Source organism: Corvus hawaiiensis, chromosome 5, assembly GCF_020740725.1.
Source record: "Corvus hawaiiensis isolate bCorHaw1 chromosome 5, bCorHaw1.pri.cur, whole genome shotgun sequence".
Taxonomy (NCBI): Eukaryota; Metazoa; Chordata; class Aves; order Passeriformes; family Corvidae; genus Corvus; species Corvus hawaiiensis.
In genome coordinates, this window is record NC_063217.1 from 25,756,136 (window position 1) to 25,815,038 (window position 58,903).

The 58,903-nt window shown below is 37.3% G+C and overlaps 1 protein-coding gene across 2 annotated transcripts; it reads right to left on the minus strand.

Annotated features, from left to right (window-relative positions):
• Window positions 1-36,511: 36,511 nt before the first annotated feature.
• On the minus strand, window positions 36,512-52,296 carry YIPF7 (Yip1 domain family member 7). Of its 2 annotated transcripts, XM_048305214.1 has the most exons (6): window positions 51,153-52,296; window positions 49,589-49,705; window positions 48,692-48,858; window positions 46,846-46,991; window positions 41,768-41,949; window positions 36,512-37,730 (listed from the first exon to the last, which is right to left on the minus strand). In XM_048305214.1, the coding sequence occupies exons 2-6, from the start codon at window positions 49,702-49,704 to the stop codon at window positions 37,568-37,570; spliced, it is 774 nt and encodes a 257-aa protein (XP_048161171.1). In that variant the 5' UTR covers window position 49,705; window positions 51,153-52,296; the 3' UTR covers window positions 36,512-37,567. The 2 variants fall into 2 exon arrangements, with proteins under 2 accessions (XP_048161171.1, XP_048161172.1); XM_048305215.1 differs by lacking the exons at window positions 49,589-49,705; window positions 51,153-52,296 and adding an exon at window positions 49,474-49,572.
• Between the last annotated feature and the right edge of the window lie 6,607 nt (window positions 52,297-58,903).

Genomic DNA, 58,903 nt, shown 5'->3' on the forward strand with positions numbered 1-58,903 from the left:
GTGTCAGTTGGAGTTCCCCTAGGTAGGCATACTGGTGCAAGCAGCAGGCAGCAACAACAACAACCCTTTTGGAAGTAGCCTGGAGGGGCACAGTCAGGACAAGTTCCTCAGACGAAAAACTTCTTTTCACTGTAGTCCTTTCTGCCCTGGAGTCAGTTGGTGTGCTGGTTTGACCAGTCTGCATGACAAATCACAACTTACCTGAGAGGATCATGCTGAGAGAGGGGGAAACAACAGAACAGAGGGTCAGGAAGATCATCTGGACCACATCATGTAGATCAACCAGGTCATTCTAATGAAACATTCATGTAGATAAAAGTATGCATTTACTGCTGCTCAGACAGTTCTGAAATGGAAATTAGGATATCCGGAATTAATACATTTACTTGGCTTATTGCTCAGTCAGGTTTTGAACTGACTTACACAGTTAAAGGTAACTTTTTTACATATAAAAAATGCTACACTAATCTTGTGAAACTGTATTTGGTAAAGTCCTTAAATAAAACAGCATTTCTAAGAAGGAGAGAGGTGAGAGTTTTCTTCAAAAGACACTTGTTTTAAAGACACACTTGAGTATGATTTAAAAAAAAAAGAAAAATCATTCACTAATACAATACAAGGTGATTGGATAACATGAAATGAGGGATACATAACCACTATTCAAATTAAATTGTAAAAAACAATCTTATTTATCTATGAAAATGAACAACCAAATAGAGGATATCGTGTAGTAAAAGAAGAAAAACTCCCCTAGAGAGAGAATTATAAAAAATCTTGTAGTCCCAGCAAGGGAATAAATTAGGTGAACTTTTTTGCTAAGGAGAACATTCTTCTGTTAGGCTCCCAGTGAAGTCAAAGGGACTTGGTCCTTTGTCCTGAGTTGCAGGATCAGGCAGGAAGAGTAGTTCATGATGCAAAAGAAGTTCCAGATGATTACTCTGAGCAGGTCTGCAATAATTACAGAAATCACCTAGTAAGCATTTAAGATCATTATGTTGTCTTTCAAACAGTCATCAGTGCAAAAAATGATAAAAAAATTGTAGACAAGAGTGTGACAAACTGCCAGCAGAAGCGTATTTCCAACGCTGCTGTACTCTGGCTCAGTAAGCCTAGAAGTCTTGGCCACAATTACTTCTTTCCTTTTGGTTGTCATTTCTGTCATTTTCACAGTTATTAATATTTTCCTATTAAGAACTTACTTTAATTATAAATAATAATAATTTCCTATTAGATCTTACTGTTTCCTTTACATCTTATTCTCTCCTGGCAACAAAGCATCATTTCAAAGTACTGATTTTTCTAAAGACTTTGAGCTTGTCCGTTTTCCATCCACCTACCAGTCAACACTTCAAAATATATGTTACATTGGTTCCTTATTTGCTCATTTGCCACATTTTCCTTCCAGTCCTAAAATTCATCCTTTTTAAACCTTAGATGTATTTATATGTAACATTTCATTATTCCAAAATGATTGGAATTCTGTCCTACAAGAATTTAGAAATGTTTGTATTTATACAGTTAATTCTCAGAGTTAAACAGAAGCACTCATACGTGTAAATGTGCTGTGGGAGTTTGTACATTCAGGACCTAAATAGTATTGTATACATTAAGGTTAGGACTATAAGTTATTTAGTTGCAGCACTGGGACTTAAATCAGAAGAAATTAGCCTGCAGGCTTGATTCTGGGAATTTGGGAACTTTCTTTACAGTCCATAGTAATTCATGCTAATTTAAGTTGCATTTGAAACATAGCAGGTAGTTTTTAAGGTTTTAAAAATGATGCATTCTCAAGGAAAAAAAAAGGCCTGGTGAGAAGTTTTGATAGCCAGGTTAATCAAGAAAGAATTTAGCAACTTTTTCTTCCCAAGGACTGGAAGTTTCAGTCACTAATAGTTAATATATCTGTTTTCTGACGGTATTTACAGAGATTACCACTGTGAAGTCAGCTCTGTCATACTGTGGCTGAAGTGATTTGTTTGAATTATTCATGACAACAGCTGCTTTAGCTTTACCTGACAAGTTCTTTGGGTCCAGAGTCACTTTTCACTTATGAAAGTTAAAATGATGCCTGTGCTTTCATACTGTAGCAGTTTGGAGTATTCCCTACACTGTGCTAACAATACCAAAATGAAGCCAAAACAAAGAACAACCTTGGGAAATATAAACCAGTCCAGCTTTGTTAGAATATTTCAATTGTATTTTTTTACCCAAACATATATGACGATAGTTTGATTGTTTATATTATTGGATTTATTCCATGAAAAGTGCACAATTTATTTTTCATCATTAAGATTAGCATTCAGAATTAGCATTGCAAAAGTACTTAGTTCATAGTTCCTTTTCAGAACAGAAATGTCTTCTATGTAAATTTACACTAGCCTAAATCTGACTAAATTCTAACTTCATTGTGTCAAACTCTACATTTAACATATTCTGCCTATAAACACCCCCATTGCAAGAATCTGTTCACTTGCTATTAATTAGGCCTAATAGCCTGAACAGTTATGCAAGTGTATTCCAAGTATGACAATGACATTTTTCTCACTTTTCTCAGTGTAGGCTGTATTTAGCATTTGAATGTACTATTTTTTTCCTTCTTCATTCATTTATCTTTTTAAAAAAACCATCTTTTAAATGTTGATCAATGTGAAGTCATTTCCGTAGAAGTACTGCTTATTGATGTTCTGCTCAGCTGCTCATTTCTTTCTTATTCTCAAGCAGCAATTTACCAGAGCCTGCTAAAATGAACAGCTTGACAGAACAAACATATATATATGTGGTATCATATGGTTTCCTTATAGGGAAGTCAGGCTATATTTCATAAATACTTGGCTCCTCAGTATGAAGACATATAATACAGTCACTTGCTATAGCAACAGTTTTTATGCAATTACACACCTTTTTGCTGCCATCAGAACAGAGAATCTCATATTCTCTCGCTGCCACTTCTTTGTGAACCTAAGTTGAATGAAATACAGAAACTTCAGGTACTGATAGGACATAGGTGCAGTGGTACACACTTGTGCAGGAGCAGCTACAGTCTGACTAACTGTTATATGAATAAAGATTTTTATTTTCCTGTATTTTGATAGGGTCTACACAGTCACAGCTCCTTTTGGTTTCAGCTTGTGTTTGCAGTGCTCAGGAGTTCTGACAAGTAGGCACTTAGTGTCTGAGTGGGTATGTATCTGCAGTCTAGCACACAGAAATGAATGCAGAGTGTTTATTTCAGGAACTCCCTACAGTAGTGCAAATTATGGCTTCTCTAAACTCAGTATAGATTTTTCCTGTTTGCTCTAGGTTATCTAATTTTGGAACAGATGATCATAACAATCTTTTCCTTCTTCATTAAGGGGGAAAATTTCAAAGAAAATATAATACACAATGCTTTTCCATCTTAAGATTATGCTTGAGTTTCTAAATGCACAGAACCAAGAAAAGTCATATTCTGGTAATATCCTAACTTGCCCTATTATATGTCAATGTCTGTTGGCTAAGTGAAAAAAGAAGACATGTCAGGCATGGCTCTGATTCTGCAAAACACTTAAGGCCAGATTTATAACAGAATATTCAAAAACCTATCCTGATTCACAAAATTTAATATGACTGAAGTGCCTAAACAGGAAGTACTACTTTGGCACTGGACATATAAACATTTTTGCAATATCTGAAGAGCCCTATTGCTTATGATGAGAGTACTGATTAATGTAAAAGTATTCACATGCAATGCAGAATCAGAGATTATACTAAGTCTTTGCTTCTGTGTCAGTTATACTGCTGTTTCTGTAGTATAAAATAATATTTCTATAAAGCATAAAACAATAATTCATAATGCTTTAGAGCTTACTATCTACTCATGTCATTTGCAAGAGACAAAATAGCATAATGAAATATGATTATTTGTTTGTAATTTCCATATATTTTTCTTCTTTCTTTGTGTACTTGATATTTTCTTCCTGATATTCCCTTGTAAAACCAAATCAGAATACAAAGATAGAGTTTCTTTGTCAAGCAGGGGACTGCATTCACAAAAGAAAGCTGCAGAAGGTGTTATAATGATAAATTAATGATAGCTTTAAAAGAAAAAGGTATGGAAGTGACAAAGCTCCAAAGAATAGCACAGTAAATTAACACGAGAATGAAAAAGTCAGTAGTACTAATAACAATGTGCATTTGATTTTGCAGCCAACAAAATTGTTACCACTATCAAAATAATGTTAAGCCATAAGGAAAAGAATAATAAAGTAAAATTCAGAGTGGTGGCAGCCTAAAAGTATTTAGAGGCGTCTGTCTCCTTCACTTTAGAAGACAATAAAATAAAGTTAGGAAAATAGACAAAAACCAGGCACATAATACAGTTAAAGACATTTTGGGTCAAATACTGTACCTCATTATTTTCCCTTACTGTCATGTTGATAGTTTGTAACTGTTCTGTGTTGTAATTGGCAGATTTTTTAAAAGATACATCTTAAAAGGAAAGAAGTCAAGCCCACAGAAGCTTGGCATACTTGGTCTCACAAAATGAAAGCTGAGAGGAGTACAATTACTGTACATGACTACGGTATGAGTTTTGAAATCCTGAATGGCCAGGCTGGCCCGATGCCAAATAAGTTGAAACTGATCCCAGATACATTTATGCTGGAGACAGGAAGGAGGTCAGTTTCAGAAGAGGGGATTTCTGACCCTCACGCTTTATTGCTAGAGTCAAAAGGACAAAAAAAGAGAAAAACATGAACCAAACGACAGCCTCTATAAAGCAGCCTTAATTTGTTTCAAGATGTTTCTAGGAAATAATGAAATAATATATTTGATCTGCTAGTACTGTCTCATATTCCTGGTTTCTCCGTTTGAACTAGAGCACCATATGTGAATACAGAACTACAGCGTTCCTGGCACAGCCGAGCTTCTGGTCACTGGCACTGATTCTCCTGGCCCTTGCTACGGAGGAAAGGGCATTGGGGAGTTTTCTGAAGGGTGTCAGGAATGACAGAGGTGCTGGAAGGACCAGCCTGGGGTGATGCTGTCCTGGATGTAAGAATAGGGAAGAACTGCCAGGGCTGGAACAGTGACTAAGATGCATCATTGTAGTGATGGGTCTCTAGTCTTACTTTTATCACTGACATACATATAGAAACTTTTCTTGTTGGCCTTGATGTCCCTGGTCACAGTTAATTCTGTCAGGGCATTATCTTTCCTAACCTCATCACTGGCTGGTAGGACAGTCTCTCTGTATCCCTCCAAGGCTACCTGTCCTTGCTTACACACTTTGCCTGTGTAGATATCTTGGCCCAGGCAGCCTGTAGCAGATTCCCACCATGAAGTCACCTGTCCCTGCCCTTTATTTCATCCTGACCCATAAGTTTTTGTCTGGCTCCTCATGCACTCCCAGGTGGAGCTCCATGCACTCCATCTCATTGTTGACAGAGAGTGTGACACCCCCTTTTGCCACGCAAGATCATGGAGCATATCCTCCTGGAAACTGTGCTAAGGCACTTGGAAAATAGTGAGGTGATTGGTCACAGCCAACATGGGCAAAAGGGCAAATTGCTCCTGACAAAGCTGATGGCCTCCTACAACAGGGTAACAGTGTTGGTGGATAAGGAAAGAGCAACTGGCGTCGTCTGCCTGGACTTGTGCAAAGCATTTGACACTGCCCTGCACGACATTCCTGTCTTTAAACTGGAGATATGTGGATTTGATGGATGGACCACTTGACTGATTAGGAAGTGGTTGGATGGTTGTGCTCAAGGAGTTGCAGTAAAAGGCTCAAAGTCCAAGTGGAAACCAGTGATGTGTGGTGTTCCTACAGAGTCAGCATTGGGACTAGCACTGCCTAACATCTTTGTTGGACACATGGACAGTGGGACTGAGTGCACCCTCAGCAAGTTTGCTGACAGCACCAAGATGAGTGGTGCAGTTGACACGCTGGAGGGAAGGGACCTTGACAGATTTATGATCTTTAACGTCTCTTCCTGCCCAAGCAATTCTATGTGATTCAACTTCCCTGTCTCTTATGAGACTCTTTCAATAGCTGCTGACCCCTTTTGATTTTATATATTGAATGGGGAGGAAAGACTTCTAGAAATTATCTGAGTCCATCAGTAACTCATTTTTTTGGGTATTGTAATGTTAAAAGAACATCTTATAGTCAGCTGACCCTATTCACGCAAACTGATGTCTTACCTGAATGTGGACTCTCTAACAAACACGTACATAGAGAGGATGAAAACAGAAAGAGTAAATGTTGGCAAGGGTTTGGGTGGGTTTTTTGTGATGGAAATGTGCTATATGACAGATTAATGGGGAAATTATAGACATTAATACACAATAATGTAATCTCAGTAATAAAAGGTTGTTAAAATGAATATATAAAAATGGAAAGATGTTTAACCAAGTAGATAGGAGAGTGAAAGAGCTAGTCATATGAGGAGAAGTAGAATATTATGGCCACAACTTAAATCTGGCTTGAAGATTACATTAAGTGGGCTATTAAAAATAACAGACACAGATTAGATGAAACCAGCAGCAATGTGAAATGAAAAGTCTGTGAAATGGGAAACCTGTGCCTTCCCTATGAGCAGCAGCCATCAGGAATGAGACTACTTCATCCCTTTTTACTTTGGGGCAAAGGAGAAGGGTAAAAAAATGTTGTAACACCAACTTAAATGAGCCAGAAAATTCAATGTGGAAAGGAAAAGTTTGGAGTTTCCTTCCAGCTGGTCCAATCCATACTATGAGAAAAGGCAGAGAGGAATCAAAACATTCCCTTATGCGTGCTCTCCCATGGCTGGTTTTCATACAGTCATTGACTTGCTTGTTACTTGAGTGAAAAAGAATTGTGACCTGGTCATTCCTAAGGCTGCAGTGTCATACAGTGTTGAATCTGAACTGGTCTCAGAGAATAAACTAGTTACACCAATATGCTGTGTTTTGCCTTCTCCCAAAACAAGAGCTCAAGTGTGAAATGACTGAGTAAATTAAAAGGCATATGGAAAGGTCAAGAGAGCTGTAGGAGTAATGAGAGGTTTTCTTAACCTAGTCATAGATTTGAGAGACTCAAGTGGAAGAAATGAAGCTGGTAGTATATATGTGGAGATAAAACACAGCCACTATTTTTTACATCATAAGTTTCAAAATACTTTTAGCACAAATACTGCTGAAAGTGACAAATCCCACAGATATGAAGAAAGGAAGCATGGAAGATGTCAAGCATAAACATGAAATTAAAAGAAAAAACGGAGGTGAAACTGAGATGAGTCCTATTAAGCATCAAACCAATGTGTTTCAGGAACTAATAATTAAAATCCAATGGCTTGAGGTACAAGGGAATACAAAAATATTTCAATTATTGAACATACTAAAGGTACTTAGTGCTTCAAGCAGGTAATAAATGTAATATAAATACAAGCACTAATAAAGGATTAACACAGAATTAAGAACATGGCCAACTAATTTTGGATTTGACTGATAAATGTTGTCTTAACATTGATTCCAGTTTTATGAAGCACACTTTGTGTTATAAATCATGAAACATAGGTGTGGTTCATTTTTCCATCTGCTGGAAACTGGGATTTGAAGGATAATATTTCTGAAGCCTTACTTTTTTTTTTTTTTTTAAATACTTTATTTATTTATTTATTCTTTTTGTATGTTGCAAATGCATCTTAGACCTGTCATTGACAGCCTGTCAGCTCCTGGGGTCAACACAGCAAAATTACTGCTTTGAGGTTGAAGTTTACTAAATATTAGGACATAACGCCTTGCAGGTGATGCTAGTCAAAAGAAGTTGAAATCACCATCTTAGCTAAATATAAGACCTATGCTAATGAAAAAAGCTTGAAACTACCACCTTAGCTGAATATAAGACCTGTCTTCCTCACAACAGTCACCTACTTTTATAATGAAAAATTATAAAGCTTTTTATAAGAAAAAAATTATAATGAAATATTACTTTTATAATGAAAAAGAGCTTTTTATAATGAAAAATTATTGAGTAAGGCCCTCAGTTCTTTTGCAGTAACTGAATTGGGGATGGAAGCAGGAAAAAACTTCAGTACAATTTTGTGTATTATTTTTTCAGACTGTGACCTTCATGAATAGTGACCTACATGAATACTTACATGCTTTTTCTTGGTTTAATTTGTATCTGCCTAGCTGAGGACAGGTTTTGCTGGCATGCACAAGAGCAACGTCACCTTTCCAAAGTGAAATGTATCCTATTTCTAAGATGTATGATAGAAAAAGGGAGTTTTCTAAGGCACAATATGGTAAAGGAGCATATTCTAACAATTTAGCCCAGAGTCTGCATTTCATGTAAATCATAGTAGAATTTGGGACCATGTTTATCTCTGGGAGAAAAAGCACATTTTCATCAGTAATGTCAAACAAGCAATGAGTGGGACCAAACTTTGCATGTGTGGAGGGTGCATTCTCAGCCAGTTTACTCATGTTTTAGGAACTATGTTGTAACATACAATTAGATTTCTACTACATAGGTAATCATAAAGGCTGGTTTTGTATGAGGTAAAGAGGCTGGCTGCCATCCAAGAAGTTTTACTGCATTAAAAGAAAATTTGATGACAGTGCTAAATTCATATTATCTGTAGTTGAGAGCATCCTACCTAGGAGCACATAACACAACATTTTAACAATTATATCCAAAGGATCAACATCTTTAAACTGTTTTACTTGAAAAGAGATAGAAACAAAATACCTTTTTTCCCCTTGAAAGCTTTCCAGTTTAGTTTTCTTATGGTTATGTTTAGTGTTACCTATATTAGTTCAGTGATGATAATGGGCTCAGGACATACAACTGAATGGACATTAGCCAGAACTTACTGTTGAGAGGTAATAAATTATGTGTTGGACCAGATATATTCCTAACAGAGCAGTACACCAATATATTTTCATACTGATGGGTAGTAAAACTTCCTAAATAGTTGATTGAGACTACCTGATCATTTGGAGGCATATTTCTAGGGAAGAAAGTGATTGCTTTCAATAGCATGGAAGTCACCTTGGAAGAAAGCACCCTTGTATTGCACTGATCTATACGAATAACTGTGTAGAAACAGAAAAGGAGGATGCAGCAAATTAGATCAACAGAACAGAAATTTATATCTTAGAAACTTAAAAAGCAAAGAAATTGAGTGAAAACCTAGCTTTCCTGAAATCAGCTGTAAAATTCTCATTTACCCTGATGGGATTTTTCCTGAGAAATCTAGAGGTTATCTCAACTAGAACTCTAATTTAAAAGAAAATAAATCTAAGTAGACAAATTCATTGTTATTATAATGCAGAACAATAATCTTAAGTCTCTACCCTGATATGAAATAACTTGCTTTCCCATGCTCAGCCTTTTCTAGACCAATGATGGCTTGAGGGGATTTGTTACACTTGGATAAAATATGTGAGACAAAAAGCTCAATGAATCATGCAAAAAAGCAGTGAAAGTGCTAGAAGGTGCAGAGGAAAAGGTTTCCTGTTAGAAAATTAAATGGAATGGAGAGTGGAAAGGAATCATTTTTTTGAACACGTAAAAATATCACCTGAAACAAAAACCTCCAGTTCTACAAAAATGTACTCCAGAGACTTTAGGAAAAAGTAGTTTTAAATGCAGTTTTTTTCATGAGGGTTTTGGTTTTTTTTATTAGAGGTTTATATCTGATCTCTAGCTATTAATGATGAAATCCTCCCATATTAAGAAGCAGTGCTGGGCCTGCGTATTCGTTAAATCCCACTTAAACCTTCCAAATTAGGTGTGAGACAATAAAATGCTGTGCGTTTTTGTGAATAAGGCCATAGAGCACATTTTCCAGTTTTTATAATGAGATTGAAATACAAGCAATTTTTTTCTTCAAATGAGCAGTGAAATGCTTTCTCCATGGGTCAACAATGTCCCATTGTTTTGTTATCACCTGCATGCTTTAGGCAAATATTTAATTTCATATTCAGTTGCTATACTGCAGAGACTCATTATACAGAGAGTTGTCTGAGGTTACATTTATATTCAAATGACAAGTTATGATTCATATTTTAAAAGTTCGTTTGATAATGCTAAATAGCCTGATTATAAATATATCATTATGGTACATTATGTCAACCAAGTCTTTATGAGGCAACACTGAGACTGCCTTTAATGTTTATCTTCAGTGACGTCCAGAGACAGATTCTGAAGCCAAGCATGACCATGCCGAGAATGGAAATTTGAGTTGTCCTCATTTATAATAAACACGCCCAGCTGGGTGCACAGCTGTGAACTACAGAGCCAAAGCTCTAGCTTCCTGCTACCTTGGAGGGTCTAATTACAAAACCCAACTAGACTGGCTTTCAGAACTACAAATATAGGGTCGGGATTAATTTAAGCATGGTCTGGACTACCGACAACATAAGACATCTAAAACAACATCATGTCACTAAGCAGAGGGGATATTTTATACAGGTCCAAAGGCTATTAAATGAAAATAAAGTACTGTACTTCCTGGGGTACTTAACTTCAAAGTCCTAACTGACCCAGTTTTCCTGATCTCCTTTTACAAGACCATTTGGAAAAAAATTAAATAAAAAAGAAGAAAAAGCACACCAAGTCAATCCACAGGTGCTTCTTCAAAGTGGAAGTGCAACACACAAACAGAAAAATTGCCAGTTTCAGTCCAACTTATTTAGCACATCTCATTAAATGAAGAGCTAGAAAATCAGATAGAAAAATACATTATATAGGTCCATCTTCCTTATTCTTGTTATATAAACCAATGTTATGGTGAACTAGGAGGCAAAACTGTCTTCTCTATATTTAGATATTATTGTAATTTCACCACGATTTCCTGCATTTTGGAAGATTTTCAGATATTACAGGAAAAGGATTTCATAAAAATTAAAAACTGAATTTAATTATTGTCTAGTGAGTTGCCAACAATCATGGACCAGCTATTCCAATGGGAGGACTGCTACTGTAGAAGTCTGCAAGAGATTTCCTTTGTTTTGTGTGCATCATAATATTTTGGCATGGGGTTTAATATCTGGTAATAAATCTGTATTTTAGATAAAATTTGTCTTCCAGGTTTGCTGATTAAATCACTTCATTTTATGTTTTCTCTTTCTGACCATTTCTTTTCTTTTTTCATTTTTCCTAGTGTAGAATACCATTTTCCATAAGCACTTAAAAATTAAAAGTTCGATTACTGTACATATGTTGTACTGTACAAAAGAGTGGGCAAACCAATTAAAATCCAAATATGTCACCTAAAGATAATAATAGGAACTGAATATATTTTGTCCAAAGAGCAGATCCTGCATGCATTCTTAATATATTGGTAAATATCAATTTTTCAATCAAGTTCAAATATAAAATTCATCAATCAAGTGATGAATGAATGGTGTAAGATGCTAACACAACAGGAGGATGTGTGAAATAATGCGCAAGAAGATTCTTTTTGCATTTCCTCTGGTATCTCCCTTACCTGTTCTCCCATTCTGCAACTTTGCTGTCACTCCTTGTCTTCCCCCTGTCTTCTCTTCTTTAAGTTTCAGGAACCTCTCACTTTTCTATGGAAGTGTCAGGAGACATCCTTTAGAAGCAGGAGGTGAAAATGCTTTGTCTTGCTTCTTTGCTTAAAAAATCGGAGCAAGTTGTAAGAGAGGCAAATCCTTCCTCTGTTTCCTCATTTCCTTTTGCACCTGCATGGAAAGGACAATTGTCCCTGGAGAAGAAAATAAGTTTCTCTTTTCTTAGCACAGACTGATAACTTCATGACATATGCTCAGGAAGTCTGAAAAGCCAAAAGCCTTTTCAGATACCTTTTAATGCTCTTTGGGATTACGTTTCTGGTATTTCACCAGAGTGAGGCATGCAAAAGTTCATGGAAAGAGTGGGGAGTTTTCTTCTTTCTTTGTCCCTTGGAGCATTTTGGTCACTTCTGAGTTCTTTGACTTCAACAGTCAGATGGTTCACCAGTACAAGACAGAAGTCTGGTAGGAATTAATGAAGTGCCATTGCCCACGCTGTCAAACTTTCACATGACTTGTTGTAATGTGCTTTTCATGCATTTTGCTCTTGTGCAGCTGCAGAAGAATGTCACATTCAGACAAACTAAGGTAATGTTTGCATGCCAGAGATCTGTTTAAATGAGATTCATATACCCCCAATAACTACAAATCACATCCAAAGGATAGCTTGATCTACATGGATTTTTGGTATGGAGACTTATAATCACCATGGTTTTGAAAAATGGAGAGCACTAAGATAGTATGTCTAAAGTGCTTATGTTATTTTCCTTCATGTTATATCATAAGGTAATGGCAGTCAACAGCAAAAGTTCAAGCATCTGTCTTTCAGACAATTTAAACCATTTGCTATAACTGTACTTTTAGCCTCTCCAATCACAATTTTGTTTTCATTCCAAATCAGAGTTAAGTCTGGGTACTTGTTTTAATTTGTGCAGCTCTCATTAAAGGATAAATTTTTTTTCTTGCAGCGTGCTTCCCAGTGTGCTTTTCTTTTACTACAGTTACTAAGAAAGTAATATTCTTAAACACTGTTTTAATTTCAGTTTTGCCCCATCTTCCTGTTCTTGCAGATGCCCCCTGCACATTCTGCATTCCTGGAGCTGCCTCCGCTGCTCAATGTGGGACTCCTGGAGGCTGAACATGGCTGAAGAACATGTGGGGAAGCACCTCCAGATTCCAGTAGCTCTGATGAACAGCCTGGAAGTGCAAGGGAAACATTTAAATGGAGGATAACATTATTTACCCTTCTTCCTAGACTTCTGCAATCATATTACATTACAAAAGGGTTCAGGACTCAGGAACAGATGCTGACCTGTGAGAATGCAAGGCTCAGACTGTATATGCATTTGCAAGTGTGTTGCATAGGATCAGAGGGTAAAAGCAAGTTTAATCTTTTTCGTTAATTAATCAGCTGCAAATCTGTTTTTTATAAGTGTGTAAGGATTCTATTATCTGCTCTCTAGGCATCAGCTTCCTATTGCTATTAATGAGAATTATGTAAACGCAGTTGAGATGACATTAATTTAGTTATAGAAAAACATTGTTCCAAGTAATCTAACTGTAGTTTTCTAGCACATACATGTACCCTTTTTCATCACTAGATGTGCTTGTGGTTTATAGGAACACTAGCTAATACAATATAGTACTTATTTCAACATACAACATGGACAATCCTTTTTTCCTTAGTATTTTCATCACATGGAACAACTTAATTCTGATTATGTGATATACCTGTACCTCATTGAAATGTTCTCATATTGAAAATTTCCTCCTATAGAAAACAGAACTACAGATGCAAAGTGGTTTTCTTCAGTGACTCATCTATTGCTACTGATTTCTAAAACTGTCCATTTGTTATTATCTAGAGTTATAATTCCTTAACCACACCTTATACCTATGTTGTCCTAAAGTTCTGCTGATTTAGAATCTTCATTTCTGCTGTAGATTGATAACTGTGTAAAATGGGCAGCAGGCTCAGATAAATTTCTACCTGTTATTACCAGCATAGTAATGGTATAGGGGAACTCGGGATTGCACCAAATCCTAACTATTCAAGTTTTTCTTGCTTATTTAGTGCAGAAAATAACATCCTCATGAAATTCATTCTGTACCCACTGCCAGATGATATTTCTCTGGCCCATGGAGGAAAGTACAGCTCTTATGTTCCCTCTCTTATACAGGCACATGTATGGCAATCTTCCAGCTTGTTCTTCATCAGAGGAAAATTCAGGCAAAAAATTGCAAGACTAGTTATCTATTTAATCACTACTGCAGTGATTAAAAGGTGAAGTTATAGTTGACGGTACTTTGTTGGTTTTGAGGAACGTTGTTACAGCAGCAAAACCACATACACCTATATATCATAGAACAGTGCCACATCTAGAAAAAAAAGGCTTGATGCTGCCAGTTTCCTGGTAAAAATCCCTTTTAAATCACAATAAAAGACTAAATCCCTAGCATAATACTTTCTGAAAAGAAAAATACAGCCTGCCAGTATCCTGCCTTAGCTGGGAGGTAGGGAAGATTTCATTCACTGTTTATCAGTGTTTACGTCCATGCCCTTTCTGTACAGATGGAAATGTAGTGAAGCAGAAGTTATTTGGGAAATAGAAGCAGGCTGGCAAAGACTTACAGCAAGATACGAAAATAAAAGGCTCAGTAGTATTTGTTAGAAATGGCAATGCAAACTAGCTCCATGTCTGGAATGAATGTTTCCCTTTTACAAGTGCTGTTAGCTTGTTGGTTGTTTGTGGTTTTTTCCACAGTTTCTAGTCTTGAATACTTACTAATAAGTGTTAATCAAATGGCTGGTTTATATTTAAATTAAATAGGAATGGACCAAGGAGGAAGAAAACTAAGGTGCCAAATTACTGTGTCTGAAGGTTTGTTGAACTTTTTTAAAAACTGTTTCATGTGCCACTGTCAGTGCTCTCTTCTAGCATGTATTCTTCTGGCTCCTGTACTAATAAATGAGCTTGAATGTCTCCTGAGGGACTGACACAGTATGACCTTGGACAAGAGGGGATATTTTGTTTTCTATTAAATATAGGATATATCTGCAGTCTTTCAGAAATATCTGTTTCAAAATATTGGAAACAGTAATTGAAGTAATTAAATACTCATACCCAAAAATACACAGATACTTTTTCTTGAAAGCTAAACAAACCATGGATCCATAACATAAGGGCAAGAAGAAAACCCTCAGACTCCTCTCCGCAGGTCAACAGTCTTGAAGTCAGTGCTTAGAAAAGGCAGCTAAGGTTGACAGGAAAGAAAGAAATGAAAGAAAATATACAGACAATGCTCCAGTCCCCAGGGTATTAACTTCTCTGCCCTTCCTCCACCTTACCTGTACTGCCAGAAGGCTTACCCTTGAGCACTGCACTATAGTGCTGATCCAGGACTCACACTGCTTTTTTCCAGAGGAAAGCCTACTTAAGAGAGGCTGCCTTTGCCCCTTGCACAGAAATTCTTCTCATTGCTTAGAAAAATTGAAGGGTTAAGCTGAAGCAGTTAAAGCAGTCATCTTAATCTAAAAGAAGATGAAAAGCAAAAATGAACAGAGAGTGAAGCATTTGTTTTAGAATAGATTATCTCTGGAGTCCTTTAAGCCCTTCACACTTAAAACATCATGACAGATTTTAGTATTTTAGGATGTCTCCCTTTCTCTTACTACTTCCAGAAAAACCTTGATGCTCAATATCAGGAAAAGTTTATAGGTAGTCTAGTCTGTCCCATGCCAGAATTAGGTTCACTGGTATTATGCCAGTTTTCTAGTCACCTCCAGAGCAGCAGCTTGTTTTTTCTTAGTCAAGGATAGTGTTTTACTGGCAAGAATAGCATGAAAAAAAATACTGCAGTATTTTCTGTGGAGGCCAGCCAGAAAACAAAAACAAAATGAAACAAAAGATTGGAGTAAGAGAAAGAAATGGAGAGGAGACACAGTGGAGAAAAAAATGAAATAGAAAAGGAAAGAAATACAGCAACAGCACAGGAGAATAAATAAGACGTTAAGAAGCAAACAGAAAATTAGCAGGGACTATAGCAAATATCCAAAACCAAAATTCTTGGTATTTTCTTGCCCTGCACCAATTAAATTTTTTGCCACACTTTTTTTTCCCCCTTGAATAACTTATTTTTTTACTTTTTAGCCAAGTATCTTAAGCATTATTTTTCTAGATTATTGGGGCATCCTCTGAATTCTATTTTTTTGCTGTGTTGCATCAACCTTCACTATGCATCAGTGCAGGGTTTTATTCATAATACAGTGGCCACAGTTTCTGGCTATCTACTAAGATCATCAGTTTTAATACATCTCTTTTAAGTGATTTCTTCTTCCTGATCAAATATATGGAAAATAATATCAGAGACTCAAAATACAAAAAACAATTGCAATCTGTATTTCAAATGAAATGGCAAATACTAGTAAAACACTTACTTTTGCATATCTGAAACTATAACACAGTTTTCATTAACCTGAGAATATGAGGACAGCCAAGGATGAGCCACAATTCTGAATCAAACCTTTTCTATAAAAGTATTAATTATTGCAGGAGACAATAGCTATAATCCAACTTTGTCAGTATATACAAAGACATTACTAGGAACAGTAAATATGTGGACCTTTGCCAAGATATTCAAGAGTAAATTTCCAAATCTCATTTCTTTTAGCTATCTTTAAGTACTCTCTGCTTTGTAGAAATATATTTTTATGTATAGTCCTATACACAAGAGTTACACTGAGGCCATGAAAATTTTGGTCATTCTTTTTCTCTCAGAAAACTTTGAAGAAACTAGATTGTATTCAGAAATGTATGTGTACATCTGTACTGTCCTTCACAGCATATGTAGAAACTAAGAATTTGTATCTTAAAGGCTAAAACAGAAACCAGAGTGTCCCAGAGTCATATAGTGACTTGGAATTTTTCAGGTGAAAATTTCCAGGACATCAATTACAGTTGCTTGCTGATACAGACAAACACATCACATCAAGTCTTTTAGAGTCCTCTCATAGATAAATCTTCCACTTCTTTTTCACAACAACAATACATTGTCATCTTATCTGGTGGCATGCAATGAGTTATTTAATATGAAAACAATTACTACTACTCCTCTTTCATTTTCCACAGAAAAGCCCACTGTTTGTATAAGAAATTCTTGCTTTAAGCCACTAAGTTCATGACCTCACCTTTAATATTGTAAATTTTCAGGTTTGCTTTAGCCTAAGGCGAGGTTTTGAATATGATATTCCAGTCCTTCTCTAAACTGAAAATAGCCACATCTGATGTCCCTGCATTTTGTAGCAAAAATTGTGGAAGTACTATCAAAGTTGGAATGCAATCAGTATGACTTTTCTAATATAGATGAGATCTACAAATGGGGAGTTTTTATTGCTGCTTGCTTAATTGCTGCAGGGTTTTTATTCTCTTCAAAAACAGTGGCAACTGAATTCAACAACAGAAACAGTCCCACATATCAGGCTGATAGTTCTTTTCAAGGCTTCTTTCAAAAATTTTTCCTGTTTTATTTATCAAAATTGGTAAAACTTCAAGATGGGTCATCCAAATAACTTTCTCACAATATATGGCTTGCTGAAAGTGCTCATTTTTTCCTACATAACCATTTTATGTGAGAAAGCCCAATCTGCCATGGTACTGAGGACCACACTGTCTCAGATTTTGGTGGGGAATGGGTGCAAATAAACAGAAATTCTGAGAAGACTTCCAAGAAACACTGACCTACAGGTGAAAAAATACAGCAAACCTTTGAAATATATAAAGTAATTCAAATAATGTCCTAAGCTCTCAAAACTTATTAGCCTTTTTTGAATATCTGAAAAGTAAATCCTGCTAAATCTCACATATGCCTGCAACCACATGCAGAGACTATAATAAAGTATAACACTGATTTTTCAATTTTTTTCCCTGAGTTATCTTGCTTCTAGTATTATTTTTCTCCTAGCATTTCTTTAGGTTAGCATGCTGGGGTAGTTTCTTTGGTGGTAACAACAAGGAGAGTGCTGTCCCAAGGTGGAAATAATAGCCATTTAAATAACACACTGCTTACAGCTGCTTAGCACAAATCCAGGTAAGATAACATAGTGGTTAAATTCCCCATAGCTGTTACAACTTGCCTACATTTATGCCCCATTCTAAATACTGAATAGAGTCCTCAAGACAAAGCTGAAATATTTGGTCTGTTGCTTAGATACTACTTTCACAGGCTTCATATGAAAAAGCTGTGTATGCAGGCAAATAAACAGATAAGGCTGAACCAGCAATGGAAAAACATTAATCACTTATTTTGTACTACCTGTTGTACCATATTTGAGTACGGGAGAAACAGGTGTGGAATACACAGAACACTAACACAATGCAAAATGCAAATATCTATGCTTTGCTGGGATGCCTCCTCCATGCATAGATATTTGGGTCCACTCTACCCTAAATGAAACAAGTTACATGAATCTGCATTCGTTTCGGTCACTTGATTTATCTTTGTGTATTCTTGTGTATAGGATACAGAAATGAATATCCTGTTTGTTTACTTATGCAGGAGTCACTTATAATTTGTGACATTGCAACAACAGATCAAAACCAAGATCATATCCTAAAGTTAGGAAATCACCTTGGTCACATACACTATGGGCTTTATTCCATAACCCGGAGGAGTTAAATTTGCAGTGGTTCAAACATTTTGTTCAGAATGCCCAAATTATATCTAGTGAAAACTGCTTTACTAAAAATAGATGCTGTTCTGCATAAGTATTAGATTGGTTCCTGCTATGCCTTTTCCTCAGTAGAAGAAAAAAACAAAAAGAAAAAGGAAAAAACAATTTTGGTATGTCTTCTGCTCTGCTAATATTAAAAAATTAATTTGTTAATTATTTTTAGCACCAATAATTTATGACATGGAGCAATATGCTCAACAAACTGGGGGTTAAGTAAAAGCTGACAGTTCCAACATCACAATACAACAGCATTACCTATTGTGCAGTTACGGTGATACAATATTACTCTTGTGAAACACACCACAAATTATAAAGGATTTTGGAGCAAATTCATTCCGGGCTTCTCAGCAAAACGAAATGGCTACACAAATTACTATGTTTTGCCTTTTGTTATATTTTTTTGTTAATCCCCTGCGAGACAAGTGTGTGCTTTCATAGGCTTTGCATTAAGAAACAATTGTGAAAGCAACAGAAACAGAGCAGAATTCAATACCCAGATTCAATGCCCAGTACCTCTTTGCTGGAGGGGAGAATAGATAGCAAAATCAGTCTGAATTAAAAACCAGTTATTTTTTGCAAACAAATTTTCACTCGTTGAACTAGATTTAAATGTTTCTTTAGTTCCACCATAAGCATTATTTTTTATATCAGTTTGTCATTTAGTTCATATACTTACTGCAAAGATTAAAAAAAAAAGTCAAGAAATTTTAAATGAAAAGTCAAACTTTCCACATTAAATGTACTTTCTGTCAATTTCCACTACAAAAGAGTAAAAACAGTTGATATGTACCGCTTCTCTTGCAACTTCAAGATGAATAATTATGTATATATACCATTTTTTATATTTCTGATATTTCTGAACCTGAATTTTTTATCTGGCAGGGACATAGTAACTACTGAGAGAATTACTGATCTTTAAAATTCTTCTGTAAAGAGCTATTGTAACAATAACGACATTCCTTACATTATATACTGTCTATGAAATTATCCTACAGTAGATTATAATTTTCCAGGCATGGGTTTTGGAGAGAAAGACTGAATTTTAATGATTAGTTTCTATGTTTGCTTTTATGAAATGAGCCATGGTCAAATATTATCAGTATAAATATGCTTATTAAAAAAAAAGGAACTTAATCTTCTCACCAAGATTCATGTATCAGGAGAGGTGATCAGTTGTTTGGGTCCATTTTTCTTTAAAAGAATATTATTAAATACTGTATTTTTATTAAATACTATGCTTTGTTTTTTTCTCAACTTTTCCCTAAAATAATGAAGTTTTTACAAGGTTTTTTGTCTACAGAAATCAGTGGTTACTCAGCCTATATTTTCCAATAAAAACCAAGAAAACAAATTGTTTAAATCAAGAAAACAAAGAGACATAAGCATTTAATCAAATCTTTTAATAATTTACAATCAAAAAAATTGAAGTCATATTATAACTTTTCTTCTGTGAACCAGGTAACTTTCTTTAGTTCCTTCCACTTGCATGACACAGTATCTTCCATCCTTTTGCATCCCAGCAGTTCCTTACATTGTGCCAGCTGACAAAGGGATGAGGGAATGTTTGTACAGAAAGCCAGTTCAACTATTTGATACCTATAGGCTTTCCAGAATAGAGAGGAGTCATTTATGTACCTAAATTCCTTGCTGGAAGGAAGCACAGAAATGGGAGGGAAATGTCTAGTCAGCCTTCAGGTCAGATAAACCTGATGTGCCACTGAGATTCCTGATGGTTTGGGTGAGGTACTTACCAGGGCAATTGGCAGCAGGAATCATGGTATTCAATGCAGGGAACGTGTGCTCAGGTCTCATCCTGGCATGGAGTCAGAAATCCTGGAGGTCACCTCTGACAGCAAGAGGGCTGGGCAGGGTTCCCATACCGAACAATGCAGCTATAGCCTGAGGCACCTACTTGAGTCTCCCTTCTTCTGAACTTCTCTTTTCAGCCACGGGCTGGATCTTGTTACACTATAAAAGCATATATTTCATGACAAAAAGTGATGAGAAGTAAAATAATCCTTATGGAAGTTAATCTGATGTTTAGAGTACCACAGTGAGAGGGAGCAAGCTCATTACAGCATGCCCTCCCACTGCAGGAAGAGCCAGCATGGAGAAGAGGCCTTTGCAGAGGAGCGCATCATGACTTTATGCCCCTCAATACACTTAGTGATGGTGTAGAGGTGCAGGTGGATAGAGCTTTTGAGTGTTTGAAAGAATTATATCATATGTGGTTCACTTTACTGTTAATTAAAGTAGTTTGATGCCTCCGGGCTAGATGGTTCCTTTCTGGTTTTACTATAAATGATGCCATATATAATACTGGAACTACCATAAATACAGGTACTTCAATTCATAACTTATAATCAGAAAAACTCTACTTTTATTCATAAAAGTAGCTGTCCTTCAAAAGCTCATGAAATGGCCATGTAGACATAATGAGAGGGACTGTAGATTGTTCTTTTATTTGAAGATTTATTCATTCATCTGTTCATTTACTTATTCCTTCATGATTTTATTCTTATGATTCTTGCACTCATCATGAATAATATAGAAAGCTGCAGTTCAGCAAAAGTATGTCAACATTTAAGCATATGAGTTGCCTCTTGGAAGTCACATATATTATTGGTCAAACCACAAAGTAGTACAAGTGGTCTCAAGAGAGCTTCACCACTGGTAGAGTTTGCTTGAAATGACTGGGTAGATCTTTCAGTCAGCCCTTTTGTGGCAGGACAATAAAAAGCTGACATGACATGTTCGATATAGTTTCTTTTGGCAAATAATGAAAATTATTTGAAAATTAATTAGTTTCTATTGTCATGAACATTCTGTTCAGAAACTCTCTGTTCTAGAAGACAAGAATCTTAAGAATTCACCATCTGGGCTGAATTACCTGGATTCATGTGGAATAATTCAAACCATTTACATTAGTGATCTGCTACGGGAAAATATGCATGTGTGTATGACAGAGACATATATATATTTTACCAGTGGAGCTAGGCATCAGGACTGCTTCTGAAGGGAATTCCAGAATTCAGGGAATATGTTTTAGGGTGACAGAGTCTCAAGGCTTGAATGAATGCAAGCATAAAATGGTGAGGAGTCATAGCCAGCAGCAGTAATTTCCCAAGCTGAGAGAGTTCAATGAGGATGGAGACAGCTGCTAGTATTTTTCTATTATTTATGTTTGTTTGTTTGTTTATTAAAAAACCTAAAAAACAACAAAAAAAAACCACCCCAAAACCAAAACAACGGCAACAACAAAAAACCAAATAAAAACCCCAAAACCACCCCCAAAAAAGTAAGAAACAAAAAACCCCCAAAATACCAACCAACCAACCAAACAAAAACAAAACAAGGAAAAAACACAAGGAAACAAGAAACTCATTATTTGCAACCAAACACAGGTTCTAGTTAATTTTTATTACTTTCCCAAACTAACCTAAGAGCTTTTTTGTCAATCTGGGGAAAACTGGAGGAGATTAAGAAACAAAGTCAATGAGCCTTTGAATATGATCTTCTGCTATATATGATTTAGTACTCTGCCTCCATATGGAAGATCAACTTAATGTTAACTTAATTTCAATGTAACATTCCAACTTGTCATGATATAACCTTCTTGTCTCAATCAGAAGCTTCCTGATAATATGTGCACTGGCATCTCCTGTCTGTGAGCTGGTATGGAGTCAATATTCCTGGTGTGCTGACCAAGACTGAGAGATAATAACTCTGTTCATGCAATAGGGATTAATCTTGCACTGCAGTAAGGAATGCATCTAAATTGTACAAGATTCATCATGCAGACCAGCCTAGAACTTGTAAGAGCATGCACGCAGGTGGGCAGCCCTGCCATGCAGCTACACTAACAAAACGACACGAGAAATTACAAGAGTTCTACAGAGAGCAAAAGGGGGGTAATGCATATGTAGACCTCTGATCCTTACAAGGCTCATTAACAAGATACAGCATAAGAAGTAGTAGAAATGAGAACTATGACTGGTAACAGAAGGGGGTCACTAATTTAAAGGAATTAAGTAGAAATTACCAGTGCAAACATATCAGAAATGCTGAAGTAGTATAAAAATTAGGGACAGCAGGAAAGAGTAAATACAAAAAGCCTGTTTATTTGGGAATGGATGAGAGTGGTAAAGGGAAAAAAATGAGAAGTTGAAAAGGGAGAAAAGGGGAATGTAAGCAGAAGTGTGTCTGTGTTTAACTAGCAGTTTAGCAGTATATGTTGGGTAGTCTTCTGTTGATCCCATTTGGTGAAGGCAAATAGATCTGTTATTATTCTGATCATATGTGTCTGACTTTTTTCTGTGGTGAGTGGGGGTACTTGAGGAGTTTTCTCTAAAACTGGTGAGGGAATACATGAAGGGAATGGACCAGTCCTAGTAGCTGTGGTATTGAACATTTAGCAGAATCAGTATTTAGAGTTAGGCATGTAATCTCAAAATAAATAGACTTACAAAGGCCAGAAAGGCAAATGATGTGTTTCTAAATGCTGAGAAACACTCAGTCCCTTATACTAAGCTAAATTCAGTATTCAGAATGACTTTTAGCTGCCAAAACTGCTTGCTGCTTTTCTCTGTTAGCATGGAAGTAGTGAAGGCACATATTTACCCAATCCTGTAATGGTTATGTGGGACGGGGAGACTCAGATTCAGTTCTGTTCCTTACCTGAATTAGACGCACATCTTCCCCAGCATAGTAAGAAGTTATATCACATGGAAGTCTCCTGGTCTCTTTTGGGATATTTTCTGAAAAATACTTCTGGATCAGAATTGATGTTTACCAGTCCTATTTATGCCTAGAGACTTAGATAGCCTCACCAGGGTTATAAGGAAATCTGGAGTTCATAAGATCTGAATGTGCAAGCGCCATTGTCAAACCTCAAGCACATGTGTGGGTTTTGTATGTGTTCTAGTTGTAATGTCAAAGACCCCAGATACCTTGTCTTGAGTACAGATAACTTTTGGGTTGGGTTCATTATTTTTTGGAATCTGCAGGAATTTTGCAGTAATTTTATACTTTGCTGATTACAGCTGAATGTCTTACAATCGTTTTCTGAAACAGAAGACAATATACAACACAGAATTTGCTGTATAACACAGAAGCTCAGCATATGCTGTTTACAGTTTTACATTACCTTCAGTATCATAAGGCTCCAGCGACTGATATGTGCTTTAGAAGCACTGAGAATTTCTACAACTTCATGGTTTTAAGTAGTCTATGATGGTCCTGCTGTGAAATTATAGAAACAGCATACTATGTAGCTAGTTCTGTTTTAAGTTTTCCCCCTTCCACTTGTAAAAGGAACCAAATAACACTTCATTTATTGTCTACTAAATTAAACAGTTGCAGAATTACTATAATGTTCCCAGTGGCTTCCATGTTGCTGTCTACAAGCTGATAAAACTGAAATCTTCTCATAATGTCCTGCTGGGACAGAGGCTTGGGTTTTGTTTTGATCTGAACATTCTCTATATCTGCTATAACTTCTCTCTTGCTTTTTATTCTACCAACAATCTTTTGTGCTGCATGACCACTTCCCATAAGAAAAGCAGACAATCTAATTTTAAGTGTTCACTAAAATGTGGTAATGCTAGACTCATTACATTAGACTTCTTCAGATATTTCAGTGTACTGTACAGGCCTTGATGTTAAACTCTTATGTCTCATCTCAGATATTCACTTTACTCAAGTAATTGGCAGGTTTGCCAATAAAAAAAAAAAAATCACAACAAATTGTTGAGAATTATCCTGACGTTAGAAAACAGAAGATGTATTTGCAGGCCTACAGTATATGTATCATGAAGAGAAGTTGAGTCAGCATAGTCTCACAAAGAGAAGGTTAAAGAGCAACCTAATAGTAGCTTACAGCTTTCTGAAGAACAGATACAAAAATGCAGAGACAATCTCTCCTCAGCTCTGGCAAATGGCACAAGCAGCAATAGCCAGGTTGGACACCAGGAGAATCTTCACAAAGAGCTTGGTGCAACACTGGAACAGGTTGCCCATGGATGATGTGGACATTCTAGGGAGTTTTCAAGACCTGATTAGACAAACTAATGGCTGACATAGCTCAGTGCTGGGGATAGTAATGCTTTGATGGGGAGGCTGCACAACGTGCCCCTCTGATGTTCCTTCAAAACAACATTTCTCTAACTCTGTGATGTAATTCTATCATTCTCCTTTCTTAATTTAGTGGAAATGCATGTGGAAAATTTTTGTGGGTTTTTTTTTAAAAATGGAAGAATATGCCAAAATAGTTTAACATAACTACATTTTTTTTGTACAGAAAATAAGCACATACACGAATAGCGACACAGCCTCATAGTACAGTAAAGCTTCAATCAATTCCTTCCTTTTTCCTGTGAAAAACACAGTGATGGAAAGTTAGAGACCGTAAATTACCTACATGGAGCCTTAGGTTCTACAGGGGATATGGACTGCAACTCTTAGAGTCTTGGACATTTATGAGAGGTTTTATTCCCTACCCAAAAACCTCTTTTGCTTCTTATCTTTCCATTATTCAAGGAGCATGACTGAATTATTTGCCAATGATTACAATTCCTTTCTTATCTAATACTGAAATCTTTATGCCCGCTATTAAAGAGTGCAGAGAGACAATACCAGTAAAGGAACATTCAATGATATCCTTTTGTGCACATTCACACCCAATAAAAACTATTGCAGCAGACAGAATACTGCCATGCAAATGTCTTCTCCCTCCTTTCTTGCATCCACTTCCTTCAGCCATATAAGGCAATATTTCATTGTTGGCATAGAAGAGCTACCTGCAACAATGCAACCAGGGGTATCCTAGCACTTAATGGCCAGTCTCTGAGCCTGCATTGATGGCAGCAGTGTATGTTTGCTGCTGTCTGTGTTGTACAGAGGAGGTGTGCATATGATGCATTATTTTTAAGATTCATGTGAAAAATGAAATAAAACCTATGGGAAGAAATCAAGTCTAGCATTTACCAATACGGCAAAAATTATCAGGTTGAATAATTAATTTTTCATTGGACTAAATCTATGTAGTTTGTGCATTAAACATTGCTTGGGAGCATGATTTTACAGGCATGATTTATGGGATCAGTAAACAGAGATGCTTGTCAATCTCTGCATTGCACTGATAGTTTACAAAAATAGCTTTGATAGTAAATAAGGGTATACTTCATGATTCCCTTAAGAATATGTGTGGACTTGCGATAGGGTAAACATCTCTAAGAGACCTTTTAGAGCTTTAGCAAGGAAAAGCTTTTGGATCCCAGTGGAGTTCTTCAGTGTATAAGTCTGCTGTGCTAAATATGCATCTCATGAAGAGAAAGTTAGGTACTGAATAATGAATTCTGCCCAAGCCTCAAGCTTTGCTGGACTTCCCCCTATAAATTTCTGATGAATTGGTAATGCTGCACTAAAGAAATAGATTAGAAACTGACTGATCCCCTTCACAACAGTGACCTCAATTTTGTAGACGCTAAGAATCACAAACTAATCAAACAGTCTCCTCATTTTCATTAGAGACAAGCATTTTATTTAATTCTAATTTGTATTTATTTTTTTCCAAGGACCTTTTTAGATTCTATCAACAAGTAAGACCATTTTCCCAAGGTATTTCGTGATTTTTCAGCTTCTGAAGCAAAAAAGTATAGAGAAGGCTATAGCATGAGTTAATTTATTTACAAGTATCTGCCTCTACTGATTAATATTTGTCTGAACCAGAAGGAATCTGCTTTCGAGTTTTGTCATTAAAAATGTGAAAGCAATTCTGCTAACACAAACTTTTCTTTCTCAGCCATGTCACAGCTATTTTACAGTCCACAGAAAGTAGCAAACTGTCTATTTTTCTGTCCTTAAAAGTAACCTCTGCTGTTGACCATCACTATGATGTTGGCCAGACATTCCAGGTCTTCAGATTCCTACAATCTGCCCATTGATATTTGCTAATGATCTTACTTCAAGTTTCCTCTGGTGCATCTCAGAGTAAAAGCCTATCTTTTTTTTTGCAATAGTTTCCCATCCTGAACACTAGAATGATCATCCTTGGATTTGTAGGGAAGAGTAATTTCCCTTACTGCAAGACCTTGTGGACAAAATTGTAAATTCTACATCAACTTGGAGGACAGCCTACTTAATCAATGCTCCTCATTACTCTAAAATGTAAAAAAATATTTAATTTCCTTTGCATTCAGCAGAATCTGGTGTTTTCAACTCTAGCATGCCCACCTCCCCATTAGTTTACCAGAAACAATGCCAAGGTGAAGCCAACTTCAGTTTAGATGGTTGAAGATATTCAACATTGACAGAAAGCTGTGAGGAAGTCTATAGCAGAGTCATAAGGAAAAACAGAAACATATAAAATCCTGAAGGAAACACAAGGAGTTGGAGGACAGCAGCTGGAGACTGACTGTCCAGAAGTGCCCAGAAGAAACTCATTGAGTGTCTCCTTGATATAGCTCAGCAGCTCGCTGAAGCCCTTAGATACCTCTTATATCTGTTAGACAATAAAGGACTGCTTTATACTTTGAAACTAGATATATTTTGACCACAGCATCTCTTTATGCATGCCTAATTATGCCTGAACAGTATGACAGAGTTATGAGAGCATCATGAATCATCACCAGTATAAAAATGCTAAGGACTGGTCCCAGCCTATCTACCAACCAGACTGATTAGCAAGTGAGACACAAAAGGAGAGATAAATCTCCCTTTGTCCCTTGTGTGCTTTTCTAAAAGTTTTAGTAATATCAGGATATGTGCTGATATCTGTTATACTCTATTTGATGTACAATTTGTGAACAGTTGAAATGGTATCCACCATCACTATCAAGAACTTATACATTCTCAGTTTTCATAGCGAACAATAAAAGCTCTACCCTAATGCCAGTGAATCTAGAGAAAGGATTTCTATTGACTTGGATGGGGGATGGAGCAGTATTCAAATGAGACAGAAAATTATTTTCTTTGTTTGCTGTTTATTAGAAATTAATCTGAAGAACAGCTGACTTCAAAAGTAAAAAACGAAAATAGTTCATTCAGTCTAATTGCTCTGATGATATAGAAATATTCATCTAGGATCCAACTAATTAGCATGAAAGAAATATTTTGGACTGACTGAAAATCTTCTTTCCTTCTCCTTACCATTAAATTTCAGTTCACATTCCTTAATAATGGAATGTAACTTTAGAAAATGCCCACTTCATGAGAAAAGGGATAAGCAAAACAATACAAGCACCTCTGAGATTAAGGCACTGACCGAGTTCTCTGTCTATGTATTCAAAAGTATAGAGAATAGTGCAATTTCCTCTTCTCCGTATTTCTAACTAACAGTAAGCTATGCAATGCTCTTTCAGTGATCCAAGTTTACTGAAATCTGAGACAAAATCAGCTTTGTATTCCTGAAATTGAAAATAGCCCACCCTTGTCATTTGATTCTTTCTGTACATCTTACATACTTGTGCCTATGCCTTCACCAAATTTTAATTTCTCCAGTTATTTGTTTGTAAATGTGATCCAGTTAAGCACATCCTAGGACATACTAAGGTAAAACAGCAAAACGATTTCTACTTCCTCAAAAGTTTTATGACTGTTGAGATCTAATTCTCCCTCAAATTTCCAGCACTAGGGTTTTATTGCTGTTCATTCAGATGGAATGGGAATTGGTATTTCTGTTTTGAACACATATGCAGACTTGTCAAAAAAAACTTATCTTGGATGAAAACCTTACACCAGATCTACAAAAAAATAAATCACTTGTGCATCTATTTGCTAAAATGGAGCATGGCCTATCAAGGACAAAGAAGTTACTATAGATAGTCAGTAATAAACAGAATATCAAGAGGGTATGATGGATTGTAAAGAGTTACTGCTGACATGCACATTGTCTTGTCACACTGGACTGCAGAATATAGTGTTAGTGGAGTTTACTGCAAAAATATTTCTGGAATGCATTGCACTGCAGTAACAGATTGACCAACAGAGTTAAAGATATTTCATTATTTAAAATATCACAGGCTACTTATAAATAAAGCCTTTCATTGAGTTAGCTCACAACTAATGGACTAATACCTTGTTGAGGTCAAATAAGCAATTTACTGAGCTCCATTTAATTTTAATCTAGTTCTGCCAGCCAGGCTGATTCCGCATAGCTGTCCCCCATAGCTGTGGACAGTGACTGTGAATTGAAAAGTCAGAAAACATGCAGAACATACTGATTTTTTTTCAGGAAACTAGGACCCAACACATATTGAGGATACTGAAGATCTGGGTAAGAGTCACTCTGTAGCCCAGACTGGGAGTCTGGATTTCAGCAGTATTGATTTTTGGCAGAGTCCTTTTCCTAACAGTTTTTGTGGGACAGAGGAGATAAATCTTCCTGAAATTCATCCTATCTGACAGTACACTGGCAAATATACACAGGTGTGAGTGCAGGGTTTAGATCTGGCTCAAGTACCTCTACTGCTCTGAGCTGCCTCACATGGGATGCATCCCTCATGTCAATAAACAATGTAACTGTTTCCTGGTCCTGCTGTAGTTTATGTCTCTCATATGTTAAAACTGACACTCCTAAGCAAGGAATGGGAGTTGTCACATTTGTTCATACCCATCTTGGCCTTAGGACATCTGTGTTTTCCACTCCTCTGGTTGCTCCCTGGAGGTTTTAATGAGGATCATCAAAGGAAGACAGATACTCTGCCTGAGGTCTTTTTTTTGCCCTCCCCGCGCTAGGGAGATGTGCTCACTGGGAAGATGTGACGTGTTGTACAATGACACAGAAAAGGCAGAGGAGGAGAACATGGCAAGCAGGAGAGCATCTTGCTGGCCGGAGGCTGCCCACGTAGCTCCACCAGATTTTGTCATATTCTATCTTTTGTCATTAGGGCCACCCCATCTGATACGAAGTCCACTGTGTTTAAAAATTGGGGGACATGCATGTGGAGAGTTTGTGTCCCAGTGAAAAGAAAACTTGCTAATTTAGGAAAGGAGATTTCACCTGACTATTTTGTGAGAATTCACTTTAGGCTCCATCACCTGAGTGCCTGAATTTTTAAGAAAATTTTTAAGAAACCAACCTCTCCTCAGAGCATGCGTATGAAATGTGAAAGTATCATCCTAGCTGAGAAGTCTCTGGGCCAGATGCTGAGAGATGCCTGTATCTAAAGGAAAACAGTGGGATATGTCACTAAGCACCTTTAGGATTCAAAGCCCAAATGACTGCCCAGGGTCGGATAGGAAATCCAACATAGTGCCCGAGTTGAACTGATGAGGACTAAGCCTCAACCCAGTATATTACCACAATTCCTTTTTTTAACAGAAAACCCCTTATCCCCTTAACTCTTTGAACTGCTTGAAAAATTTTGGTAAACATATGTAAACAATTTATGTAACAACTGATGCTGTAGCTTCACATCGCCCAGTTCATTCACATCTGAACACGACATTGCATACAAAGGGATTTGTAGGCACAAAGGATATTATTACTGTTGCCATGCATTGTATTTGCATTGTGGTTTTCCCTAAATGTGCAGCATTGTTTTGTTAAGCAATCAGAATGCAAATACCACTGGCACAGCTAGAAAACATTCAAGTGCCCAAGTACACAAAGAATGCAAACTGTGCAGTAAAGCACACAAAGCCCAAAAAGCTCATTAGTACCATACTGCAGTGATTACAGAGCAAAGTGCCTTCTGAGGTGCAGTAGTCAGGCTGTACAGAGGGAAAGCTTTGCAGTGTTCTAATGCAATGATATTTTTAATGCAATTGTGTGCTGCCACAGTAGTCATATTTCACCAGCATAAGCTGCTCTGGGAAAGAGGCACTATTCTCTGCTTGTTCCTTGCCTAGGTATCATTCTTGATTAGCCATTAGGCACTGCATAATAGTCATGAGATGAGGATAATAAATCTAAGGATAAGAATGATGGTCTTTAGTCAGACCAAATCCCCATCTAGCTCTGCATCTTTTCTGATAGAAATCAGAAATATATTTTAAGCAAAAAACATGAGAAAACAGGCATGTAGAGGGTGACTCTTTCCCTGGTATGGCCTTCGAGTTTCCAGCAATCAGCAGTAAGGATTTGAAAACTGGAGCTAGGCTCTGTGGGGATCCTCTAGCTGATTTGCATTGTGGTCTCTGTTGTAACTGAATGACTCAAACCAGATAACCAACTGTCTATTGCCAGGGCACCTGCCTTCACCATCCCTGCCAGTACATACATATACACATATACACAGTCCTGTATGTCCCATGTACCACTAAAAGAAGGTGCAGGTCTTCAATATAGTGATTTGAAACATCTACTGAGAGAAAGGTTAAAGTTTGAAAGGAAAGTCACTGTGTGACTCTCATGGTGCCAGAAACCATGTCAACTCTTCTTTGAGACTGAGGGTGGACTAAATGTCCTCTTAGTGTTCTTTCCTGCACTGATTTCTTTCATGAATATGATTATTCAGCTGCTGTAACAGCTAGAAAGTTCAGTTTTAATTAGTCTGAAAGAGGAACATGTCTTTCATTCTGCTTAAAAATGTAACACACATAATATTTCATCTGGTGGAACCAGAGGGAAACCTGAAAAAGCTGTGGTCATGTAGGGACCATAGCTCTTCAATAAGCCCTAGCCATAGCCTAGGAGCTGAACAGCCATACATACATCTTCTGGCCAACAGCAGCACAGAGAGGTATGATTTATCTTAGCAAAAATGTCTCTACATTATTCACCGAACAAAGGTTGTGGGTCCAGTGGACACTTTTGTGGAGATTCTTTCTGCACTTTGGGGTATTCTTAGCAACTGACCTTAGCAACTGATCTGAGCTTCCTCCTTTGCAGCAGGACCCAAGCAATAAATCAGACTGATGTGCTGGAAAGAGAATATAAGTATATAGGCAGGGATGGTGGTGAAGCGAACTGCAAAGTGCTCCATTAAACCTATCACCTCAATGTCTGCCCTCAGAAATTGAAGTCTCCAGAGTGATCTTCTCTTTTGAGAAGTGGTCCCTTTTATAAGGCAGGAAGCATTAGATATGCTCATATCTCAGTCAAAGAGTTTCCTACGCAGTGCCAACAGTTATTCAGCAGTACTCATTATGCAGGTGAGCTACATCACAGTGCTGCTACTCTGCAACACTCTGCAGATCTCTATGCACCATGTGCACAATGTCTGAAATATAAGCAAATTTATGCTGCACTCATCCTTTTTGTGGTTATTAGTGTCACTTAGTATCATCTTCCTCCAGCAAATTGACTCACCAAGCAAAATGCACAAGTGCACTTTAAAGTGGATCACATTATCACGCCTACTTCTTCGGAAGAGCCAAGTGTCATTACTACTTTTCACAAGGAATAACTGCCTAAACTGTTTCACATTCTGCAGTGCATCAACAGTGCTCTTCCTCCACTCAGTTTGCAGTTCAGAAGAGTGATGGAACAGTAATGCCTGTCCATCTCATCGTTCTACATGGGGAGATAAAATCTAGTGCTCACTTTATGCCTCTTTAAATGTTAGGGTAGTTGTTTCTGGAGTTTTTTCATCAAGATATGCACTTGTATATCACCTCTAAGGTCCTGATCATATTTCAGGTGTCAACAAGGTACTTGCATTAAAATTACTATGTTTACCCAAAAAGCACATTAGAGGTTTCTCTCTCAACACTACTGATTAGATGACATATCCTAACTGCACAGTTAATTTCACAGTCGAGTGTAGACAAAAAGTACTAATGATGGCCAAGTGCTGATAGGGTTTTACTTCCAAAATATTTTCACGCTATTCACTAGCACTCTTCCTCTGTGTGTATTTTCGAGAAGGTAAATGGAGTATCAAAGAAATACAAGGGTGCATACTGTTAAATGGTAAGATTATGACTAAAACCATGAACTTGGAACCAGAAACCAGGAAATAAAATATCAGAAAGAAGAATTTTGGCTAAGAAACAGAGTGAGAAGACGTGCCAAGGGTCAGAATTGAGAACAACCAGCAATTTACAAAGCTGAATAACAAAGCCAGAGCCTAGTAAAACTCCATATCATACATTTAGAGCTGAGACGCTGCTAGTGCTTGAGCTAGACAAACTATGGCCACTCAATGTCCAGAGATGAGGGTTAAATAAACTAGAAAAATAACCAAAGGAATAAAGTTTTAGCCAGGGATTACATTATGCAACCACACATTGAGAGATCTTCTTATGCCTGATTGCTAGAGCTGTGTCTACCCAGAATTTTATGTGGGTCACCAGCCTTCTGGGACACTGCCTGTGGTAGCCTGGTGGCTTTTTGCACTTTGATTGCTCAGGAGTGCTTGTCAAGAGGCTGTCAGGAAAACCACTGAAGTAGACACTTGAGCTCAGATCTCAGTGACTTTTGATGGGACTGACTGACCTTTGTGCATTTGAAAATCAATCCCTCGTTCTCTGCGAAGTGGTGGCTTCCCATGTGGTCTGTTATGTTTACAACTATGAGTGTTTGGTGTTTCGTGACCTCTTTTACTCATCATCACTTCACTTAATGTCATGGCAAAAGAAGGGTAATGACTCTTTTTTTGCAATTGTAACTAAAATGCTACCAGAGCAGAGGGTATGTGTTGGCCAAGGTCCTTGTTATGCAACTGTATGCAGATCATCGTGAATTGCATCGTCCATCTAGTTCAGTGATGCAGCACCAAGGTCACTGGGCAGTTTTAAGCTAATGATACGACCATAAGTCTAATAAATGTGCTTGGTAATCACAGCAAGCATATTGTCATTGTCGCAGATGTTATTCTTTCAAAAGAACTTGGCAAACAACTAAAACACAGCCCTTGTGTTTGCTTTGACCTCTCCTAAGAACGCACCATCAGGAACATTGAGGAGATGAGATTGTTTTAGAAGACAAGTTATGGCCTACAGCTACAGAATTGGTACTCCTCATAGCACTCCTGCAGTTTGCTTAGAAAAAACAGGCTGGAGGCTAACTGAACATGAATCAGTGAAATTTTGACAGAGAGTAGATTTTGGAAAGGAACATATCCATGAGTGATACCAACACTCACTGTAGAGATCAATTTCTTATTACAATGATCTAGGCAGGTTGACATTAATTATGCAGTTGATTTTCTAGCCATTCTACTGCAGTAACTCATTAGGTGCTGATCCAGTAGCCTTTTGTTATCTTTCAGGAAATACATTAACCAGTAAATGCATTGTGTCACCATGAACTTTGTCATTATGTGCAGTGATTCCCCACAGGGCTTATCAGATGCTGCAATTGATGTTTCTTTGGAAGGATATACATCATTTCCCAGGCTAGGTCAAGATTGTTGATGTTAAGCCCTGAAAAAGTGGCAATCTAGTGTTCAGAACTTGTTGCAGCTCTAGTGTCTTGCAACCTATCATATATATGGATATCTCTATTTTTACATAGGTATATCATATATTCTTATGTACACCATGTATTCTTCTCTGTCAGGCATGAAGAAGCCCACAGCAGCCTGATCACTAAATATGCTCTTGACAATAAGGGAGAAAAAGGAAATTTAAAACAGGCACAATGAATTCTTGCTTCATTTATACTCATTATTGATAGGAATAAAGATGAGTAATTCAGCCTTACTGTAAAATTCACTTAAGATCATTCAGTGAACAGAAAATGCCAATATGTGAAGACGGCTGTTTAGCAAGGCACTGGAATAAAGTGGTGGCAAGAGAGGTCTAAGGCAAGACACAGAGCTGTCTTTCGTCATTCTCAAATGACATAAACAGCACAGTCATGAAATGAGGTCACTGTTTTGTATATAAGCCCTCTGTGGCTTCTAAGCTAAAAAAACTAGAAAAATATTACGCTTTACTAATGGAGCTTTTTCACCACGAAGCACAGCATGTGTCCAGTTCAATGTGTCAGCAGCTTTCTGCCCTCAATTCAGCTTACCAACAGTTAAACCATTCAAGGTCTATATTTAAACCTATTAGAGATGACATGTGACAAGACGATTTTTGATAAAGAGTGGAAGTTTGGTGCTACAGAAGTGGCCAGGGAGACGAGGTCTCCGGATGCAACCTGACATTTTGTCAGCAACTGCTAGTCAGATATAAAACCATTTTACTGCCCTTGCACAGCCAGCCACATGCTATAGTTTTCTCTCACTCAGAATATGTTCACTTCCATACCCTCCTGCATTTAGTTGCAACAAAACCGCAAAATGCTTCTATTACAGCAGAATGCTGCATGTTTGTTTCTGAAGGTGACCTTGAGTATGTGTGGCGCACAAGAAGTGCAGTGGAAGGCAGGCAAACACTTTGCCTCCTACACCTCTGCCATACTGCCTGTGTCCAACACTTATATCACACTCTGAATTAAAAGAAAGGAGCTACGTAAGTGCCAATTTTTGTGTGTGAATGCACATTCAGAACATTTCATGTGCATGCTATGAAGAACAAGAAACCAAAGACAGCTTAGAAAACGTCACTCTCCAAAATCATAATTATTTTTCCCTTTATGTGCTGAAGCTTATTTGTAAGTCTCATTAATTTTTTTAACTCTTTGGCATGGGAAGCATTAATTAAAAATCACTATGTGGCCCATTACTATTTTATAATCCTCTCTTTTGCAAGTTGAAAGTAACAGTTTGCCAGGCTCGTATTTAAACAGGATATGAGGGAGCTCAATATGATGGCCCAGGCAAGAGAAAATACAGGAGAGCTAGATGGTGTTGGAAAGGCCTGTCCAGAGAGTCAGAACAAGAGTTTAATACAAAATACACACATTTTAAACTGATCTTAGATCAAAATAACATTTATTTTTGATGAACTAACAGTTTGTGATAGTGACCATAATATTTTTAGATTTAGGAAGCACACACCAGAATAATGTGGTCAAAAGCATCACCATGGCTACGCTGACCTTCAGAAAGGAGAGCTGGGTAATAATGAGGGATCTTGTTTCAAAGAAACAGAAGGACATCTAAGACAGTTAAACCCTCTCAGTCAGCATAGAGACTCCTGAAGGACACCATACTGGGAGCACAGCACCAGCATGTACCACTTACTGGAAAGCCCTTGGGAACAGGTAAAAGGAAATCGGCGCAGAAAAACAGTAAATCAAGGGAAGTCACTTGAATTAAGAACTTAGCATTCAAAATGATGAAGATGTCTCTCAGTGAAAAAAAGGAAGAAGTTACAAATTCTAAGAGACTAAACATAAAACTATAATTAGACTACCATTTGCTTTGTAAAGGTTGTGGCTAAATTTCCAGGTGTTCATTTTCCCCGTAAGTAATTTGACTTGCCTATGACATCAAAAGACAAATTGATGGCTTGATTCACTACTTCCCCTGACATTCAGATCATGCAGATCAGGATGAGAATGAGCATAAAGTGCTGCAGAATAGAGCCATTGTTGGCTACTTGTTTTAGACAGTAGGAATGATAATAGGAAGTGTAGGACAAAAATGGATCTAAATGTTTCTAAACCATCTTTTCTGAACTCTACAACTAGTGCAACCATATGAGTCTGTCCCCATTCCAACATGAGAATGCCATTAATGCCTGGTAAATCAAAGCACCTGATTTTTACATCCATACCCTGCAGTCACTTGAGATGTTTATCTCTGCCTTATTACTGTCAGATTTACTCCCTGATACAGCAGGGCCAAATCTGTCATGTTTACAATTGCTGATCTTCCAAATTCACACAATTCCCACTTACATGCAACTAGATCCTGCCTAGTTGCAGCCACAATTTACTCCAGGGTCATGCCTCCAACTTGGCCTCTCTGTTCCTGTTTTTGTAGCCTTGCAGTAAAGAAATGGATTTTTTCCATAAATGAGTTGTGAATTTTAAGGAATTGGCTAAGTATACATTACCCTTTGTTTACTTCTCATGACCTCTACTCTGAACTAGTTCCATCAGAATTCAGCAAAATGAATTCCAGAATGGCTTGCACAAGAGTTCTTAAAAAAAACCCCCAAATATGACAGCAATGGGAAATATTTTTACCAAAGGCACTTTCAATTCAGAGAGTCACTAGCCTGAGGACAAACTGATCATCTAATTTACCTCTGACCTGAGAAGGATTAGGAACAGAATTACTTTTGTGTATTCTTGAGCAGTTTGCCATACTAACCTTCTGCATAAGTGCTTGCAGTATCAGGAACCTCTGTCCCAGAATCACTGGCCCTCTGTCTAGGGACAGAAACACTTTGTAAATAATTCACCAAAGAGTTCAAAACAATCAATAAATTGAGGATTATCAAGATCATAGGAATATGCATCAAGAAGAAAGACTCTCTAAAACACTGAAGAAATAATCTGCTGCTGTTTATTTCCTTCACATTTCCATTTATTTCATCTATTTACTTTTTCTAGCTCTTTCTACAAATATCTTCATTTTCTCTTCCACTTCACACTTAGATTTTTTTCGAGTTGTTACTGCACACATCTCCAATTTCTTTTGATGGCTCAATATTTCTAATATTATATTTTAAAATATCATCTTATGCATTCTGTGCTTTATCGCCATTATATAAATGTTTTATTCTCCTAAAACTAAAACCAACAAACAGATTTTCGAGGGGCAGATAGAATTACACAGGTTTGTATCTTGCCTGTTCCAATACAGTTCTGCCTTTCAGGAGACATTTTTAGGGGTTGTCTTTACTTTGTATGGAGTTTTCCTGCAGTTACAGCAGGCAGTGGTTTTGTGGCAGTTTTAAAATATAATGTTACTATGCATTAAAAACAGTACAATGGTGTTTTGGACAGCAACACCTCTCAAAAAAAACCAGAAAAAACAAGAAAACATGCCTGTGTTCCCTCTGTTGTACCAGCCTGTTCCTGGCCAATTCTTCAATATCCCAAAGCAGGGTCACTCATTCTTCTGTCACAAAAAACCTCCAAACCTAAACATATAAATTCTGGATATTAATTAGTAATTACATACTAATACAAGCTGGTTTTTTAAAAACAAATTCATATACATTTTCACTTGATTTACTATGTCCATTAAATATTTACATAATTTCATTCCAGTTACTCTCTAGGATATATATTATATTATAAATACTCAGAACAGAATTTTTATTTTAATTATTATTTATTTCCACTTTTACTACCTTCTCAATACAATTTCTTTTCTTTAAGCTGTAAGACTGCAAAACACCATTATTTTGAGGCCATCTACCTGTTAGCTTGATTTTTTATTTCATTATCAGCCATTAGGAAAAAGACCAGTAAGTCATAGAATCTAATTTTGTTAATGGAACTTAATGCAACTGTAGGCAATCTGGAAATAAGTAAATAACCTCTTGCCCCTCCAACAACCATGAACAAACTGTAAGAAGACTACCAGAAAATACATCTCAGAAAACTGTTAGAAGTGCAAAAAGTCCATAAAGTAAAGCACATGGGTATGCAATCAGGAGCTGCTGTCCTTCCATAGCCAATGCAGAGGTAAAAATTTTGGAGGCTGACAAACTGCACCATCCAATAATAAACAGAGCTAACACAGTTCCTGGGATCCCCCTAGGAGAAAAAAAAAACACAGAAGAAACATGATAGAGTCCACATATTATTAAATGTAGTATCAAATCTTACCAAACTCAAGTTCTTGTCTAGCAGCATGTTGTTGATAAAGTAACAACCACTGGAAGAACCAAGAACTAACTGACATAATGAAAGTCAAGCACGAGAACAAATTAAAATTGTAACCATAAACAAAAAAGTAATTTGTTCAGCAAGGATAAAGGCTTCATCAGAAGTACTGCTAAAGGACTGTACATTTCCAAATAAATCTTCTGGGCCTCCAGCAGATGCAGCTGCTGAAGTTTAATATTAAATTTAGCCAAGTTCCTATTTAAGCCAAAATCATCTTATAGAAATTGTTAGGTTCTAAAATGACACGACAGACCTACTCTTCCATCAGGAAGCCTGATGATCTGGAGGGGTTGCATTTTTGTAACACTGAGAACAGATTTTAAGCGTGCCTTAGATTCTGAGGAGAGACTCTGAAAGACTCACACCAGTGGGATGGGCAGAAAGGTCTCCCAGGAAAAAGCTTGACTGGCCTTTTAAAGAAGGGAGCGTACTGAGCACAAAGTAAGGAGTGGGAAAAGAACCACCAAGGAAAAATATTTTGCTCATGTTGGCATCCTTCTCTGCACACTGAAAGGACCGTGACTTTCTGCCCTACCTCTTGGTGACTGCTGGGCCCTTTTGAAGTTACATTGTGCCACCTTTCTGGAGCAGGGAGGCCTGGAGAACTGATGATTATGGGACTATGGTTAAAACCCTGCTGAAATACTCCTGCAGATTACAGAGGGCTCACTATTAAACCCTGTGGGAACAAAATCTTGCCAATAAATAATGTTTCACATATGCTTTATTTGCACTCTATTTGCAGCCTGCTTCTGTAAAATGCATGAGATCATGTGCATAATACACTGCTGAAGTACATAATGAGATAGCTGCTTTACACACTTTTGCCATATCAGTCTCAAGGACTTTGAGAAAGAATAAACCTCTGCCACTCCTAAAGGCTTTCCTGGCACCCCACACTTCCAAAGCATCAGCATAACAGAACCAGAAGGGAAAAACAGACTGCATATACATAGGTAGGTCCTTTTATCAGAAATCATCTCCACAAATATCATTATTGCAACTAAACCAAGATGAATAAAGCCCTCCTTAGGTAATTTACTTAGTTTACTTAATGCAATCACATCACATAAAATAGTTCATTTCTTAGCAATCCAGTCACCAGGCCAATAAGGTACTTGGTGTTGTCAGCTCTTGGGCCGTTGAAGGAGGAAGGAAAGAATCGATTTTACGGTGACTCTGCACCTCATTGCAACTTCAACAAGTTAAAAATAAAACATTAAAGACCATGTGATTTCATATCCTCAGTTTAAGTGTTCTTTAAACCTATACAGTGGCATTCAGGGAAATTCCACTGGGCTTTGTAAAGCAAGCTCCTGGCCTCTTCTCCAAGTAGAGATGCTAAGTTACCTAAACAGTGAGCCAGAAATTCAGAGCTGGTATGGATGTCTCTTTGAGCAGGTACCCATGCTGGCAGAGGGATGGGATGCAATAGGAACATACTGTGCAATGACAATTTTCAGCTAGCATAATGACCCTTTAGGGGGCTATCACAATTTAGAGCTGTGGCTGCTCTGCCTTGCACTGAAGTCCAATGGCCTCTCATGGTTTGTTCCAGGACTGGCAGAGAGCAGGATGGAAAAGTGACATAAAAATTATATTGGAATAAAGAGGTAACGCTGTGCATTTACAAATTCAGTCCTCGATCTAACGATGCGTTACTGCCAAAAGGAATGGTTTGGCAGAGGGCTCGTGTCTGGCACATCCATGAGGGTCAAATCATCTAGCATGGGAGAAGGGCAAAAAGCAGATTTCATGCTTACAGTGACCAAGAGGCTGTACTGGTGTGAGACTGAGATGGAGGGACACACGTGAGTGGACCCTTTCCACTACTCTCTCTCTCTCACATCCTGCAGATGCTGTCACCAAAAGGGTCCTTTACATCAGCTGGGTCTAATAATTACTTTCTCCATTCTTACATTCATTTCCTTCACTGTTTAGTTAGGGAAGTAGCTTTATCACCCTGTTTGGGGATTCGATATTAAAGAATTGTTGTTTCCTTTCCGCAGGAAAAAAGTCTATTGATGTTTCTCCCAGAAAGACGGCCTAATAAATTTGGGCTCACACGTCGTAACAGCATAGATGGGCACAAACAAATCTAGTTCCATGCAGGTTTGAGTAAGAGAAGTGGTTTTCTCCTCAGTACTATTTGGTACCCCAAATGTTCCATATTTTGCTTTATTTAGTTATGAAAATCGAAAATTATTTGATTACTATGTATCTTTGCCATAGATCAGTGCATTATCTTACGTATATTTTTGGTGAAAAAAATTCAGATTATTTCTTTGAACTTTGAACTAGAAATAATGTTTTTATAAATATTTTTTTTAAATCATGAATGTATTGCTCTTTCTTTTACCATTTTAAATAATTTTTTAAATTAAAAATAATGAAATGTATGTTGGATTTAAAAGCTGCCACTTAATTTTAATAGCATGTTTGCAATAGTTAGCCTTGGTACTTGCTATGTTCAAGCAGTTTCATATAGCATATGAGAAAGGACTGCAGAATCCTGTCAATAGGTACTTAATGTTATCAATTTATTTTAGAAATAACTGTTTAATTTTTAAAAGGCTATCACACTTTAGTATTTATGGATTTTCAAAAGATGTGCTTTCTGTAAGTTCACAGCATTTTACAAATGTGTGGTGTGTGCTTGGGAATTCCTTGTACAGACAACAGTACCCTGCACAGTTGTAACAGCTGGTTTGGAATTCACCCCATCTGTCTTACGATTATGTATCTGCACATTTTATTAGTCTGGATTATTAAACAGGTTAATCAAGAAAATATGGGAAGTGTAGGAGAACAGAGAATAAACAGCTTCTTCAGTGTCACTATCATCCATCTTATCAAGGACAGCTCAGAAACACTTTAATACATGGAATATGGTCAGGTTAAGCCAACATAGCTCCACAGAAAAATGCAACAAGAATTTGCCAAAACTTCATTCCATCACAAAATTTCCTTAAAACAAAAAAAATATATATACACATATGTAAGAATGCTGCTTTTCCAAAGAAAACAAACAAGGGCATTTTCTTGTTCATATGCTAAGTTCCATATGTTACAGATTGGAGAGTTAAAAATATGAGAGAACGAAAAAGACTAAGGAGGGAAACCATCATTAATAAGATGTTAACAATAGGTAAAAGCACTGCTCAAGGCCTTCAGGCAAGATCTAGGACTTGCTTGTACTTAGCTGTGTGTGAACAGGGAGAGAAACACTGTGTCTCAAAGGGCTTACCAAAAAAAGGGGAATGAAAGGCTTGCCAAAAAGTTTCCTATTCACAGGATATGACTGAACAACCCCCCACACGTGCACAGATACATACACCGCTACACATCTGGGTTTTCAAAGTACTCAGTTCTTTTCAGGTTTGCAATTGCACCACAACAATACCTCAGAATATGCAACTCTACTACATCTTAAACACTTATTCTAATTCTCCACATATTACTTGGCTATTTCATTCTGTCCCACAGAAGTCAAGAGGAAAGGAAACAAAGATGGGAGGCCTGATGCTATGAAAAAAAAAAGAAACAGGAGAACCAGCTATATAAACCCAAAGTTCAGCAGTTGCTTTCAAAATTGATACCTGAGTTTGGCCACTGTTGGCTCTGCAAAACAAAAATCACATCTGAGGCTGCTGCAAAAATCAACAGCACTCTCAGTCCAAGTGGAAAGCAGTGGAATTAAAGACTCATATCAAAATGAATGTATACCAGCCCTCTCAAATACAGTCCAGTTTAGTCTGTTTCCACCTATGAATACAAACTAAATGGTATTAGAGTTTCAGAAGCAAAAATTCACTACATGACCATTTATAAAATGTTTTGCACAACACCAGCCATCTGAGTTACTGTTCTTCATAGGATTCCTGTTGCCATGGACTGGTACTTACTGCAGTGAGAAGACAACTGCAGAAGAGGACAGGATCACCATGGGCAGCAGGCAGTAGCCCAGGACACTTGCAACGCAGCCATGTGAGACTCCTGAGACGCTCATCAGGTTCAGCAGGGCATGCATGGCCAGGCACCCGATGGCGCTCATCCCGTACACGTAGCCAAAATGAACTTTTCCTGCCTGGAATAAATATGAGTAAGCATGAGGTGTTGGAAGTGAGCAGTGATCACAAAGTGCTAGCAGAAGACAGAATTAGGCCTAGGTTTGTTACTTCTTCTTGTTGATACTGTCTCTCTGCTTCACCTACAGTTGTGAACCACAGCTGATACTTTTGGGTGATTTTTGCATAAAAATAATTCCAAGGTGCAATTGAGAAAATGTGCATGTCTCAAAGTTACAAGGCTGACTCTCAGTCTTACTGTCATTGGCCTCTGAACACAACTGGAATTGGTTGGGAGACTTGGGTAAGTTTAACTGGCAACAAGCTAAGAAGAAATTATGGAAAGCACATTTTAAATTAAAGTCATTAAAAATCAGTTTAGTTTCAGGAAACATCTTTTTAATAAGTTTATATGGGGCTGTGGAAAGTGTCCTCAGTAATATGATGACCCAGGTTATCTGATATGCTTCACATTTTATTACAAACCTTCTGCTTTAAGCAGGTCTGCAAAAAATTAGTAAAATTTTGCTTAATCTATGCTGGTTTTCAGGGTAAATGTGACCATTCTTCCCTTCGACTACCATTAGAAAGGCATGTCTCTGTGCCTAGACATGTTTATTTCAACATAAATAAATACAACATGTTTATTTCAACATAAAACCCAGTAGTAACTGTCATCTTGCATTCTTCTTTTGTTCTAATGAATGAAAAAGATTTTTTTTCCTTCCAGTTTTTATTCCATTGTTTGAATTTATTGCCTACGAAAGGTACCAGCCTGGAGCCTGGACCTTGATGTTTTCTAATTTATACACAACGCTAGTAAAACAGGCAACTGTGGCCACAGCACCACCAATTCCTTCATCTCCTGCCATCCTTTTCAAGGATCACCTCCAGGCATAAGGGCATTGTTCACTCCCCAAAATAAACAGTCACAAAAGACTGTTAAACATTTTTTTTCTCTCTCTTCAAGCTGCTACCAAATTAAATACTGAATGTTGGCTATGCTATACTGTCATTTTCACATCTGTACCTCAGAAAAATATTCCTAAATCAGGTATCTGTTTTTTTCTTGGAACTTTGTATCCTAATGATAGGATGCACCTGTGAAGGACAAAGTTCAGACCTGGAACTTAACCATTAACTCAGAACCATGGAGTAAATGTCTCAAATGAAGGGCCACTATGCATTGCCGTCCTGACACATGACAAGGTATATGTACAGACATAAAACACAAGTATGTTTGTTCATACACACACACGCACACACACATATATCTATATGTTGCACACACTTGTGGTGGCCGGTGAACCTGCGTTACAAGGGACAGAGAGTTCTCCGTAAGACAAGTCCCTAGAACCACAAGAACCTCCCCAGATTAGGGTGAACAGAAAGGCTTCTCCCAGGACGCTCGTTCTGTTGTGGTAATCTACCCCAGTTCTGTGTTCGTGGTTGGCTGTTGGCCCTTGCCCCTCACCACTCCCCCAGAGCTTCCCCATTGGTCCCCATTCCCTAGTCCTGCCTTTTCCCCACCCCCAGATAAAATCCTGAGTTCTCCGTTGTTGTCCTTTGCCTCTGAACCTTTCACAGTGTGGAAGCAATAAATTCTCCTGTGGGAGCCCATGCAAAGACCCTTCCTGCCTCTTTGCCATCATCATTATTGCTGAAGCTATCTGTGCATTTGTGCATGCACGCGTGTGACCCCACGGAGCCGGAGAGGGACAGTAATACACACTATATATTATGTATTGCATATGATAAACCATGTTAGACTCAAAACTGAATAGGTGGTCTCAGTTTCCTAATAATGCTGGGGCTTATGGTTGGATTCTGTTGTGATGGATTAGGTGGAAACATTGTTGAAACTTTCATCATGTTTTGGGATATTTGCTAGTTTATCTCCCATGATGACTAAGGAGGATTGAGAAGACTTCTGACTTTACCTATCCATACATTTTAGTGAAATCTGGGGGAAATAAATTTTGAGGACCCTTCTCTGCCCTCTCTTCCTGTATCCATGTGTGTGGAAACTGATCACTGGATGCCAGCAGTATTTGAGCTGGACAGATGTGAAGGAGCACTGTGCAGAAGGCCTTGCCTAGTGATGACACAGCTTGAAAGTCCTGATGCTGCAGGTTGGTGGCAGCTCACCAGCTCTCATTGGAGAGCAGTGCATGAATGTGAAAGGCAACCTGAGTTAATGAGACCTGACTTTACAGCAGCAACACTATCCTGTCTGCAAATTGACCTGGCTCACTGCTGAGCCCTTCTCTGGTCCCAGTCCTCAAGGTTAAGTCGGGTACAGCCAGGTTGCCTATATCCTTCCATCATCCCTGGCCTTTTCCCCATTACCGTCTTGCACCGTAAGGAATAATCTATTCCTGAAACAACAGCATAAGAAATCTTCCTATTTAGGTACAGACTCCTTTGCTGGCATTTGCATACTCGTGGTATAAAATAATCAGGAAAAATTGCTTGAACGAATAAAATTAATGATAGCTAGAAATAGTGTGGGAAGGCAATAATAGCTCAGATGATTAGCAATTAGAATTTCAGTTATTAAAGATATGTAGTAAGTTTAACACCCACATTGTTTTGGGGCAGCCTTTGCTATAGACCAACTAAGTAAAATTCTGCCTCAAAACAGATGCATCACCTACGAGCTATATTTTAGACTGTTTGTTTCAGTGTATTTAACTATTCTACATGGCACTACATAGTAGCTTGGTTTAAGACTAAGAGATTCCTCAGCCAGAGATGAAGGGAGCACTAGCACCAGCAGCTAGCTGAGATCTCCACTTGGTGAAATGTTGGATTTGTGGTGCAAGGATATGAGAGAAGAAAAAAAAAAAAAAAGCATCTGAACATGTTGGTTCCAATTTTAGTCTTACTTAACATATGTAAATATATTGACTCACACACACGGGAATACTCCCAGTTCACAGTGATGTAAGCAAAACCAGAATCAGGCTTGATTAGTCTGACAGGCTTTGATGAATGGAAAGAGCTAAATCTGTCCTGCAGAAGGAGCAAGGTTAGGAGAAAGTCAGACTTTGTGGGCTTGTTTGCATGTGCCTGGAGTGGGTACTACGACCTTTAGCTGAAGCAGATGGGGAAGTATGATTTCGTACAAATGACAGTGTAACATGCAAAGCAGCTGAGACTTGGGCTTCTGCTAAATTTTGTGCTGCTGTTGTTTCTCTATCTACAATGGAGCTGCCCAATTTTACACTAACATGAGGAAGAACAAGTCCTGCTGCCAGACTAGCAGCCTTTTCCTCTTTTTCTCTGAAAGAACTGCTATCCTTTGAAGAATATCTTTGCATAATTTTCCATAGTTAAAAAGCTGAAACTAAAGAAAATGTATACATTATTTTTAGAAACAAGCTCTCAACCAAATTATGTTCCTGGTGCTATCAGAAGATACTTATTTAAGTACAGAAGGATATCATAGTTTACACAGCTGAAGAGACACGTTAATATTCAAATACATCTGAGATAAAATGGTAGCCTGAATTTCTAAGATAAACCCATAGACTTGCTTCTGTGAAGTTATGGAACAAAAACACTGGATTGTATCAGAGGTGTTCTGCTGCCCTGAAACTGGGGCATTGAAAATACTTGGTTTTCTAATGACACCTAAAATGCGTAATAGCCCAGAAAAAGTATGATAATGAAAGTAATTTATTTCAATAATAATAGTTTAATATTCATTATAATCATTGGCTATTCAGGGAGAAAAATCAACAGGAAACATTTTTTCCATTCTTTCTTTTAACTTGCTTTCCTTCCATTTTCTTGATTATAACTAATTCAACTTTCTCCTTTTACTACCCTCATACATTTATTTCTCCAGGTGGAAAATAGCCTGTCTTCTCTAGCTTCCCACCTTCTTTTCCTTTTATTCCCTTTCCTCCTGCCTCTTCCACCCTTTTAAAAGATTTTTATTTTTATAGGGACATAAATAATAATACTACTTGCCATTTATATTGCAGTTTGCACATTCAAGGTACTGCACTGACATTACAAATTGAGTAAGAACTTTCAAGAATCTTCTGATTCAGCACTATTTATCACAGAGGAAATGGAGAATTAGAGCCCCTTTCCTCTCACCTCCTAGCAGAGCAGTAAAGCCCTTCCCAGAATGGTCCCACCTTATCCCTGTCTGATGAATTGCTGCCAGCAATCAGAGCTGTACTTCAGCAACACCGGAGAGCCCCTGTTGCCAGTGATATATAGATGAATCTGCAATTCTGTACAACCCTGTTAAACTTTCCTCCTGTAGGAAAGCCATATTCATAAAGAAGAAGGAGGTCAAATACAGGCTACTATAATGTGTTAAGCAGACAATATAGAACAAAGAATATAAAATAAGAAAGTACTAGAGAAATTTATAGGAAGGTATTGCAAATTTAAGGGGGAGGGAAGACTGTTTCCATTTCTTTTTTTTTCCAATTATTCTAGCTGTATAGAGATTTTTTTTTTAATGTATATGTAGATGTATATCTAAAATAACATTGAAAGAAGATAATTTTAAAATAGTAGCAAGTGTTAGAAAAATGGGGCTGGCCTGCTATTCCTTTTTATTCCCTCCTTTAAAACCTGTTCAGAGCCTCTTCAGATTATATATGGCACAGATCTGTCCTTTGTTCATATTAAATCCCACCCCAAAAATGGTGTGGTCTCTTCTTTCCACTGAAAGTAATACATCACTTTACCTGTGTCACCTTTACACTGCATTTAAACTTTATGCAGGTACTTTCAAAGTAGGGAGAATTTTTAATACATAATCCCAGAAAAACTGGCAGCAAATGACTCATTTTATGCCAGTACTTCATCTTCTGCAACTTCACACTCATTATCACCTAGGCATTAGCTTGTTAGAAAAGAAATCCCTTAAGATTTCTACCACATCCTACCATCAGCAATGTTGCTCCAAGGGCCAAACAGAAAACCATGGGTCCAGTGAGGTCTGTCTCATTCATAATGCTGCCATCTGCAGGCTTCATTGGATTTAGAACTGTTAATGTTTTTTGCCATATATGCTCAAAATTGATCCCAAGTTCTGCAACAAGAAATTTCAGGATTTTGTTAATTGCTCCCAAGAAAACAACACTTTTACAAAAACCCATTAGACACCACAAAACTACAAACAAATGCTTCAATGAAGATAATATTGTAGGATGACATATTCTGTAACAGGAACATAATGTCCCTGCTATATACCCAGTATATTTGAGAGTGAGCTTTGATTCTAAATTGGAATATTAATTTATTAAATCCAATTTTAGGCAGTGAACCAAAAAATGCCCTCAGCACTTTTTAGTTAATATTTGTTTTTCCTATATTTAAAACACATGTATCTAATGCCACACTAACTTAGATGTTGAAAAATACATTAATTAACAGTAACTGCAGAATTTAAGATACTCTAGAACACTGAGGACAGAGATATATGCTTTAATTGCGGCAAATCTGACAAGAAATGTGTCTTAAATCCGAACTGCCAAAAGCACTTAAAAATGACATTTTTCCCTTTCAAGGTAAGTTAATACTACTTTGTACAGTACTTTATAAGCTTGGGGTTTTGTGAGGGGTTTTCTTTGCATTTAAAATGTAATTAGTGAGACCCCTGGAAACAGAAAAAAATTCTTTCCCATTAAAGTTCATGGGAATTCTGCCATTAACTTTGCTAGGGCAAAGCTTTATCTTATAACTTCTGGAGAAACACTTAAGCTTGCACGAGTAATCATCTTCCCTGATTCTCCAGTAAGGGAAAAGTTAGGTTCAGATTTGCTGCCAGAGTGACTGAGACTGACAATGTGTTAGATCTGTTTGGAAAGCCAAGTCTTTATCTTGTTCCACCTCTCCATCATCTTGAGTTCAGCCAAAACACTGCATATATAAAGCTATTCTGCATCAAAATGTATGGTTTTGGTCAGATTTATGTGATACACAGATAGGAATATCTCTGAAGCCTTGCAGATCACAAGCAGTTGTATTACAGCATCCTTTTCCCAGGGTGAACTGCATGGGAAGTTAAATGGTCTTAGAGGTAGAGATCTAGCAGTCACCTCTAGCAAACAGAGTGATCTTGCTGGCTTTAAGGCAGTAGTAGTCCCTTTTAAGTAGCAAAAACTCCAGTTGCCTTCCAGTATGCCAAACCAACAGGCTGAATATGCTCCTTTAACATTATGCTGAAATAATTACAGACAAATTCTCCATTTTTTTTCTAATGTAGCATAGGTATTTTGCAAGCGACAAAATCAGCCACTAGCATTAGAATTGTCAATCATCATGAAGACAGACATTGCTCATATGGTTAAATGATCAACTAATTGAAACTTAAGGCAGCTTTCTCAATTCCTTTCCCACTGAAACAAGCAAGGTAGCACCTGCAAACTACTAAATTTATTACTAGGTATGCAGAAAAGATGATTACCCATCATTATTAATTATAGATTTTCCAATATGTATGCAGGAGAAACACAGTGGGAAAAAATGTTGGAAAGGTGAATGCAAAACCTGTTGTATTGCTGCCATCTCGTGGTGGCACAGTATATCTGCTCTGCGCCATAAGGCTGGATCAATCCACGGCCAATTCCGAGAAAATGTAGCTTTGGGGGCCAGGAGCTGCTGGCTGAAGCTCACATAGTGAGGCTGGGCAGCTCTGCTGCAGTTTCTCTGGTGAGTTTCACTAGCTGGCAAAGAAAAGTTAGAGGCACCCCCAGCAATCGCGCACGTCGTCTGTGGGATTATTTTTACCTTCTAGCAAAGGAGGTTCCTCGTCAAATCCGTCAGCGTAAGCAAGCTGAGAAAGAGTGTGGGGACTGTGCGTTGGCTGCAAAATCTGACCCGTGTAGCCCTGAGGGGACAGAAGCATGTCTGATGGGACAAAAGCCCCGCCTGGAGGTTGCTTTTCTGTCGGGCTCCTAGGACAAGAAGCAAAGCACAGCAAAATTCGTAACTACAATGAGAAACATCTTAGAGCTACCCACAACGTCCCACCTACTTTTCACCTATTTTTAGTTTGGGGAAAGCAGAAATTTTCTGGCTACAATCCTCGCTGTGGGCAATGAGTGCTGAGCTGCTGACCGTGCCTTTGCTGCCCTGCCCTGTGACTCCCTCCGCAGCCAGGCAGAGCTCCTTGCCAGCCTGGCAAGCACCCTGCAGCCCAGCGCACCCACTTCCATGCCTACCCAGCACAGACAGCCACACAGGAACCTAGGCTGGATGAGGGGGAAAGGGAATTTAGGAGCTGTGAGGGCACCCACTGATTCAGGCACTTCTGACTTTTTTGCCCAGCAGCCTGGTGGGACTCCTCAGGTACGTCCATACTGCTAATGAAAGAACCACATATTTAGATTTTTTCCTTGAATCTGAGAAGGATCCTAAAGAATTTCTTGCAATATGCATCGTAAATTTCACATTAATAACATGAAGCTCAGTTACTCCTACTAGGTAAGCAACCTGTAACAGCTATACTAATAAAAGTAGCACGAAATCAAATCCTTTTAAAAAGAAAAGTTCCATTATAATCATTCTACCTTTCAGAAGGTCTAGATGATGTCTTGAACCTCTTTCCTGCTCCTGCAAGCCCCAAAGCTAGCCCTGAAGCCATCATCTGCTGAAGAGGGAAGCTGAAACAACACCCGTACTTACTTTCTGCTTTCGCAGAGGTTTTCGTCTGAGCCATAGCTGTTGCAACCTTCTTCCTGGTCGTCTATAGTATAATTAGACTGGTAAAAGTCGAAGTGAAACTGCTCAAAATTTGACATTCTGGTTGGAAAAATGATTGCAAATATCAGTAAATAGTCCTAAACTTAAATGAAAATAGCAAGTAAAGCCACAAAGTCAAAAGAATCTTTCTGTAGAAGGTCATGATAATTTGCAAGTGAAAAAAAAAGACCTTTTACTTTCTTTAGCTATAACACAAGGAGTTCATCTGCTCTTACTGTAAATTACAGTATATTAATTTACAAGTGGTATATGAGACTTCCTTTCTTGTTACTGTTACCAAAATAATTTAATTTTGAAAATATATATATATACACACATAAACTATTGTTTTAAACAGTTCATTTTCCTACTTTCAATTAAAAAAGAAAAGTGACCATATCTCAGTGTTTAGAAATTAAGGTTTTAGGAAGTATTTTGGATTTCAAAACCAATTCCTATTTACAGTTATTTATGTTTCACAATATTATATATGACTCTCATAAAACAATAGAAAAAAAAAATTGTTCACAAAATTTGTGATTTCTGTTCAAGGACACAGCTATAGCTGGCACATCATTAGTACCAGAGAAACATTCTCACTGGCTAGCAACATGACTGGTAAAAGACAGCATACTGGATGATTGAATTGGATTGATGATTGGATGATTTCTTGGTGAAAGAAAACATGTTAAAGCATATCTTTCCTTCCTACTGCATGGGTTTCACCACTTGGCTAGCACTTAGGTAGTTAAACCCTTAAAACCCACAGAGAAGTTACATAACCTGGCTGATAACCATATCCATATAAAATTTACTTAGATTTTTATGTGAGATATTAATCTCTCCTAACATTTCCCATTTTTTTCACTTTTGTCCTTATTTCCAACTTTCCAAATGCCACTGGCAAAATATGCTTTGGACCTCACAGTTATTCTCAGAGTTATCTCAATATTTTTCAAGCCCACTCTGCTTATGGGAAATATCTTTGCAAATCTCTTTGTAAGATAAAAGTGATAAAGATTAGTATTTCATCAGGGACCTTGAAATGCTGCATATTAGAGTTCCTGATTTTTTTCCCATTATCAGACTAATTTTTGGCGACCTATTTCCTTATTTTACCTAGAGTTCAAAGTAGAAATTATTCTTATATTCTTTTCTTAACTGCTGATCAATTATGCAGGTTTCCCAAATTTAGAAGAGAAATAATTTTTACATGTTAAATATGAAGTAATATAAATTAATTGTACCAAGCTATTTCCTGTGGCTTTGTTTGGAATTGCACACCACTTAGGCATTTGTTCAATGAAGATTTCACATGGAGTATGTTTTAAGAAACTTGAGTTGGTAGCTCTACCTCAATAGTCCAATTCCAGTAAGTATTTAACGTCCTTTGCTGTCACTATACAGAATAAAATAATTGCTTAACCAGGTATGGTTAACTCTGTATGACAGAGTTCAGAAGAGTTAAATTTCTTTTCCAAAAGAATTTGGAGTTAAGGTTACTTACTTTTTAAGGTATTGGATGAAAACTCCAGTCTGTTGAACTTACATGTTGGAGAAGACCTAAAATATCCTCTTGCTTCAACAGGGATGAGCTTAGTGCTATTTATATGATTCTAAATTTGATATTTGAACAGATGCACATGAAGGAAAAAAACCTCACAACCTGTCAATATCAGGGCCAGCATTTAACAAGAGCTAACAACAATGGGCAGAGAAGAGTAGGAACCTTCGAGGAAAAATGAACAAAATGAATAAATATTGTTCCATATATTACAACTCAGTAATCTAGATTTCTTCTTAAGCAGGTATTTATGAAGATCTTGGTGGAGCTCTCATTAGCTGAGCTGTTAGACATTAAAAAGTTTTAACAATGTGCAATAATATGTGTTAAATTAGTGGGGTGAATACACTTACGTGAGGGTGTGTTTCCAGCACATAGAGCCCTAGAACTGCTGTGGGATGCTCCCTGGGAACACTGCGGCAGAGCGAGGGAGGGAAGGAGGCACTGCTGGGCCAGTTTCCCAATAAGCACTTGGGTGGTTAAAGTTAAGGAATGTAACATTAAATGATATGTATTATCAGGTAATAAATCTATGCCTCAGGTGCATATCCAATCCTGTGATGTTGAAGGCCAAATAATTCCATTTCATTAGCAGAATAATGATGCACTATTAGCACATGACCGACAATGCTATGGAACAGTTATAACATAGGCACATTTTCAAATAACTTAAAATGAAGTTTACCAAGTTTTTGCTAAATAAGTATGTCCAAGAAAGAGTCCAGAAATAAAGAATGGTGAGAAGCAAAAAGTGTAACATTCGATTCTGCAAATTACGGGTAATCTAACTATGGTATTTGTCACAGCTATTGTTAAATCTCCCTCACATCCTGCTATTTCTAGAGTAACAGTTCATGCTGCTACATTTACCAAGGTGAATTTTCATTTTCAACTCTTAGCAAACTGCTAATCTCTGTAATGTCTAATCATCTCAGTTTAGATAATGCGGTTTCATCTTGTTTATACCAAATCAGTGGGGGCAGTGATACAGGATTAACTTCTGTCCCTCAGGAAGGTAATTAAAAAAGTTCTTTTTAGGAACAGAAAGATCCTGATTTGCTAGGGTTTTGCCTGTTTATTTAAATCATAGAAGTGATTTGATTGCTTTTGCTACTTTCTGTTAGAAAAAGTTTTATATATATACATATAAAATATATATATAATATATATATAATTACTGCATACAAATATATATACATCTAATCAAAAACCGGGAATAACTATCAGACAAAACACTTCAGAGAAGGAATTTAAATAGAAAAAAATACAATGAATAGTAGTTGAATAATAGTTTAATAGCCATTAATATACTACAGTTAGACAAGAAAGCCACCTGTAAATTAAGAAGAGGAAAAAAATGGAACTTAAAATTGAGCCATATATATTTTCCCCCTTATATAAAATTACTGTCTACCTTATGATACATATTATACATAAATTATACATATATATTACATTAATATATCCCTGTGTATATACACATATAAATGGACTCATAAAATACAAAAATTAAAAATAATATTAGTTGGAAATGAGAAGTAGATGATTACGAAATTAAAAGAGGGTAAGTTTAAGTAGTTAATTGGAACGTGGCTGATAGAAATGAGGACTACCCAAGTGCATTAAAAGCAGACAAAAGCTTACTACTACTGCCATGCTCCTATCAGACATAAAAATAAAAGTATCAATAAAACAAAAAGACAGATGCATTCAATTACAAATGCTAAAATCACAATTTTGAAATTCTGCATCTAAAAGTTTTAGAACAAATGGTTAAAAACTTTCTATGTTGCTGAGTAACAAAACAACAGGAAAGTTTGGGAAGATCAAAATGAAGTAAATATGCTATCTTGTAAAAGGTTAAGTAAGATGCCTCAAGTAATTATTTGCCTGTCCCCATGAGATTGATCCTAGCAAATTATGGGCTCAGATAATAACTACCTGCATTGATGAATCCAATCAACATGGGCTTTTGGAAACCAGCTCATTTCAAACTAATTTATTTCCTAACAAGATTTGTAGGTGGGAAAGGTAACCACCGATGACCCACATTTATACAAGGCCTTTTACTTTATTTTGGTTCAATAAATATATAACCTTCACTGCTTAATGTGACAGTCATTGTACTGATTAAATAAGTGCTATCTGGTGTGTCTGGAATGTAATTGTGAAAGAGGGGAGGATTTCCACTGATGCCTTACAGGACAGAAGCTTTGCAATCTAGCAGACACTACAGGTACGTTACAGGTACCTGATGTTCAGTCCATCACTGAGAGACCACCTAGAAAAGGCTCTCACAGATGCATGACTTAAAGGAAAAAGAAATTATTGCACTTGACGGCTTTAGAACAGAGTTGGAATATAACCTTGCTTTCTTTGAATGGCAGGTACAGAGGATGCTAGTAATATATGGGGAAGATAGTTTGGATGAGATCTAATCCTCAGAATGAAAATTGAAGCTGGTGAATACAAAAAAGATGAAGACAGGTAATGAAAAATGTGAGAATTTTTACAAGAAATTCAAAACTTTTCCTTGAAGTTAACTCCTAGGCTTGCATTTACCTACTTTTTTCCCATCTGTCCTGAGAAGGAAAATAGATGAGGGAAAAAATGAAATGTCATCAGTTTTCATAAGATTACATTTTCATTTTCAGCTATTTTTTGTATGAAATGGGATGATACTTAAACTCTTTGAAACTTTCAGGTGAGCATTCTGTTGAAAAAAAAAATAGCACTAAATGAAATTAAATGGGAAAAGATAGAAAAGACTACTGAATAGAAAAGAACTGATAGAAAAGAACTCTGGCTTTAGATTCAGCTATGTAACCCTACATTTATTACTCAAACCGACGAGTATGGCAAATCCATTATAATAATTAGTCAGTTATTCTATAGTTTTTTGAAATGTAAAAATTAATCACATTAAGGATTAATTCAGCAAGCTTTAAGCTTAATTACTTACATTTACAGGCCCCATTAATAATTTTGTAAGTGGACATTATTAAAATGTGGTCCTAAAGAAGAGAGAAAAATTTAATTGCAAAGAAATATACCATTTACTCTGAAATAGGGGTTTTTTTTTACCAAATTAATTGCTTACATTATATAAAGTGGCTGCTAAATGAATTTTATGTCTCAGACACATCTATTGTAAGACCCGAATTCTCTCCTGTAACCAGTCTTCAGAGGGTCGGTGGGTAAGATGCAAATAAAAATGAAAAAAAGAGTGAAATTTAGAGCTTATTAGTGTTTTCTTTTTTATGGTGAATTGAGTTTGTTAGACTTGAACAAACAAGTGAGAAGTTATGGGTTCCTGTATGAATGGTTGTACTTATCAGTACTCGTTAGAAGTCAAACACACAATTCTGCAGCTATGCATTATTAGGAAAAGACAGTAAAACAGAGAGCATCATTATATCAAACAAAAAACAAACTAAACCAACCAACCAACCAACTAACGAAACCAGAAAAAACAAACAAAAAAACCCCTTCATGTGAAGCTTTTTTTGATATATGAATCACAAATAGCTGGTTCTCAGGTTGATTCTTTGGTATCTAATAACCATGAGTGATGTTTTCATTTTTTGCTCAGTGTACGTACTAACATGATTTCTTACCTCCTAGTAGTTGCCTGTTTTCCTGAAATTTGTAGAAACTTAATTAGCATTAACAGCTCTGCTTCTCTGTTCAACATATTCAAAATTACCCAACAAATTCAAAATTTTTGTGGAGAATGCCAAAACAGGTAGATAAGGAGCATGGTGCAGCACTATTTTGTATTTAAGAAATAAAGGCTTGTATGTCATAGAAAAGATAGCAGTAAATAAACCTTAATTTATTTCTTTTTCTTTTTTTTTTTCTTGTCTCCTTTTTGTTGTGTCACACAAGTGCAGTTTCTTTCAAATCTTCCTTTTCTTGTGAAGAATCAAAATACAGAGGCATATAAAGTACCATATATATTTACACTCCAAGAGACCTCAATTTGAAAAAAAATACAATTAAGGATGAAGAATAGAAAACTTGTTTCTTGAGGTACACTTGTTTGAAGTGTAGGTATCTGTGTTGGGTTGACCCTGAGTTGATGGACAGTCTTTAAGACCAATTACGCTTCTCACAATTTACATATTTAAACCGCACGGAAAGGCGGGACTTCCCCTTTTTGGTCGGAGCTCGCCTGCTGGAAGGTGGGGGGGGCTCCGAACCTCCCGGCCCCGCTGGGCCGGGCCGGGGCCACTGCCCCTTTCCCCCTTTCCCATCGCTGCGGCACGGACCCTGGGTCACTGAGGGGGACTGTCCCAGAGCCGCAGGCAGCTAAAACCAGCCATGGACTGCTCACAGCTAAACCCATCCAGCGCGGCTTCTGGGGACAGGCGGGTCCCTCTCCTCTCCATGCGGAGCCGGCGGAGCCAGCGGGAGCCGGCAGAGCCTCCTGTCTGCAGCCAGCACACTCCGTGCTGAACTGAAGAGGACACCACGCAGCCAGCAGCACAGAGGGAGCGAGGCTTTCCCCACCGTAAAGCCCGAACAAGAACACTCTTCAACATGGCGGCTTCAGAGTCAGAGAGAAAGAGAAGTGAGTCACGTGGGACGGAGCTGAGCATGGCGACAGGAGAAAAGAGGGCGGTGCCGCGATTCTGGCGCGCAGCTTAAAAGAAACCTTCTTGCATGCCGTGGTAAGAAACTGTAATACCACAAACTGTTTGTCTCTTTAATCCATTTGAAGAACATGGGGGGGGGGGTGGAGAATCAACGTGTGCCTATGAAGTTTGTGAAGAGTGCCTATGCCAGGCTATATAGAAGTAGTAAGAGGCTGTTAAGAGACTTGTGGCAAAGAAAAGCCTCTGTGTGCAGGCCAAAATAACTTATCCTTAAAAAGATGAATAACCCCATGTGATGGCCCATGTTCTGTAGTGTGAAAGAACTGTGAAATTCTTCATGGGAGAGATGTTCTACACACAGCAGACTGTTTGTTTCCGGGCGGGTCTGCTATTGGTGGCAGTTTGGGAACCACGTGCAACTGAAGGAAAACCCTTTTTTCCTTAAGCGTAAGAGAGAGACTTTTCAAGAACTGCAACACTGACTAACATCCCATGTTCTGTTATCCCTTGTGTGAGCTGGATAAAAGGAGAGAAGTGCTGGAAAGAAGGGGGGGGGGGGGGGGAATTTACTTTAATTTTGTTTTGTTGTTTTCTCTTTACTTTTAATTCTGTTAGTAATAAAGCTCTTTCATTGTACTGCAGCTGTTTAAGGTTTGTGGCCTGCTTTGCTTTTCTCCTAATTCTTATCTCACAGAAGGAAAATAAGTAAATAATGAATATTTTGAATCAAAACCACTACATTTAATTGGTGTTTCTGCCCGGTTTCAAACTCAACCCGCTACAGTATCTAATTATATTGGCTTGTCCTTGCAGTAAATAAATTTTCAGGAATACTGAACCACTAGTCAATATATAGAAAATGCAATTTTTTAGTTGCTTGTTGTTGTAGGGCTTTTGCTCAATAGAATGTGAAGGGGTTTATGAAGGAAGCAGGCATCATCAGTTGTATACAACTGAAAAAGGATTTTAGGCAACCTTAATAACTATTTATTTAAACAATCACAATCAAGATATTCAACATTTGAGAAATGGTTGCATAATGTCTGCTTTTCAAGAGCCTCTTGAAGTAACAAAACTGCAATACTGTATTCTGCAAAAGCATAATGATTATTCCAAAATTGAACTGGGAACAGGAGATATGGCAACATCTAAGAAAGTTTTTTCTCTGTGGAAGTCACAAAGCTCCTAGGGGCGACTGTAATTATTTCTTTAGAATAAGCAGATACAAACTGTGTAAGTTATAACGGTTTCAAAAGTGCAGTTACAGCACTTTGTGTCAATAATCTATGGATCACAAATTGCCTAAAGGGAATGTTAACTCCATAAAGTGAGTTTTACTTTTTTGGAAAAACACATAAATGAATTTGGTGTCCTTAAAGGGCTTCTCAGGCAAAATTTCAGCTTCCTGTCTGTGCCCAGAGTAATTATGTACATAACAATATAGCCAGGTTTGGAGCCAGATGAAGAGCAGAAAAAAGGTGTTGGTGATTTGTAAAATTTGCAGTCAACCTCTGGATATATTTGCTGCTTTGTATGATTTTACATATGTAGTAATCTCATACAACAGAAATGTTAAATTAAGAGAAAACCATAGAGTAAAAGCCTTTGTTGTCTGTTTCTGTTTTGCTCTGACAGAAGGAGAGGAAGAGTAAAGAAATCCAAATCTTGGAAATAAACTTAAATCACCAGAGAAACATTTACTATTAGTTAAACTGGGCATCTGGATGAATTTTTATTTAGCTGAATATATTTTGACCTTGCCCAACAGGCAGGTGCCACACATATCCCACAGGCTAATAGGAAGGAAGGGGATAGAGGTACAGGTTCTATTCCCTTGAGCAGCAAAATCTCTCGTTGCAGGAGGGCCCTTCCTGGGCCCAGCCCAATATGAACAGGAGAAAGATATATGAGCCACATTTGTTTAGAAGCAAACTCCACACACTCTTAGAATGCTGGATGCCAAAATGGAGCAAAAAGGATCTGTGAACCCAGGATTCATCCCAGCCAAGGTCATCCAGGGTGCAGGCTTGTTATGACACAGAGTGTACACTCAGTTGTAATCCAAGCAATGGATTAGTGCCACAGTCCACACTGTGATTAAAGACCTTATATAAAGACCTTGCTGCTTATAAATTTGCAAAGTCTTAAGTATCTGGGATGAGACTCTCCATATGTTTTATTTTCAAGGTGAACCAAATTCAGTGAAAAAAATGCTCACTGTTTTCTAATAACTAAAAAAATATGATTTATAAAATTAAAAGTATTTGATCAAGAATGAAAATTAACGATCAATATAATTTAAATTATATTTGTAAATAGGATCTCACTCCCAATGTTTTTAAATTTTTCAGACTTCATAGATAGCATTTTCTTAGCCCAGGTTTTATGTGTTGTTACTCTATATCACAGCAGCCATTGTAAGATACAGATACAGAAACAAGAAAAAATTTACTGGCTAAAAGCCAACAGCAGACATTCCACTAACAAGGAGCCAAGGTAATATTTTTCCTCTCAACATTGAAAAGATTGTCAGTGAATACATAAAAGAAAGTAAACACTACAACTATAGGTGTAGAAACATGAGAGTCAACATTCGAAAAGGTGAATTGTTTTTGAAAATGCTTATTAAAATGATTGCTCTCTACTGTTATCTTTATTTTAACATTAAGATACATAAAGAGAAAAATTAAAAAACAGTTCGGTTGAGATAATTAAGAAAGGAAAAAATGTAAAAGTTGGCTGACAAGATTTACTAGTGTTTGCTGCATTCCAATTTACTCCTTTTAAAACTCCTTTCTGAAAGATATAAAGGAAAAGTCTCTCATATATTGTACGATTAAGAAATTCTTATTTATTGATACAGAATGAAGAAATACCCAGAAATACATAATGTAATTTTCAAACAGAGACATTAATCTCTTGGGCTGGACAAGTCATAGAATACAGATACTGCTAGCTCGCAGGAAACTTATATAGACCAAGAAGTTAAGCACAATGGTTCAGAAGCCGTGTATCCTTCTATTGTCATTGAAAATAAAAAGCAGGAATACAATTATCATTCACAAGATACCGTGTTTTCAAAAACAAATCCTCAAA

Excerpts from the sequence above, each read along its gene's own strand:
- YIPF7 (XM_048305214.1), bottom strand. The coding sequence starts at position 49,704 with ATGTCAAATTTTGAGCAGTTTCACTTCGACTTTTACCAGTCTAATTAT. Across the intron at positions 48,859-49,588 it reads AACCTCTGCGAAAGCAGAAA|GAGCCCGACAGAAAAGCAAC; the intron begins GTAAGTACGGGT and ends TTCTTGTCCTAG. Across the intron at positions 41,950-46,845 it reads TTGGAGCAACATTGCTGATG|GCAGGAAAAGTTCATTTTGG; the intron begins GTAGGATGTGGT and ends TATTTATTCCAG.